Source organism: Vigna unguiculata, chromosome 4 (assembly GCF_004118075.2).
Source record: "Vigna unguiculata cultivar IT97K-499-35 chromosome 4, ASM411807v1, whole genome shotgun sequence".
NCBI classification, from domain to species: Eukaryota; Viridiplantae; Streptophyta; class Magnoliopsida; order Fabales; family Fabaceae; genus Vigna; species Vigna unguiculata.
In genome coordinates this window covers 18996934-19069022 of record NC_040282.1, presented here as the reverse complement: position 1 = coordinate 19069022, position 72089 = coordinate 18996934, and the positions used below count along the sequence as shown (strand labels likewise).

General features: G+C 34.3%; 4 protein-coding genes across 5 annotated transcripts; 3 read left to right on the top strand and 1 right to left on the bottom strand.

The window, feature by feature from the left end:
* The first annotated feature begins 20211 nt into the window (after positions 1–20211).
* Positions 20212–20822, top strand: LOC114180568. Its single transcript, XM_028066876.1, has 2 exons — positions 20212–20592; positions 20685–20822. The coding sequence occupies exons 1-2, from the start codon at positions 20212–20214 to the stop codon at positions 20820–20822; spliced, it is 519 nt and encodes a 172-aa protein (XP_027922677.1).
* A 792-nt stretch (positions 20823–21614) lies between these two features.
* Positions 21615–22871, top strand: LOC114180567. The gene is made up of 5 exons (XM_028066875.1): positions 21615–21727; positions 21845–22042; positions 22091–22271; positions 22374–22433; positions 22560–22871. The coding sequence occupies exons 1-5, from the start codon at positions 21615–21617 to the stop codon at positions 22869–22871; spliced, it is 864 nt and encodes a 287-aa protein (XP_027922676.1).
* Positions 22872–33804: 10933 nt separating this feature from the next.
* LOC114181813 (cationic amino acid transporter 2, vacuolar-like) lies at positions 33805–49089 on the bottom strand. Of its 2 annotated transcripts, XM_028068385.1 has the most exons (14): positions 48576–49089; positions 47915–48116; positions 47332–47416; positions 46924–47064; positions 46674–46792; positions 46487–46583; positions 44189–44361; positions 43505–43571; positions 39604–39762; positions 39201–39465; positions 38958–39063; positions 38681–38793; positions 36002–36077; positions 33805–34193 (listed from the first exon to the last, which is right to left on the bottom strand). In XM_028068385.1, the coding sequence occupies exons 1-14, from the start codon at positions 48730–48732 to the stop codon at positions 34064–34066; spliced, it is 1890 nt and encodes a 629-aa protein (XP_027924186.1). In that variant the 5' UTR covers positions 48733–49089; the 3' UTR covers positions 33805–34063. The 2 variants fall into 2 exon arrangements, with proteins under 2 accessions (XP_027924186.1, XP_027924187.1); XM_028068386.1 differs by lacking the exon at positions 36002–36077 and having other exon boundaries at positions 33866–34193.
* A 2025-nt stretch (positions 49090–51114) lies between these two features.
* On the top strand, positions 51115–52167 carry LOC114180566. Its single transcript, XM_028066874.1, has one exon. The coding sequence runs from the start codon at positions 51115–51117 to the stop codon at positions 52165–52167; it is 1053 nt and encodes a 350-aa protein (XP_027922675.1).
* The last annotated feature ends 19922 nt before the right edge of the window (positions 52168–72089 follow it).

The window sequence follows — 72089 nt, the reverse complement described above, 5'->3', positions numbered from 1 at the left end:
TGTGTGATTTAGAGAAAGGTGTTCATTTCTTGTGTGATTCAAGAGAGGTGTTTTCTTTCCTTACACTCTTAATATCTGATTGTAAATCTGTTACTTGTTAGTGATTTAGTTAATCTCGTTTTTAAGAGATTAAGAACTGGACGTAGGGTCTTTTGATCCGAACCAGTATAAGTACTTGTGTTCAATCTTCTTCTTTATCTCTTTATTTAATCTATTATTGTGTTTAAAAGAAATTATTTATTGATCTAATTGATAAAATTTGGAAAAATTTTAAAGTACTAATTTTATTATTTAAAAACCAATTCACCCCCCTCTTGGTTTTGTCCGCACGCTCAAACATTCCGCTGCGCGATACCAACACAAGCTTCCTTGGAGGTGCCCCTTGCGGTTTTTCACGTTTTTAGCTCATTTTTATCGTTTTTATGCACATTTGACAACACCCATTGAGGGTTTTACGTTTTGAATTCGTTTTCTTGCTTGGGAATTTCGTTTTGTGGGTTTTATAGACTTGGAACAGCACCCATTAATGGGGTTTTCAGATTTATATATCACAACACCATTTTTTGCATTCCATTGAAGCTTGAAATCTCTCTTTGCTCTTGATTTGTGTTTTCAGAATTCAAAAGGTAGGGATTTTGGTTTTCTTTTTGTGATTCCAAAATTGTGGTGTCTAATTGCTCATTTCCATGTCTAGCTAAATTCGTGTATTGCCTCCTTGATGAAAAATGCAATGAAGCTTTGAGGTTGTGCTTGCTTGTGAAATCTGCCATGTCTCTTTGTTCTCATTCGGGAATGCATTGTGATGAATCTATTTGTGCTTAATTTACAGAGTAATTGCATGTGTTTGGGTTAAGTTATGTTCATGCTTAATTTATGTAACTTGGCTGTCACGAATTTAAGGATATGTGCATTGCTTAATTGCATAATTAAGCTAGATTGTAATTTTCGCTTAGTGGATTATTATCTAGTGGATTGAGAGAAGGCAGAGGTGTTAATTTGGTGGCCTATGATAAGTGAAATTGTGTTTGAATCAAGGATGTCAATACGGTTTTAATCACTCTTTGCATTCAATTTAATCTGTTGATTAACATTTTGAATTTGTCTGCCAAACCCCCCTGTGTTATTATTGTGTTCATCTGGAAATTGAAGCTTTGAATGAAAATATTGGTCGTTGGGAGACGACTTGGTTCACTTACACATACTACATTTAATATGTTTTAATTTGGTGGGGTACGGCCTCTATCACAAAGTATCCACCCTTACACTTCCAAAATATGCAAAAACAACACAAAAGACTCTTGAGTCACACAAGAATCACACCAGCACAACAAGAACCCTCTTGCAGACCTGGAAAACCACCAGGCACACACACAAAGATTGAGAAAGATCAAACCTTAGTGGTAGCACAACCTTGCCTACCACAAACCACTTTCTCCAAGCTTCAAACCAAGCCAAAAGCTCCAAGAATTGATCCAAGATTAATCTTCAACAGCTGCAACATCTATGATCACGAAGGAGAGACTTTCCACACGTTTTCAGAACCAAATCGTGCTCTAAAATGATCAACAGACCTCTCTTTCGAAAATCACAGCTTTTATAGTCAAACTGTTACAAAATTCAACAGGTTAATTTTCAAATCAATCGGTTGATTTCACTTGACTTAAGTGAAATCAGTCGATTAAAAACTAAATCAACTGATTGAATTTGTTGCAGTTTAAGACTATTGCAGCCAACCTTTTAACTTTTTAAAAAGCCATTCAACAGATTAAAATATACATTTTAACCTGTTGAAAAACCATTCAACAGATTAAAAACATAACAAAGACCAAACTACATCTAATTAATGCTTTAAGGTCTACAACATAAATTACAAACCACAAGTACACTTTCTTAATGATGTAACTACATGGAGAGCACACGTTGATGAAGGATTATCTTGTTCCTTTTTAAGATTATTGAATATGGTATGAGTTGATTAAGAAATCTAATTTTGTGTTTGAATCAAGGATGTCAATACGTTTTTAATCACTGTCGCATTTAATTTAATCTATTGATTAGCATACGAAATCTGCCAACCCCCCTTGTGTTATAGTGTTGTGTTCATCTGGAAATTGAAGCTTTGGACGAAAATATTGGTCGTTGGGAGACGACTTGGTTCAACTTTCACATACTGCATTTAACTGTTTTAATTTGGTGGGGTACGACCTCTATCATGCATTCATCGAAAATCAAGCTTTTGCAAATTGTACACGACCTCCATCAATCTCCCTCGGATGAAGATTCTTTCTAATTCCCATATCTTTTAAATCATAACGGGCATTAACATGATCTTTTGTCTTTCCCTGAATGTCTAAAAGAGTTCCAAAATTGTGACGTAATTTATTTTGGGACCAATAGGACAATTAAAAAGAGATTGACCTCTTCTTCCATGGACCACCTTTCTTTCTTTTTTTATTCTTTCCAAAATCATTGCTAAAATCCTTTAAGATCTCAGGGATTTCAATCCCTCCTAAAATAGTCGGTGCAAGTTCCCATCTTCCCATTAAAGAACTTTTGATTAACTATCCATGCATGAGTTGCTGGTAAAAAGACACGATGATTCATATAACACATCTTATGACTATGTGTCAAGTATGATGAATAAGTATCATAATTGAAACACGAACATGACAACCTTCCTTTAGTGCTGCAACCTGACAACATGGCATACGTAGGATAGTCACTGATAGTCCATAAAAGAGCTGCATGCATTTGAAATTGTTTATCTGTTGAGGCATCATATGTTTCTACACCCATTTCCCATAATTCCTTTAGTTCCTCCATTAGTGGTTGCAAATAGACATCAATGTCATTCCCAGGTGATTAAGGTCCAGGAATTAATAGTGACAACATTGTGTATTCAGGTTTCATGCATAACCATGGTGAAAGGTTGTACACCACCGTCATGACTGGCCATGTACTATGTGATATACTCATAGTCCTAAGGGTTGAAGCCATCACTCGTTAGATCAAGTCTAACATTGCAAGGCTCAATAGAAAAGTTAGGATAATGTCTATCAAAATTTGTCCAAGCTTCAATATCGGCAGGGTGTCTCATTTTTCCATCTTTTGTGCGCTCTTTTTCATGCCATCTCATAGACTCTATAGTGTTTGAGCATATAAATAGCCTTTGAAGTGTAGGAATCAACGTAAAGTGCCTCAAAATTTTTGCAGGCACTTTCTACTTATTTTTTTGTTGCTCTAACTTACCATTTACTTCACTAAATTCCTTCCATCTTGAAGTTTTACACTTCTCACAAAAATTGTCTATCTCATGCTCCTTCCAATATAACATGCAATCATGTGGACATGCATGAATCTTCTTATAATCAAGGCCAAAATCTTTAATCATTGCCTTTGCTTTATTGAAATATTCAAGAATGTTTAGAATTGGCATGACTTCTTTCAATAATTTTAAAAGGTTAGAAAATGAGGCATTGCTCCAGCCATTAAGACATTTCAACAAATAGAGTTGAATTACGAAAGAAAGAGTGGAAAAACTTTGGCATCCGTGGTATAACTCTTGTTTTGCCTCATTAATCAAGCTGTAGAAATTTTTTGCGTCCTCATTAGGACCGTCGCTACCTCCACTTCCTTCTACCACATTTCTGAACGTGTCATGCAATAAGCCATCAATATTATCTTCCTTGTCTTCATCACTTACAATAGGCAACGATTGTATTTTCTCCCCATGGTTTACCCAAATGTTGTATCCTTTTAGAAATCCTATAGCTATTAAATGATCATATACCACATCTCTTCATGCCTAATAAAGATTTCTACACTTGGAACCAGGGCATAAAATCTCATCCCCTTGAGCTTTTCCGCTAGAATATGCAAAATCTAAAAAGAACTCAACACCATTTATATACTCTTTACTAAATCTAGCAGATTTAGTCCACACTTTGTCCATCATCTTTAATCTAAAAGATGATCACTGACAAAATATACTCCAACCCTTTTGCTCTAGCTCTTTCGTCCTTCTGCCTATTTTTTAACAAAAAAATACTTTAATAATTTGATAGTTTTCCTACTTGTAAAATCAGAATAACAACACAACAAAACATTGAAATAATAATTTGGTCTATCTTAACTACATGTTTCACCATATTTCAATCTAAAAATGCGATTTTAGTAGGAATGACTTACAAACGTAAAGACCCACAACTACAAATTTAGGCACTTTAAACAACAACTCATTTGCTCCAAATTATAGATTTCCACTGATATCAGTTTCCACTGGATAAAAAAACGCAATCAAAAGGGGAATCAAGCAACAAAAAATACCCTAACCGACAATGAAAAGTAGTGAAATTAAGGTGTATGATATGACAAGATGGACACAAATCAAGGTGAAATAATTTTCCATTATTATATTACAAGACACAAGAAAGGTGGCCATGATTTGTGATTATGGTGTTGAATAATATAGTGAGCAACTTCAAATTTACTAAAAGAATATTAAACAACTTGGGTGGGAATGGTTCATTCAATGGACATGCAATAGCAGTATGGGAATCTTGTTAAGCAACTCATTATAGTGCTTCTAATACTTTCCAGCCAAATGTTTTAAAAAGAAGATTTAATGACACTTTCACTACCAAGGAATAACTTTCCAAACTACAAGTTAGCTACAGTACATACAAGTCAAAACTAGTCTATTATGAGGATCATTCTAGTTATCAAGGGGAAATTAAATATATCATTTTTCCTGTCACCTTGACATATTTTAAAAACTCTAGCCACCTTCAGATTCTTCGCAAGTCTCCTTAACCTTTGCTCCCTATGTAATTGAAAATTATTAGCCTCAAAATACAATCAGTACACTTAACAAGACAAAAACTTCATTAACATAAGGTTCCTTTCTTATCATCACAAATTAATACATTCAATCCTTTACCTTCACTAACGGGATTCAAAATTTCATACATACAAATTAACTTGTGAATCAGCATGGTAAACTTCTTGTCTTATCAAAAAATTACAGCATGGTGCAAGAATACCAACAACTTAGTAGTTTTTAAGTTATATTATATCAGAAAATATATAAGAACGATCCAGTCAATTCTCTCTAAGCTACATGGTTTATGTTACCACAAGCAACAAAACACTAAACTGAGCTATTAAGAAATTTAACATCTAATCATAGAATTGGACATACGAGTCAAGTGCATCTATTACCCTACATCATAACATCTTTCTTTGAGTCATTAGCTTGCATAAAGCAAAAGCTGACTAATAATAAAATCTACAGTGATATCATCCACCTGATCAGGCAAAGTAATTCAAAAACACACCATTAGATATTGTCTCACTTATAAATTACGATACAACCATAACTTAATAAAGAAATATGGCCAACTTATTAATCTATTTATGGGTTTTTACACTTGACCAGCATAATGTTTCTTTTATGAAATGCAATAGAATTTAAATTTAGAAGCATTTAATGCCTTTTTGTTCTCTCTTCACCTTTATATAAATGATTAACAATGGTTAATTATGAGTAATAAATTCCAAGCATTTGAGCTATATGGTTCGATCTAAGCATAAATTTCTATCAGCTTTCAGTGGTATAACTCAAACACCAAATAATGATATTCCCAATTGTGTGTGGGTAGAAAAAGATATGTTTATGATATACTAGAGTTATACTTTCAATCCCATATGAAGGAATTGGTTGAAACTAATTCCCTTTTATGGTAGGTTTAAGTATTGATTAAGCAAAATATAAAATGAAATAAGGTGTAAAGACATTCCAAGGTTTCGAGAAGATCGCTTAATTTTGAGGTTGATTTTCAACTTCAGTTTTACATGGCTTTGACATATTCAAACACTGAATAAAGGTTAGAAGTTCAAAAGTTCAACACCAATGCAAAAATAGACATATGATTTGGTAGCCTTTTAATAAAAAGGCAGATGCAGATTTCCAACTACAAATGGAAATAAAGAGTCAAATACAAAAGGTCACATCAAGATGGTATTGAGAATATAAATGAACACTTTATACATACAACTCTGTAAAAGGTAGGTGATGTGGTGAAGTTTTGAATAAAATAGATAGAAAGACAAATTTTATTGATATCAATACAATATAATTTCCTAATTGATATCAATACAATAAAATTGTATGAAAGTAAAGTAAGAAAAACTTTGTAGGCTTACGATTAGAAAATGAACATGTTGTGTTTGAGGTTATGTGAAACAAAAGCTCTAAATAAAATAATTATCAGGATCAAAGGCAGTTGTGTATGGAATGTCTTCAATGATATCAGTATTAAGAGTAAACCCAAGTAAGATCACATCTCCAATATACTTGATTCCAAGGTTACCAGAAAAAGAAAAGGCAAAGATAGAGTTTGGAGAGTAGCATTTAAAGCACCTTCACAGTTGTGGTTGCTTCATGTTGTCAATGCCTTTCAAGTTAGTAATCAACATGGGAATTTGGACATCTAAATACAAGTTGTTGCTTGCTTTTACCAATCGTTCAATTTCAGCAAGTCATTTGGTATGTTCTTAATTCCTTAATTTTTCTAAAATAATACAAGATTATTAAAATATATTATTTAGAACCTTAAAATAATACAATAATATTAAAATATAAAACAATGTAGACTCGTGATTCTCTTAACCACACATTAAAAGAAATGGTTTTCACATCTATATGCTTCTTACTTATAAGAAAACATCTCTTAATCAAACACTACGTAAATAATCAATAGATTAGTAAAGTTAGTTGCATATTCAATAGCAATTGTTTTAAATAGCAAAATTTTGAACTTTTGGATAACTGTGAACTTTAAGTTTGTTCCTAGCATTATGTAGTGCCTTTGTTTTTTTTTTTGGTATATTTGGATGATTGTAAAATTCTTTATACTTTAAGCCTCATGCTCTTTGGATATTATAAAGTATGCGATGTTTTATTTAATTAGATTTATCTATTAAATGGGATGTTACATTTATGGTATCAGAGCCTTCGTTCATTAGAGTTTGTGGACTTTTGTGCTTGCTTAGCTTTCACTATGTCTTCCTAGTGTTGTTAGCTAAGTTTCTCTTCTAATCAAGTTTGACTGATGGTTTCTCTTATGTGTTTAGTGAGATGGCACCCCCTCGTGTAACTCCTAAACCCCCTCGGGGCGATGCGGTAGATATTGCAAGGGCGATTGAGGCCATAGTGGCAGCCCTAGCCTAGCAAGGCAATACTATGATGCAACAGCATGAAGCTTCCATGCAGCGACAAGCGACATCATTAGAGTAACAACAATTGGTCATGCAACAGATGTGTTGGTATCGCGCAGCGAAATGTTTAAGCGTTTGGACAAAAACCAAGAGGGGGTGAATTTGTTTTAAGTAATAAAATTAATACTTTAAAAATTTTCCAAAATTTATCGATTAAATCAAATATTAATTTCTTTAAATACAATAACAGATGAAATAAAGAGATAGAGAAGAAGATTGAACACAAGTATTTATGATGGTTCGAATCAAAAGACCCTACGTCCAATTGTTAATCTCAAAAAAACGAGATTAACTAAATCACTAACAAATAACAGATTTACAATCAGATAGTAAAAGAGTAAGGAAAGAAAACACCTTTCTTGAATACACAAGATATGAACACCTTTCTCTGAATCACACAGAGAACCTTGACCTTAGCAGCAACACTAAATCTCCTAGAATACCTCTCAGGAAAAGTTATCGCTCTACCTACACTAGGTTTTTCAAAGCTTCTTTTGAGAACACTCAGAGAACTCTCTTGCAGTCACAACACTAGCACTCTAGCTTCTAAAAAAGGTAAGTGAGAAGTAACTCTATGGTTCCTTAAATAGGGGTTCCAAAAATTAGGTCAAAAAGCTGAACAATCGCGCCTAACTGACCAGGATAATCGATTATCACTAGTGATAATCGATTATTCTAGTGTGGTTTATGAAAAACAATTTTATGAACGGATAATCGATTATCAGAGGTGATAATCGATTATTCCAGTGCATTCTTGAAAAAAATGGTTCAGCTAAGGATAATCGATTATCTCACTTTGATTTTTCGAGAAATACCAAAATTTCCTTATACAATATTGATTCTAACTATTCTAATTACACTTTACAAGATAGCTTTAAACACAACAACACATGTTCTTCATATTGACTTCCAGATGGCTTTTCAGGCTTCTTTTATCATTATCAAAATCTTGCTTCAACGTTTAGACTTGTATTGCTTTTGCCAACAATCTCCCCCTTTTTTATGATGATCAAAATAATATGTTTAAAGTATCTGCAATCAAAATATCTTACAAGTAGATTTGTTAGTAGCACTGTTTCGTTTAAACTTTTAAACTTTTTCTCCCCCTGTTTTGATCATATGAAAAAAAGTTTTAACATAGAAGCTCCCCCTCAATTAGACAATGGTAAAGAATAACAAAAGATAGACTTTTATTAAGAATTAAGAAAAACTGGAAAACATATTACAAGTGCAATAAAAAAATAACTATGATGTAGACCTTTAAAAGTCTTGACTCATGTCATCACCTTCATCATATTTATCAAACTTATGTTCTAAGTTAGAAATCCTAGAATCTAGTCCTCTAATTAAGCCAATGACTTCTTCATGTCTGTGAGTGGAGAGAAGAAAGAATTCTTCAAGTCTCTGGTTGAGGTTTAAAATGTGATCCTCTAAAGAAGAGGATGAGCCACCAACACCACTGGATGATCCAATATTTGTGTCAACAGGAGGAATAGGAGCAATTGGAGGATTCTCTTCTTCTTCATTGTCCGAGGAAGGCATATCATCCTTGTGAATGTAGGTATTCCCAAAAGGAATAAATTTCATCTCCTTCGAGGAGTTTTCTGCAATTTTGTTTGCCTTAGTGGTTTTGTGAGATTGTTCATCAGAGACATTTACCCCTGTGTACTTACAAATACAAGAGATGAGCAAGGAATACGGGAGTGGATACTGAGGCAATCTCTTGGCTTTAAGCATGGTGTCAAGAATGATGCTTGGCCAATGAATAGGAATGTGGTTCAGCATAGCATAAATGATCATAAGATCTGCTTCACTGCACTGTGCATGATTTGTACCACGTGGACATAAAATCCAAACAATGAGATAGTGAAGCAGAAGCTCATCGACTTTGAGAGGTCCGGCTAGCAATTGGCGGCCTATTTCTTGATCCTGGCGTCGCATAAAGGATCTATAAGCGAATATTCGGTTGAACCCTTCAATGCCAGCAGTGAGGATTGGAGATGTGCCATCATAAATGGGAAATTGTGCAAAATTTTCCCAAATATCATCATCCAGAATAATTTCAACACCTTTCACCTTTGTAAAACCCACTCTATCTTTGAATTTATAATTGAAGTAGAAGGCTTGTACCAAATCGGGGTAGTATGTGCCTTGCATTTCTGTGAAGAATTTTATCCCTTGTTCACCAAGAAAAGTAGGGATTGTGAAATGGCGATTGATAAACCATTGAGACTGGATGAATTTTGGAGTGATAAGGGGCTTGTCTTTCCACAATGTGATGAATTTAGATCTTCTTTCTTCATCTGAAATCCATCCTTCAATGGAAGCAGTCCTACTGGGTTGAGAGGCACGAGATGCAGTCCTTCTGCGGGTAGGAATTTTTCTACATGATGGTTCAGCCATTTTTGAGATAAAGGAGGGGGAAGCTTTGAGAGTTTTGGAGAATTTTTGAGAAAATGAGAGGTTCTTGAGTGTTGATAGGGAGAAAAGAGTGTTCTGGCGACCAAAATGGCTAGTATTTATAGAGAAGTGTCCCTAACGGTCATATACACGCGTTTTAATGCAAATCTAGCCGTTACAACGACTAGTTTTTAAAATTTTTTTGGTCTAACAACGTGTAATAATCGATTATCAAAAGGTGATAATCGATTATTGGTTCATGAACTGGGCAAAATATGAATGCTGATGAGCTGATAATCGATTATCCTAAGTGATAATCGATTATTCCAGTGAGTTTTTGATTTTGGCTCAGAATTAAGGATAATCGATTATGGCCGCAAATAATCGATTATTACAAAATGTTTTTGAATTTTAAGGCTGAGAATTTAAGGATAATCGATTATTGCCCAAAATAATCGATTATTCCAGAATGTTTTGGGATTTTTAAGAGTGGCTGATAATCGATTATTGACACTTATAATCGATTATTGACGCTATTTTTCGGATTTTTAAGGATTTTGAGTTTTTGGCAATTTAAGAGATCTCTAATATGCCTAAGTCTCTTCTTAGTTCATAAAATCTATCTTTAGCTAAAGGTTTGGTAAAGATATCAACTAATTGATGCTTTGTATCTACGTATTCTATCTCACAATTCCCTTTATTAATGTGATCTCTTAGGAAATGATGCCTTATTTCAATGTGCTTTGTCCTAGAGTGCATTATGGGATTTTTGGTTAAGTTAATAGCATTGTTATTATCACATTTCAGAGGTATGTGATTTAGAAAGATATTATAGTCTTCTAGTTGTTGTTTTATCCAAAGAATTTGAGCACAACAGTTTCCAACTGCTATGTATTCAGCCTTTGTGGTTGACAAAGCTACACAAGCTTGTTTCTTAGAGTGCCAAGAGACTAATGAACATCCTAAGAGGTGACAAGTACCACTGGTACTTTTTCTATCTATTTTACAACGACCATAATCAGCATCTGAATAGCCTATCAAATTAGGAGATGCTTCTGAAGGATACCAAAGTCCAAAACATGCAGTTCCTTTTAAATATTTTAAAATTCTTTTCACGGCAGTAAGATGTGATTATTTTGGATTGGCTTGAAAACGAGCACACACACATACAGATTGCATAATGTCAGGCCTACTTGCAGTAAGATACAACAAAGAACCTATCATGCCTCTAAACATAGTTTGATTTACCTCTATTCCTGATTCATCTTTGTCTAAGTAGCAAGAAGTTCCCATAGAAGTACTTGCTTCCTTAGCAGTATCCATTCCAAATTTCTTAAGTACTTCTTTACAGTACTTAGATTGAGAAATGAAAGTTCCATTTTCCAATTGCTTGATTTGTAGACCCAAAAAAGAATGTCAATTCTCCCATCATTGACATTTCAAATTCTCCCTGGCAACTGGAGCATATGTCTCATCATAGTTTATACCCTCTTCTTTTTTGTATCCCTTTGCTACAAGTTGGACTTTGTTTTTAGTGATGTTTCCATCTTCATCCAGCTTGTTTCTGAACACCCATTTTGTTCCTATGACTTGGTGTGAATCATCCCTAGGAATGAGTTCCCAAACTTCATTCCTTTCAAATTGATTCAGCTCTTCTTGCATTGCTATACACCATTGATCATCTTGAAGAGCTTCATCTAAACTTTTGGGTTCTATCTGAGAAACAAAGGCAACAGTCATACAGAAATTTGACATATTTCTAGTAACTACTCCCTTTGATATATATCCAATGACATTTTCCAAAGGAAATCCTCTAGGTGATTTCCAACTTTTGGCAAGATCTTTAGGTTCAGTCAATGGGTTCTCATTTAGGTACATCTCATCAAGAGCTTCTTTAAAATATTCTTTATCACATGCATTTGTTTTACTTGACTCAAGAGGGTTCTCCTCAAGGTCCACAATTTCATCAAAAAAACATGCACAGATTCTTCCATATTCAAGGTTCTTCTAATGAAAATTCTGTAGGCTTTACTAGTTAATGAATATCCTAAGAAAATAGCTTCATCGGCTTTAGAATCAAATTTACCCAAATTTTCTTTTCCGTTATTTAGAACAAAGCATTTGCATTCGAATATTTTTAAATGTGCTACATTAGGCTTTCTTCCTTTAAACAATTCATAGGGGGTAATTTTTAAAATTGGTCTAATGAGCATTCTATTTAATACATAACAAGCTGTGCTCACAGCATCAGCCCAAAAATATTTAGGCACATCATATTCGTTCAACATTGTGCGAGCTAATTCTTCTAAAGATCTATTTTTCCTTTCTACAACTCCATTTTGTTGAGGAGTTCTAGGTGCAAAAAAATTATGCATAATTCCGTTTTCTTCACAAAAGTTTTCAAACAATTCATTTTGAATGAAATGAAGATTTTACTTGTTTTCCTTTTTGACATGCATCACATAGTTTATCTTTTTCAAACTTTATTTTTGGCAATCCAATTACTAATTCCTTAGAAATTAATTTGTTTGTTGCATGTTAATATGAGCAGCTCGTTTATGCCACAACCAAAGATTTTCTTCTTTAACAACCAAACAAGTTATATCACTAGATAATGCAGTATCAAGATCAATCAAGTAAGTTTTATAGTGTCTCATACCTTTTAAGGCTACTTCTTTGGAGTCCTTTTGATGAATAGTGCAGTAGTCACTCTCAAATATTACTTTGAGTCCTTTATCGCATAATTGGCTTATACTGAGAAGATTGTGCTTTAGTCCTTCCACATACAGTACATCCTTGATCTCCAAAGTATTTCGTCCACCTACATCACCCGTTCCAAGTATTTTTCCCTTGTTGTTATCCCCATAAGTGACAAATCCTTGTTCTTTTCTTTTAAAGTTCTTAAACTTCTTTTTGTCTCCAGTCATGTGTCTAGAACAGCCACTGTCAAGATACCACATTGATCTTCTGGATTTAGAAGTCATCTTATTGTCATAATCATCTTGATTAGCCATCAAACATAGATTTGCTTCTTCATTTTCAGAATCGCTAGAATTTGATAAGCTTGAGGCATTATCTTCCCATGCTATGTATGCCTTCTTTTTAAAGAATTTTTTGCCCTTCTTTTCTTCACTTTTCTTTGAATATGGGCAATCAGCCTTGACGTGTCCTGATTCTCCATATCCGTAGCATTTTGAAATTTGAGGATGATCCTTGATTATCCTTCTTGTTGTTCTTGAATTTATTTGTACCTTTGGCCTTCATGAATTTTGTAAAATTCTTAATCATAAGACTAAGATTTTCATCGTCATCCGAATCTTCTTCTTCCTTTTGCTTTTTGCCTTTAACTACTTCAGTTTTAAAGGCAATGTTCTTCTTTCTTCCAATATGTTCTTCTTCATTTAGTTTGCCCAGTTCAAGCTCATGTTTTCTCAGCTTTCCAAATAGAGTTGCCATTGTCATTGTCGCAAGATTTTGTGACTCTGTGATGGCTGTCACTTTCGGCTACCAAGTCCTGTTCAAGGATTTAAGAATTTTTATATTTAATTCATCAGTGTCAAAAGTTTTACCTAAACTTGTGAGGTGGTTGACGATATGTGTGAATCGTTTTTGCACATCATAGATAGTTTCTCCTTGTTGCATCCGAAACATTTCATATTCTTGGATCAAGGAGTTCTTGCGTGCCCTTTTCACATCGTCTGTTCCTTCATGGGTTACACGCAATATTTCCCACATATCTTTTGCACTGGTGCAAACTGAGATCTTGTAAAACTCATCTAGGGTTAAGGCAGATGAAATTATATTTCTAGCTTTTACATCACATTGGGCTCGTCTATTTTCGTCTACTGTCCATTGCGAGAATGGCTTTGGTTCCTGCACATCATTTACAACATTAACAGGAACAAATGGACCGTTTACCACAGCATCCCAAATACCTCTATCAACAGATTCCAGAAAAATTTGCATCCTAACTTTCTAGAAAGGATAGTTTTCACCACTAAATAGGGAATGTCTATTGATAGATGCACCCTCAACAAAGGTTTGATTTTGTCCAACATTTTTGAAAAATTTGAATAACTATCAAAGCAAGCTCTAATACCAATTGTTGGTATCGTGCAGCGGAATGTTTATGCGTTTGGACAAAAACCAAGAGGGGGGTGAATTGGTTTTAAGTAATAAAATTAATACTTTAAAATTTTTCCAATAACAGATGAAATAAAGAGATAGAGAAGAAGATTGAACACAAGTATTTATATTGGTTCGGATCAAAAGACCCTACGTCCAGTTGTTAATCTCTCAAAAACGAGATTAACTAAATCACTAACAAATAACAGATTTACAATCAGATAGTAAAAGAGTAAGGAAAGAAAACACCTCTCTTGAACACACAAGAGATGAACACCTTTCTCTGAATCACACAGAGAATCTTGACCTTAGCTTTCCTAGCAACAGCAACAACACTCAATCTCCTAGAACACCTTTCAAGAATAGTTATCGCTCTACCCACACTAGGTTTTTCAAAGCTTCTTTTGAGAACACTCAGAGAACTCTCTTGCAGTCACAACTCTAGCACTCTAGCTTCTCAAAAAGGTAAGTGAGAAGTAACTCTATGGTTCCTTAAATAGGGGTTCCAAAAATTAGGTCAAAAAGCTGAACAGTCGCACCCAACTGACCAGGATAATCGATTATCACTAGTGATAATCGATTATTCCAGTGTGGTTTATGAAAAACAATTTTATGAACGGATAATCGATTATCAGAGGTGATAATCGATTATTCCAGTGCATTCTTGAAAAAAATGGTTCAGCTCAGGATAATCGAGTATCCTAAGTGATAATCGATTATCACTTTGATTTTTCGAGAAATACCAGAATTTCCTTATACAATATTGATTATAACTATTCTAATTACACTTTACAAGATAGCTTTAAACACAACAACACATGTGCTTCATATTGACTTCCAGATGGCTTTTCAGGCTTCTTTTATCATCATCAAAATCTTGCTTCAACGTTTAGACTTGTATTGCTTTTGCCAACAAGATGGAGGCTACAAGGGTGGCTTCTAAGTCAAATTAGGGGTAAGCTAACCATAAACAATGATATATAAAAGAATTTCGTAAATAAAACACGACAAATAATACTCAATATCTCATTCAAGTAACACTTAAGCATTAAGATCACAATCAAACTTTATTTTGAACACACAACCCCCAACATCCAAACAACCATATCAAACCATTAGACTATCGCATTCATCTAAAATCCTTAAACATAATAATCATAATCAAGGTTTGGTTTTCCGCGGCCTTTTACCCCACAACAACATCTAGTTTCCTAGAAATAAATGGTTCGACGTGTCCCACTATCACAGCCAGATTGTCTCCCTTATTCCTCAAGGAATTTTGAGTAAAAACATTTATGCATCGTACACCGTGCACTATACTCGCAACGAGCCGAAATAAGGTGAAACATCTTTCCCCTCACCACTGTTTCACACAGGCGAGAGAGTACAACACTCGAACCAATTCTCTACCACTGCTTCACACAAGCGAAGAGGACCCCTTTCCACTCCTTCACACAGGCGAAAGAGTCTTCACTGGGTCTCTAGGTACGGAAAACCTCACACAACACTTAATTTCACCAATAGTCTTTAAGCAAGGCAAAACATTCCCCAACATGCAACACATGAGAATTAGATATTGCCAACAAAGTACTCATCACCACATCATGCATGGGAAATAAAGTTCCATAACATAAATCCATCAACTTATCAAATAATACATTCACACAATGAACCCTATTAATAATAACCAATATAAATAATAACAGCTAAAGTACCAAACCAACATTTTAATTCCATAACCATGCAACTAAAATATAACCAAGCAAAAGATATAACATTGATTTGGAAACTATGGCTATATAACTCACAAAGTTTAATTCCTTATAATACATGACCAACCAAAAGAATAAAATTGCAGTGTCAATGAATTTGTGATGTCTACGTAAAACACCATTTTACAAATTATGAAGAAACACCATCAACTTGAACGAAATGAAAAAAATGCACATGCAGACCATGGCAACATGAAAATTAGGAGAAATTTCCAACCTCGGACCCACTATACAATAACCATCGAAGCTAAAACAAACTTATAGTTTGGGTTTTTTAACTCGTGTTATAGGCCTCGATTGTCACTTAACCGAAGCATAAAATGGTGCGGTGACATTTTTGTAATTTTTTCCAGGTTTTATGCCTCGATTCTGAATATACCTGAGGCAGAAAACACCTTTCTGCTTTGGTTCTAAGAAAATTGGTGCCAAAAAGGGTTTTCTACCTCGGTTAAAAATTTTGAACCGAGGCCAAAAAGTTGGCCAGTATTTCAAAAATGTCACTAGAATGATGTTTGGCCTCAGGTGAAATTGAATCGGTGCCAAAAAGAGCTTTTAGCCTCGGTTAAAAATGGAACTGAGGCCATATGTTATGTAAGGGTTCAAAAATGCGAATCCTTTTTCTTCTTCTTCTTCTTCTTCCTCGCACTTGTGATTTCTCTCATCGTGCCTCGCGCCTACTGTTGTTGCGCTCCAACTATTCACGCCACCACAGGTCTGCTGCTCCGTCTACCTTGCACCACCACGTTGCACCGTTGGGTCTCCTTCCCTGCGAATGCTGCTACAATCCACGGTGTTGTTGTTCATGATGCAGATTTGAGGTGAACATTGGTGGTTCTGTCTTCGGTGACTGTTGCGAGATGATAGTGGACTCGTTGATGAGTAAATATGCGAGTGGCGAAGTTTCCTAGGAGGTGTGGTGTTTTTCGGTGAGTCGAAGATGGACAACAGCTTCCATGGTGGTCCGAAGGTGGCGGAAGAACCCAGGTGGTGGAAGAACCTAGGGTTGATTTTCTATCGCACCATATGGCTTCAATTCTCATAAGAACCGAGGTAGAATGTGGGGTTTCTGCTTCAGTTCACACCCGAGGCCAAAACCTGACCCCATTTGGCCTTGTCTTAATATGCCTTGGTTCTAAAACCGGGGTAGAATGACAAAAATAACCACCGCCAAATCCTCATCCTGCACTAGTGTTACCCTAAGCTAGGCCATGCAAACACATGAAAGTACTACACAAAGGAAGAAAGTAAATCCTTTTGTGGGCTATGCACGATTGTCACATCAAGGAAAAGTTATCTTAAATGGTAATGAAAGAGGGACAACAAAGTGGAGTTTGATTGTCTACACCACCACAAAATATTTAGGTGCACCGGGTCCCTACATGTACTATGAATTAGAGAAATGTGGAAGAAAAACCAAAACCACACCCCAACGTCCCATCATTTTTTCTACATTTGCCTTGATACATTAAAAATACATGGCTCATTAACAAAACTTTCACTGCATCATACACATGCACACCTCCACGGTTCCCTATGCATGAAAAGGGTTTATCCATGAAAACCAAAAGTTTTAAAGCAAAGAGTAGTCTTCCTCCCAACCAAATGGTTCACTGCACCTATCAACTCATACTCCTGCTAAAGGACAACAAAAGCCAAACCAACCACTACAAGCTATTAGAAAAGAAAGGATGAGAAAGTGACCATGGCATACAAAACGCGCAGGCACTGTCACGGAAACCTATTAGGCATACTTTCAAAAGATTAAAACTAAAGAAAAAGGAGAACAAAATGTAGTTTTAAACATATATATGTTTACGGTGGACCTTGCTTACGTAGTGTGCACCAAAGGGAGACCAAGTCAAATACTAACCTATATGCCCTTACATGAATGTGCACCCAAAAAGGAAGAAAAGAATAACTTGTGAGCCCATGGCATTCCACCAACCAATTAACATGTGATTTTCAAATAAAGAACAAAATAAGAAATAAAGCATCAAAAGAAAATTACTACACCAACCCTTACTTCACGGTTTTACTAGCCATATGAATCTATATGTGAGTCATGGTTTCCATTAAATATATAATATGCCATAGGAAAACAAAATAAGGAAAACAAAGCTACCCGTAAAGCATAAGCTCTAGTCACGTGAAATTGGAAAGAAAACAAGCAAAAGAATAAGAAACAAAAGAAAAGTTGACTTCCCCTACCTCGTGTAGCAATCCTTCTAGAACTTACACTTCTCGTTGTCTCTTTGCTCTCCACGATTTCTCTCTAATCTCTCTCTTTTCTGTCGTTTTCTTTTTTTAAACTCTTTTAGAATTAACCTATAGGGTTTCCCCTCCTTAGCCCACACTCATCGTTTTACCCAAAACCCTAGCATCAAAATAACTATTATTTTCACTTTGGGTCACTAATCCTTAGGTGAATAAAAATTGAAAGTAACAAAACATTACGTTACTGTTTTCTTGGTTTTTATTTCAAATGGTAGCAAAGATTTTGAAAGGAAAAAAATGGATGTACCTGCAAAGATTAAAAAGTGAATGGAATGGCTTTTAATAGCCATGCACGTGAATTTAATGTCACGAAGAGAGAAAACTTAAGACATTTTCGTGGGCCTCACAATTAAAGAAGAAAGAGAAAAAACCATATAAGAAATAAAACCAACAATATTATCCCGACCAGGTTCAAACCCACACACCACTACACCTCAAATACACTCTCCAACCACTAGGCTAATTACTTTCTCATATTACAACACGCACCACTTGATTATATACAGGTATCTGCAACATTAAATATAATACTAAAATTTAAAATAAATAAAACAATAACTTAGATCACTTAAATAATTATTATAAATACAACAATAACTTAAATCACTCAAATAATAATTATTTCATATTTCATAATTTAATAACCTAATTAAATTAAATAAATCAACAATATTAATCAAACCATTAATTTTTTTTTCATGTGTTTTCCTTTAGTCTATTTTTTCTCAGGTCTTACATTAAACACCTCGGGCGCTTCTTCACCATGACACTAGATGAGGAGTGGTGATTCAGAAAGTTTGAGAACGATCTCAGAGGAGACATCTTCCTAATGGTGGCTTCACTCTCCATCAAGGATTTTGCAGCCTTGGTGGAGAAGGCTAGAGTTATGGAAAGGATGAAGGTTGAGGTGGAAGCTCAACACCCTCAGCAGTAGAGAGCTGATGGACCATCTGGGTCCAAGCCTAGATTTGAAGAGAAGAAGAAACCATATGCTAGGCCTCACCCCTAGTCTCAAGGGCCTAGCGGGTTTTCTTCCTAGTTGAGCAAAATTCAGGGCTATTAGTGTGGAGGACCGCACATGAGGAGCGTTTGCCCTCAGTTAGCAGGTTTCAAAAAGAAGCAACAATTGTGGCAAGGATTGCGACTTTGGCAAGGATTGTCCCACTCTTGAGAGGACAATGGCATGAACCCCAAGTCCAACTCAGTAAAGGAGAGGAGGCAAAAGGCCTCAGGCAGCTGGTAGGGTATATGCTATGACTGGAGAAAAGGCGGTTGGTTCAGATAACCTTGTTATGTGATGATGGATTGACCCCAACCAATGATGGAGGCACATGTTTCAGAAGACTAAGCATGTTTAGAAAGGAAGTTCACTAATCCTTCATCCCTTCCATTTGTGTTTGTTATTTTTTATTCCCAAAGTTGACTTAGTTGAATCAACTTTAGTTGACTTGTTGACCTTTGACTAGGTTTGACTTGTTGACTATAGTTGACTTGACTTAAGCCAACATGCTAATCTATGTTTATTTGCTTTGTAGGTTAATTAGGAGTAAGAAAGCAATTCTAGGTGGCGCATGGTGATTGGTGAGCATAAATGATGTGGAGGAGAGAGTAAAGCAAAGGCATAAAGCATAAAGTAAAAGGCATGAAGCAAATGTACCTATGTACCTTTGGTCTCCCTTGTTTTTAGCACACTTTGGCCACTTTTTGGAGACATATGAGACACATTCTTTGTCTCCTTTTGTGCTAGAACGAAATTAGCCTTGCACACACCATAGTTAGCTCTTTTATCTCTCATTTTTTGTAACCTTATTTGACCTAGTTTCTAGAAGCTTGGGTTAGGTTTTTGTAGAGACATCCTTAGGTATCTTTTATTTTCTTAGAGGCCCCTAAACTCTTCTATATAAGGGGTGCTCCTAGACATGTAAAAGGGTTGAACATTTTGAAGTAAAAACACTCTTGTGTCTCAACCATTTGTGAGAGTTTCCTCCCTTGGGAGTGAATACTTTTAAGCCTTATCTTGCATAGCAAGTGGCGGCACACATCCACTCATCTTCAAGGTTGTCATGGCTTCTAGCCTAGCCTTGTAGTGGCGTGCTTCTCACATTTTTACCATTTCTTTCCTTTCCATTTTATGTTTTCTTCTTCCTTTAATTGTTCTTGGTTTTCTATGGTTTGTGTGCTTTCCATATCCTTTTTGTTTTGAAGCAATCCATCATCTTTTTCTATTGAGCTTTGTGAAAGGAACCTTCACATCTAGAGAGCATCTTATCTTAATGTCCAGTGGGGATTTCACTTAGCTTTCTTAATCAACTCACACCATATTCAATAATCTTAAAAAGGAACAAGATAATCCTTCATCATTATGGGTTGTTGTGTGATAGCTGGAAAGAAATGTTGTGTGGTGTATGATTCTGGAGCGACACACTCATTTGTGTCAGAATCTTATGTGAAAAAGTTGGGTTTGTTGGTGTGTAAGCTGCAGTTCGATCTTGTGGTATCTACTCTAGAATCGGGTTTTGTCAGGACATCGTCCTTGTGTGCTAAGTGTCCAATGGAGGTAGAGGGGTGGATATTCAAAGTAAATCTGATATGCCTACCTCTACAAGATTTGGAGGTGGTCTTGGGGATAGATTGGCTCTCTACCAATCGCGTTCTTATTGATTGTCGAGAGAAAAGGTTGTTGTTCTCTAACTCAGATGAGCTTGAGTTGTTGTCTTCTCAAGGGTTACGAAGGAGATCCAAGGTAGCACGTAGTGCTTTATCATCTTCACGTATCTAGAAGTTGAGAAAGAGGAAAGGATAACAGTTATACTAATGGTGCACGAGTTTGACAAGGTGTTTCTGGAGGAAGTACCAGGGTTGCCTCTAAGGAGGGAAGTTGAGTTCTCTATCGATTTGGTACCAAGGGTTGGTCCAGTATCGATGGCTCATTACCGTATGGCTTTGGCGGAGTTGGTAGAACTCAAGAAATAGATAGAGGAGATGTTTGGGAAACAATTTATATGACCTAGTACGTCGCTATGGGGAGCACTAGTGTTGTTAGTAAAGAAGAAGGATGGGAGCTCACCCTTGTGTGTGGACTACAGGCAGTTGAACAAGATGACTATCAAGAATAAGTACCCCCTTCCGAGGATAGATGATATGATGGATCAGTTGCATGGGGCATCGGTGTTTTCCAAGATTGATTTTCGGTCGGGATATCACCAGATCTTGGTGAAGTCGGAAGACGTCCAGAAGACAACCTTTAGATCCAGATATGGGCACTACGAGTACGTGGTTATGCCTTTTGGTGTGACCAATGCTCCAGTTGTATTTATGGACTACATGAGCAGGATCTTCAAGCCATTCTTAGATAAGTGGTCTTCATAGACGGCATACTTATCTATTCTAGGACTTGGGAGGAACACACCGAGCACCTGAGGATAGTTCTTGGTATTCTGAGGGAGAAGTAGTTGTATGCTAAGTTGTCAAAGTGTGAATTCTGAATGGAGGAAGTACAATACTTGGGGCATGTGATATTTGCACAAGGCATTGTTGTGGATCCAACAAAAGTGGAAGTAGTGATAAAATGGGAAAGTCCCAAGTCAGTAACAGAAATCAGAAGCTTTGTGGGTCTAGTTGGCTACTACAGGAGATTCATAGAGGGATTCTCCAAAATAATGATGCCTCTGACACAACTTAACAGAAAAGGATAAACCTTTTGGTTGGACTAATAAGTGTGAGGAAAGCTTTCAAGAGCTTAAGCAAAGGTTGACGAGTGCTCCAATGTTGGTTATCCCTGATGTTAGTAAACCCTTTGAGGTTTACTATGATGCCTCTCATCAGGGTCTCAGCTATGTGTTGATGCAAGAGAAGAAGGCGGTGGCGTATGCTTCGAGGTAACTTAAGGTGCATGAGAAGAACTACCCCACTCATGACCTGAAGTTGGCAGTAGTAGTGTTTTCCTTGAAGATCTGGAGGCATTATCTCTATAGTGCCCAGTTTCACGTGTTCAGTTATCACAAGAGCCTCAATTATCTGTTTGATCAGAAGGAGCTAAACATGAGGCCGAGAAGGTGGATAAAGTTCTTGAAGGATTATGCTTTCAAACTTCTATACCATCCGGGAAAGACAAATGTGGTGGCAGATGCCTTGAGTAGGAAGACGGTGCATGCGGCACACCTTATGATCAAGGAGTTGGAGTTGCTAGAGAGGTTTAGAGATATGAAGCTATGAGTTGAGTTGGGACCTGAGTGCATTAGGTGTAGTACCCTGACTATATCTAGTGACTTTTTGAGCTTAGTTAAGGAAAAGAAATTGATGGATGTTAGTTTGAAAGGAGTAAGAGAGTTGCTTGGATCAGATGAAGCAAAAGAGTTAGCCTTGGGTAGTGATGGTGTATTGAGATTTAGAGGCAAGGTGTGTGTACCTAAAGATGTTGAGGTGAGAAGGTTGATCCTTGAGGAAGGACACAAGAGCCATCTTAGCTTGCATCCTAGAATGACTAAGATGTACCAAGATCTCAAAGAGACCTTTTGGTGGCAGGGCATGAAGAAGGATGTGGCACAATTTGTATCTGTATGTTTGACATGTCAGAAGGCGAAGGTAGAGCATTAGAGGCTCGGTGGAACTCTACAACCTTTAGACATACCGGTGTACAAATGAGATAGCATAGTTATGGATTTTGTAACCTATTTGCCACGAACCTTGAGAGGTCACGAAGCGATCTAGGTTGTGGTAGACCGATTGACCAAGAGTGCTCATTTCTTGGCAATGAACCGGAGAATGTTTATGGCCAAGTTGGCTCAATTGTACATCAAGGAAATTGTGAGATTGCATGGGGTACCGTCAAGCATAGTTTCAAATAGAGACTCGTGGTTCACTTCCAATTTCTGGCAGAAGTTACAAAGTGCCTTGGGTAGCAAGTTAACCATGAGCTCGACCTATCACCCCCAGACTGATGGTCAGTCCAAGAGAACGATCCAGTCGCTTGAGGATCTCTTGAGGACATGCATATTGGATCATTTTAGTGCTTGGGATTAAGTTTTACCTTTGATAGAATTCACCTACAACAATAGTTTTCATACGAGCATCGGCATGGCGCCATATGAAGCTTTTTATGGTAGGAAGTGCATAACCCCTTTGTGTTGGTACCAAGATGGAGAAGTAGTGCTATTTAGGCCAGAGTTGTTGAAATAGACTATAGAGAAAGGGAAGATGGTGAGGGATAGGTTATAGGCCTATCAGAGTAGGCAAAAGGCCTATGCAGACCGGAAGAGGAGAACTTTGGAATTCACGACTGGAGATCACGTGTTCTTGAGGGTGACCCAAACCACTAGAGTGGGAAGGGCTATACGCTCAAGGAAGCTTTCTCCTAAATTTCTTGGTCCTTATCAAATCTCGAGGAGGGTTCAGCCTATGGCTTATGAGATTGCCTTACCTCCTCAGTTGGCCAATCTTCACCCGATATTCCATGTCTCACAGTTGAGGAATTATGTATTTCACCCATCATATATGTTGGAAGTCGGGGATGTTAGATCAGGAAAGACCTCATGATGGAAGTGCAACCCGTTGCTCTTGAGGATCGTTGGGTGGAGGAACGTTGAGAAAAACCAGTCAGTCTTGTCAAGGTCATTTTAGGTCAAAAATTTTTGTTATTGGGGAGAATGTAAGGCCCATTTTTTTATGACCCTAAGGCCACTTCCAAAACCCCACTTCCAACCCTAACCCCCTCATTCTGTTTCTTTTTTCCAGAAAAATGTTCCTCTCATCCCTCTCACAACTGAAACACAGAGCTGTACTAAGGTTTTGAGTAACTTTCCCCTTCGGGCCAGTCGAAATCCTTCTCCAATAAGTCGAAGATCCCTTTTCTTCCTTTTTCATCATGTGTGTGTCTGTACGGCATAGGGTTTATCCTTATAACCCTATCTTCGTTCTTGTATGCATTTTTCAACTCCTTAATCAATTCCTGGAGCTGTAGTGCTCTTCCTTAGGGCCTTGTTTCTTTTAGCTAGCTCTATTCAAGGTAAGGGAAGCTAGGGCTTTATTGTTTTTTAAATTAATCTGCCTATTTGGTTTGTTTACATTTTCGATGCTTGATATATGTTGTTGGTCGTGTGATAACATGTTTCTTGTATTGTTGTTATGGTTTGAATCGGGTTTTGCACGTGTGAGAGCAGGTGGGTTTTGCTGAACTCGCCCAGCCGAGCTGAGTGGTCGCTTAAACGAAAAGCTCTCGCTTAAGGGAGGAGCTCTCGCTTGAGCGAGAACAGCTGTAACCCGTCCCCCTCTCTATTTCGAGGACTCACCTAAGCGAAGGCCACTCACCTGAGCGAGATGGGCTAGCTTGAGCGAGACCTCGACGTGCTCTTTGTTTGCAATCTCGCCCAAGCAATGGCAGGTAGCTTGAGCGAGAGCTCCATGGCCTACATGAGATTGACAGATTTGGTTGGATCAGGGTATGTTTGTAATGATTGGTTGGTTTATTGCTTTAAAAAGTTTAAGTATAATGCCTTGTATGTTCTATATGATATAATGGGATTGGAATTGATAAGCTTGGTATGAATAAATGCATCAATCATGGTTGGTTAGTTGGTTGGATGTTGGCATGAGATTGTTATGCTTGATAAATCTTTTGTTGGTTGGAGAGACATGGTTGTGGTATGAGATTGACGTAATTCCATGAAACTCTTTGTGAGATTTCATGGTGGTGTTGGATGTGATGGACGTAATTTCGTGAATCTCTCGGTGAGATTTCATGGTGGTGCCGTAGTGTATTTAATTAGGTAAGGATTCAAGTAAGGATCGCATCCTGAAACTATAAAGATTCAGTTAGTCTCACATAGAGCGGACTGACTCAAGTGGTGAGAGTAGTAGGAGGCCCTAGTCTTTGGCAAGATAATGGCCTTAGATGTTTGAAGGCTAACCTTGTGCGTGGTTGGGTGAAACCCATTGGCAATGACTCTATAGAGCAGTAAAAGCCACCACAAGGGCAAGCATCCAGTGAATCCAACCGATTATATGTATCCGTATAAATTGAGTCTTAGAGTCTTATTGTTTGCTATCACATGCTTGGATTTTTTATGTGTTTGATAACGTTATCGTTGACGCGTTCAAATTAATACTACTTATCTATAACAACTTCAATATTGTTAAGAAAGTAGTCAACAAAATAGAAAGGGTAAAGTAACCCAAAGTCGTCTCCCAACGAACACGAAATTGATTTTTAACAAGTTAGTTCTTATAAAATCTATACAAAACGGTTAGTCAAATAAAATAATAAAAATATGAGGGATAAAGATAAAAAGATAAAATAAGATATAAACAATAGTAAAGAAAATAGATTGATTCCATTGCTTTTTCAAAATAGATTCATCATCAGTTATCTAAAGATTACTGCTCAATTAACTATTGTTATAGATTTACAAATTAATCAATGTAAAGTCTCAATTAATTTGTTGGTGTTCTCACTTTTAACCAAAGTACAGTCTCAATCAAATTTACTATGCCTAATCATGTCTATTCTTTTATCTCCTTACCAAATAAAAAGCTTAATTAATCAAAGTAAAGTCTCAATAAATTGTAGTTAGAGTAAATACCTTTAACCAAAGTAAAGTCTCAATTATTGGTAAAAACTCATTTAATCATATGAAAGTTTCTAAATAAAATCAATGTAAAGTCTCAATTCAATTTAAAAACCCTTGAACTCATATGATCAACATGCATATAGATTTTAAATCATTACTTTTTACGTGATTCAAAGATAAAAGACATAGATGAATTAAAACCTCAACAATAATAAAAAGAACAAAGAAATTAATTCATTCTAACCTCAAAATCCATAATGAAATTACAATGGAATCAACCCAAGAAGTTTAGCAATCCATAGAATACAAAAGAAGAATAGAGAGAAGAAAAGAAATTAGGCCCCCCTAAGGGTTACTAAATTCCGAAGTGCCGAGCTTGTTTTCTGCTTCTCCCTTGGTCTCTTTATATAGGAATTAGACTGGGCTTTTCTGTTGCTAAAATCTCTCAAATATCTTTTAAAATAAAGATAAATATAAATATTTAAAAATATTTGGAGAGATATAGACTATTTGACAAATATAGTTGGATGATAATATCAATATCTAATATGATTAAATTAATTAATTACTTAAAGATATATGATAAATTATCACCAATTAATATTTGTATTAATTTTCCAAATCAACCCTTTGCAATCTCCTCAAATTATCTTCTAAATAATCCAATATCTTCAAGATATATTTGTTTGTTGTGGATCTAAAAAGATTCCAGAAGATCTTGTCATATTTAAAAAGATTTGGTAGTTAATATCTTTTAATATTTTATGATATAATTAAATAAGATAATTATTTAAAAATATCAAATAAAATATCTAAAGATATATTTTTCCCAAATTATCTTCTATCATAAAGATAAAGAAAACCGCAAGGTCCAATTTTTTTGTTTCTCTCTTCTTGGTTTAGCCAAACTTCTTCACTTTTTCAAGTTTTTCTTGCCGTCTTCATGCAATGCTTGGCTTGAATTTTTGTGCTTTTGATAATTTCTTATTCTTGGATTTATCTTTAAGGTGTCATGAAACTTTAATCAATTTATTTCCACACCTTCATGAGCTCAACTTAGCTGCAACTGCACTAACACACATCAAAATATCCAAAGAACATTTATGCAACTAAAAAGCTATTTTTAACATGTTTTTGTATCTCATGCTCAATAAACCCAATTATAGGAAATCCCAATTAAATCAATCTTTAAACACACAAATTCAATTAAATACCCAGAATTAAACACTGAATGAGGGCAAAAATATGCACTCATCAGTGTTCTTGATTTTATATTGCATGCTTGATTGCATGATAAAAACCTTTTTACTCTAGCTTACCCTCGTTGCTTGTGTTTGTCCTCTTGTGTGGTTTTCCTTTTTGCAATGATCACCAAATCCTTGGTGTAAGCAGATATGGGAAGCCCTGACGATCACAATGATGATGGAAATGATGCAGCGTAGTGGTCGTGTGTGGTCGTTGAGCTCATGTTTGAAGGACTTTTGTAGTTTTGTAATCCCTTGCTTATGAGCAAGTTCTTTTGGATAACTGTGAACTTTAAGTTTGTTCCTGGCATTGTGTAATGTCTTTGTTTTTCTTTTGGTATATTTGGATGACTGTAAAATCTTTTATACTTTAAGTCTCGTACTCTTTGGATATTATAAAGTATGCGCTGTTTTATTTAATTAGATTTATCTATTAAATGGGATGTTACATAGAGTCAGCTTAACATCAATGCATTTTTTTATGAAAACTAATTTATATTATTCTTCTAGTGAGCACAAAATAACAAAACAAAACAAAAATATCCAATATCTAAAAACTCCAATATCCAAGTAGTTTAACCCATTAATGACTCCATGACAATGAAAGGTCTAAGGAAATCACAAATATAGTTTTGCAAGTGGGGAAGACGTTTTTTTGCTACGCCTGAAATGGACCTAATTTATAGATATATTCATAGTCAATTTTCAAAGCAAAAAAAAAAAATTACCAATATATTCATGGAATGAGTAATACGTCACTTAACCCGCAATATTTCAGTGAAGAAGACAACATCCACAACTCATTCCTAATTCACATACCAAAACTTCCATTTTACTACTCTACTAAAAACAAAACAAGTATAATTACACCATTGAGAAAAAACAGAGACCTACCGTAATTCTGAAATGGAAAGGCATACCTATGAAATTGAAGCAAATCGTGAACTTTGGTAGTCAAGACGAGGGATGTGTGTACCTTGTCCTAGAGTTCTATGCTAGAGGGAACCTTGCTTCTTATATTCAAAGCCATGGAAGAGTTCAACAACAAACAACCAGAAAATTCATGCACCAACTTGGTAACTTTTATTTGCATTTTTGGTTTGTTGAAGTACTACATTTGATGGCATATAACATGAGCTAAAGTTTGATGCAAGCTCTGGTCTCATAGTATTCCACTCTTAGGCATCATCACAAAGACTTGAAACCAATGCCTCCAAGATCAACCAAGATCTTCAATCAACACATTGCAACTATGTATTGTAGAGAGAGAGTTTTCTAATGATGAATGACAAGTTTTCGCACTCTAAAACTTAGAATTGTGCCTCTACTCTCGAAAACACGGCTTATATAGTCTAGTTTAAGTGAAATCAATGGGTTGAATTTTTCATACAATCTATTGATTTCACTTGACTTAAGTGAAATCAGTCGATTGAAAAACAATTCAACTGATTGGATACATTCATACAAGAAACTATATACAACAAGCCTTTTAACTTGTTAAAATCCATTTTAATAGATTAAAAAGGACACACTAAGACTAACAAGACATCTAACCTATATCATATAGCCTACAAACATGATATAACATGTAATCATTACATGTAACACATCAATTACAAACTTAATACAATTGAAACATGATCTTCAAACGAATCTTCATCAATCACATGAGATCTTCATATACTTGGCTTTATCAAATCTTTGCTTCAAGCTTGCTTGTGCAAACAAAAGCACCACTATATATCAAATGCAACAATGGAAGAAGAAAAACATATTCTTTGAACTTCCATATTAGGAGTTTAATTTCTTGCACCACAACTTGGATGTGATGCATATTGAAAAGAATGTATGTGATAATATAATTTTCACATTAGTAAATGACAAAGACAAAATAAAAGATCATGTTGAGGCCAAAAAAGACTTGCAAGCAATGAGTATAAGAAGAGAAATTTGGCCACCAAATGATGGGACAAATTTTCATGCAGCTTTGTTTACACTACAAAAAGAAGATATAGAATTTTGTTGTACACCTTGAAAAATGTTAAGGTTCCAGATGGATATTCAAGCAGCATTTTTAGATGTGTTGATATAGATCAAAGAAACATTTTTGGGTTGAAAAGCCATGATTGGCACATTTTAATGAAGGAGTTGTTGTCGTTGTTCATTAGAAATGTTTTGCATGACCAAGTTGCAACAAATTGGTTGATTTGTGCTGATTTTTTAAGTTCCTATGTGCTAAAGTGTTAAGCCATGAAGAATAAGACAAGTTAACATTTGGACATGTTATTTCCTCCATCACTCTTCATAGTTATGGTTCATCTAATGGTGCATCTAGTTGATGGAGCCAAATTTTGGGTACATTATAGATGGATGTATCCGATAAGAGGATATTATGATTTCTAAACTCTTAACGTTTTCAAATTTTAATTTTGCTAATTTTTTAAAGTTTTTAAATGTAATAAATTATTTCAAGTTGAAGATTTTTGGGAAAATTAAAGTCTTATATGTGCATAATAGAGCAACAAGTGAAGGCCTAATAGCTGAAGGTTGACTTTCTAAAGTGATGAGCCTCCATTTACATGATTGCTAGAATGAAGAAGCTTCATGGATGATTAGCGGAAGCAAACGGCAGCAAAGAATGCACGGTAGTGGTGAATTTGATAGGTGAAGGTAGAACTCTAAGAAGATTACGCCAATATGAATTTGAAACGATGAGCATTACTTTATGTACCCATTTATGAGACACAAGAATGTTAGATGAGACCTACTACTCCAATCCAAGCAAGCAACATTATTCCCTTTCATTACGATGATTGATAAAAAAAGAAAAACAAGTCATAACTTCTAAATTTTTGGGACACTTATATTTTAAAGAGGAGAGAGAAGGGAAGAAGAGAAAGATAAATCTGAAATTTTTTTTTTATTATTGTATATTTATGAAAGCAAAGAATACACTGTATATATAAAAAGTGAGTGCAATCTAGGCACCCTGTAACAATTATGAAATTGAAAAACAGAATAACAAAATTATACGAATAGTATAATGGAATGTGGTTATATAACAAACATATTCCAAACGTTAGTTACCTTCAGGCCGAAAAGAAACACGCATCGCTGGAACAGAGGTGAGGTTAGGGATGGCAAAATGGGCCCGGCCCGATGGGCCGGCCCGCCAGCCCGGCTGAAAAGGTATGGGCCAGGCCACGAATTTCAGCCTGCCAGCCCATGCCAGCCCGGCCCGTCAAGCCCGTTGGCCCGGCGGGCCAGCCCGCGGCCCGTAAGACAAAAACAGGTGGAGGACAGGACACTGCGCACACACATTACAATTCATTTTTCTGCTTTTCTTAATTTTTTCCTATTCCTTTGCCAGTGCCACCCTTTCCTACTGCGCGCACCCCCCACCCCACCACCAAACCACAACGCGACTCTTCTTCTCACCTCTGCGCCACACACACAGAGGCAGAGCGTCGCTTCTCCACCACCACCCGCTCTCGCCGCCGATTGTCTCCACCACCCCGGCAGACTCCGATCACCTTCTCTCCCCGCCTCAGTACTTTCGAAACCCTAACTCCCCCGACACTTCCTCTTACCTCGACCCTCCTTCCTATACTGAAGCCGTCGTCGCTTCTCCACCACCACTCGCTCTCGCCGCCGATTGTCTCCACCCCGACAGACTCCGATCACCTTCTCTTCCCGCCGCAGTACTTTCCAAACCTTAACTCCCCTGACGCTTCCTCTTACCTCGACTCGACCCTCCTTCCTTCCTATACTGAAGCCGTCGTCGCTTCTCCACCACCACCCGCTCTCGTCGCTGATTGTCTCCACCCCGGCAGACTCCGATCCCCTTCTCTCCCCGCCGCAGTACTTTCCAAACCCTAACTCCCCCGTCGCCGTGACTTTCCCCCAATTTCAATTTCGTTGTTCATCCTTCAATTTTCCCCCAATCCTTCAATTTTCAACTTTGTTCTGATATTTGGATTTTGTTCTGATATCTGAAATTCCCCCAATCCTTTGTTTAAATAAGTTGTACTAAACTGTGTTTGACCTAATGTTACAGGTTCTTAAGGATTTGGCCACTTAATTTTCACGTTTGCGAAAGGTTGAAAAGAAGACAGTCCCCATTTGGATGCTATACGGTGGGGGAATTTCTAATTTTGATGTAAGTATACTCATTTTGCTGTAAGTTTGATGTAACTTTGTAGAAGAGTCAGTATACTCATTTTTGTTTTATCATCTTGTTGTTAGGATTTAGTGAACCAGATTTAATATCATGGATGAGCATGAGTCTAAAAGTAGTCCTCCTCCAAGTAAAGATCATGAAACTGAAACTGTGTGTAATGAGTATGAGTCTAAGAATGTTGATGCGGTTGAAGAGGATATGGATGATGATAGTGTAAAACTTAGAAAATCCTCTAGTAGTAAGAAAACTGAAAAGTCAAGAACTTCTGATGTATGGAAATATTTTACAAGGATTGGGGCTGGTGATGATGGAAAAGAGAGGGCAAAGTGTAATGGGTGCAACAAAAAATATGTTATTGGTAGTCAAAGTGGCACATCTCATCTGAAGCGTCACATAGAAAATGTACTAAACTTAAATTTGAAGATGTTAGGCAAATGATAGTGGATGGGCAAGGAAAGTTAAAAGCTAGAAGAATAGATCCAATGGTTTGCCGTCAGTTGTGTGCCAATTTAATTATCCAACACGGTTTACCTTTCAACTTTGTTGAGTATGAAGCTCTTAGAATTTGGATAAGCTATATCAATCCTGATGCATGTTTAGTTTCTAGAAATACAATAAAGAATGATGTCATGAAAATACATATGAAAGAAAAAATAATTCTAAAGGAGGAGTTCAGGAAAATCAGAAATAGGATTTGTTTGACATCCGATTTGTGGACTTCTATAACTGGTGAGGGATATATTGTTCTGACAGCATATTATGTTAACACAAATTGGAAATTGTGCTCTAAAATTTTGAACTTTTGCCACTTCCCACCACCTCACACTGGCTTTGAGCTATCAAAGAAAATAAATGGATTTTTGCATGATTGGGGAATTGAGAAAAGAATATTTTCTTTGACTTTGGATAATGCATCTACTAATGATGTTCTAATTAGAACTTTAAAAAGTGAGCTTCTTTTGCAAAATTCTTTGGTATGTGATGGTGAGTTTATGCATATTCGTTGTTGTGCACACATTCTTAACTTGATTGTGCAAGAAGGACTAAAAGCTCTTGGTGATTCATTAGATCTTATTAGGGAGAGCATAAAGTATGTAAAGGGTTCTGAAAGTAGGATGATGAAGTTTAAACAATGCATTGAAAAATTAGGGGACATTGATGCAAAAACTGCTTTGTGTATAAATGTTCCTACAAGGTGGAACTCTACTTTTTTGATGCTTGAAAGTGCCCTCAAATATAAACGAGTGTTTGGAAGTTTCCACTTGGTTGATGAAAATTATAAGTATTGTCTGTGTGATGAGAAATGGAAAAGAGTGAAAAAAATTTGTGTTTTCTTAGTGCCCTTTTATGAGATCACAAATATGATTTCTGCCACATGCTACCCTACATCAAACTTGTACTTTTTACAAGTGTGGACCATCCAAACCCATTTACTGGAAAGCTTAAAAGATGAAGACGAAGTTATCAGAGATATGGCTGAAAGGATGATGGTAAAGTTTGATAAATACTGGGATGAATATAGCATTGTCCTTGCATTTGGGGCAATTTTAGACCCAAGGATGAAGTTGGAAACATTGGGCTATTGCTTTGAGAAGATAGATCCTCTAACTTGGGAAGCAAAGTTAGAGAAGATTAAAGAAAAATTGTACAAGTTGTTCTCTGAATATTGTTCCAAGAATGACACTTCCAATCCCCTAAAGCGTAAGCATATGGATATGCATATGTCAACAACATCATCCTCAATTGATTCTATCAAGTCCAATGCACTTCATGTAAGTCATATTACTTTCTAGTACATAAATTACTTTCTAGTACATAAATTACTATGCATAAACTTATTGATTAATCTATGATTATTGTTTTTATGTTAGGAATTAAAACAACGCAAGATTCAAGCTTCTGTTAATACGGGGAAGAACCAACTTGACATATACTTGGATGAGCCAACATTGGATGCTGATATTACTGAAAGTATGGATGTTCTTGAATGGTGGAAGAGTAATAGTCAACGTTTCTCAGATTTGTCAATCATGGCTAGGGACTTGCTGAGCATTCCAATCACTACTGTTGCATCTGAATCTGCTTTCAGCATTGGTTCAAGGATCTTGAATAAGTATAGAAGTCGTCTATTGTCAAAACATGTTGAAGCAATTATTTGTACTAGCAGCTGGATGCATGGGTTTCGTGAATATGGTAACTTTTGAATTTTTAATTCTGATTTAAATATTTTCAATAATATTTTCAATAATAATTCCATGTATTCTTTTAAGATGATGATGATGATGACAATGGAATAGTTGAGAGTAGTACTTCTAAGGCTGCATCTAATAACCCTGGCACTGAATTGGATATTGATGAAAATTGAAGGTGAGTAACATAGTTAATATAAATTACAGATACTTAGTATATTCACTGTAATAACATAGTTTGTATATTCATTGTGATAAATAATGCTTCTGTTTTTTTTTTATGTAGCTTGCACTTTGGAACTGCAACCGTGATCTTCATGATGACTATGAAAGAGGCAGACGTCATTTACATTTTGTTTTAATCATTTCAATTTGTTTGGACTTTGTGATGATGGACTATTGTTGTATTAATGCATATGTAGTATGTTAATATAAGCATATTTGCATGTAGTCAACTAAATTTGAAATGAAAAGATTTAAAATCTGATTTTAGGCCACAAAATGAACATAAAAGGATGGCGGACCGGCCCGCCGGCCCGCCACCCCACGGGCCGGGCCCAAAAAAGCAACCCATTTTGTCTTGTCGGGCCGGCCCGGCCCGGCCCATTTAAAACGGGCCAAAAACGTTTTGACACCCCTAGGTGAGGTCCTACATCATCGATAAATTGATGTTTTGGCTCTCTGCATATGGCCTTTGGTACGATTTATAAATCTTGACATCTAACGTAATGCTAATTTTCCACACATATAAAGATAAACCAAGTTTTCTTCAAACGGTTTCATTCTGTATAGCCGGTTCGTATTAATTACTTTTCCCCCATTATATGAATCATCCATATAAATATATATATTTCTATTTACTTTATTTATTTGATCACAATTTACCTTTTAACTTCAAGGATTGTATCTCCTAATAATTTTGGTTTTCTTACAATATTATGTACATCCTTGTGGTGACAAATACCTGGTGACTGAATCACCTAGTAAATGAGCAGTGTTCTAGTTGCATGCAAGGTCCATTTAAAGCTGCTGGAGACTAAGTATCAGGCGCTTGAGTTGCTGGCACATAAACTGCCTCTTTCAGACTGCTATGGCTTCGCCCATAAAATACATAAACTACAACTCCTATTGCCAGCCATATAGAAACACGTGCCCAAGTAGCACCCCTGGAACAATAATACAAAACAATTATATAACTCTCAAAATGCCTGCTTCAATTCTATCTTGTTTAACAAGTTTTAAATTAAGTAAATTACCGAATGCTATTGAATGCTATTGGTCCCTTTGAGATAGGAATTAAGTAAACACCCCAAATTTTAACTTAAATAGATAATAAAAAAAACCCATAGTTGAAAAAAGCAACAAATAATTACTGATAATGACAAATCTAAACATTAATTATATTGAAAATATAACCTCATGCGCTGTCAAAAAAATTACATATCTTGTACAATAACATCAAAACTTTCCAAAAGAAGATTTCAAGATGAATCAAGTAATTTGGCACATCAACACAGAAGGACCTTAGTTAGAATGTTAAAACAATGATAGTTAATGGTAGAGATTAATTTAGACTCTAATTTAAAAATTAATTATAATTTTTTATTTGTAATAGATTCATATATCAACAATTTTTAATTTATAAATTGGTATTTAAAATTTTCATTGTAGTGATTAATTATTTTTTATCTTTAAATTAGTTGTTATTTGATAATTTTCTTGTAGTTTGTAGTGATAGTGGTTGTATGGACACTATGGTATCCCTAATAGGAGGATGTTGAGATGGAATGTTCTTTCTTCTATCACAACGAAATTTCATCCACTTAAGTCAAAAAAAAAAAAAAAAAAACTAACCATGACTTTATCTAGGTTAAAATCATTGTATTAAATACACAAGATTCACAAAGAAACTTGACAAAAGTTTCTTGAAAGCCAATAGGGTGAGAAGCGAGAGATCAATACAATTTAGTTTCTTTTGCAATGTATATTACAATCAAATATATTAAATAATATATAAATATTGCTTGAATGCAATTTAAACACACAATGAGACCCTTAGCTTATTGTCTCGACGGGACTTATAAAAATATTGAGAAAAACATCATAAAAGAGAAGCAGAAAGCCTAAATTGTACCTACTTTTCATGTTATTGCAATTCAGCCCTCATCACCACCATTTTTCCATGAGAATGGAAGCAAAGTCGTCTGACCCACTCAGGCACAAGCTCAAAATCACAAGAGCTTATGTGGGTGTCCGTAAAGGTATTTAATTTCATTAACATACACAATTTTTTCATTTATGCATGTCGATAACTTGTGTTTAATTATGTTCATATTTAATTGCAATGTAATAACTAAACAATAGAGACTATGAGTGCAACTATTATGTAATGCATGTAGATCATTGCATAAGCTAGAATTCAAAGAGATCAGGATCAAGTAATTCATTATGGTTTATTAATTCATTAGTAAAACTCTATTTAAAGGTGACATGTTCATCTTCAATTTTAGTTTTAATCCATTTTCGCTTTTTTTTCTTTTCTTTATTAAATCAAAGGAGTGTCTTGCAAGCTTACTCTTTCCTTCCAAAGGGTTTTGGTTTTTCCATGGTTGATAGATCCATCCACATTCAAATAGTTACATCAATGAATGAATTTGAATAAGCCTAGGTTTGTAATAAATTTGAGTTCAAATTACTTGACTCTCATTTTTCTTAAACTATTATGAGTGTGTTTGGTTCAGCGTTGGAGAATTGATTCCAATTGAATCAATTCTCCAACAAAGAAGCAAGAATTAGTTGTTTTTCATTCAATGTCATTTTTTTACTCTTTAATTGATTTTGGAAACCAAACACGTACTGATTCTATATTAGAAAATCAATTCTACATCAATTTAACGTATATCCAAACACGCTCTCTCTATATATATATATATATATATATATATATATTTCCATAACTAAATGAAATACTTACCCAAGATTAATTAGTAAGTAGGAGTTGATAAGTATGCAAGCTATTGGCAGCAAAGGCACAAATGGGCAAATGAAACCTGAAAATGGATCACTAAACATATTAGATAACTCAATAAAAATGTTAAAAAAAATCATTTTTTATTTTAATTTAAAGTATATACATTCATTAAATATATTTCTTCCAATAGAAACTTCAGCGTAAAACTTCCTACATTCTATTAACAGATCTACATGGAGTAGGATAAATTATTTATGACTTTTTCTCTTGTATTTAAATAAATCCTAATTTCATTTTGAGTTTGGCTAAAGAAAGGCCTACTGTAAGGCCTACTTTAATTTTGCCCCAATGTTTAAGGGCTTATCCTAATCAGTTGGGCTTAAGGCTGGTCCATAGGGTGTCCAAAACCCCTAAACTAGCCTAACCCCCTCATTTTATGTCCACTCTGCAAAATCAGTGCCTTTACTCATTACTTTTTACCTCAACAGAAGCTCTGCTAAGGTTTGGTTCTTTTCTTGGTCACGCTAGCTCAAAAATCATTCCATCTCACATTGGTGATCTCGTTTTCTATTAGTGCCAGTATTTTCCAGATCATGAATCTGTTCCTAGAGTTATTGTGCTCAGCTGGTTGGGGGTGTCGAAGTTTTTTGCTAGCTCTCTCCAGGTAAGGGAAGCTAGGGTTTCATGTTTATGTTATTTTTCCTGTTGTTGGGTTGTTCTGTGTTCCTAAATATTTGTATGGTGTTGTTGATGGTGTGAAAAATGCATGGTATATGTTTTTGGTTTGAATCTGGTTTGTATGCATGAAACAGTGGCGAGAACAAATATTCTCGCCCAAGCGAGCTTGTCTCGCCTAGGCGAGAATAGCAGAAGCTAGCTTAGGTTGTTGCTCGCCTAAGCGAGCACTCGTGGGAACCTGATGTGTTTCGCTTCAGAAGCAGCTCAGGCGAGGGAGTCTCTCTTTTAAGCCTAAGCGAGAGCCTGTAGCTTGAGTGAAAGGTCCTTTTCGCCTGAGCGAGGGCCACGGCTTGAGCGAGACTGGTGCATGTGCTAATGCTATTTCCTTCCTTGTTCTCGAGGATTGAGAGTATGATTGAGTGGATTTCCCTTAATTAAAGTATGAAACATGTGAGTATGTATTCATGATTTGTTTGTGTGGTTTGGAATGGATGGGCATAGTATGATTATACATATGAAACATGATGGGATGGTTGGTGACATATATTGGCATCAGATTGGTATGGATGATAATATTATGTTGGTGGGTGAGACATGATTTTTTTGGTATGGTTTAGGATGTAATTCCATGAATCTCTTGGTGAGATCTCATGGTGATGCATCATGGTCAGGACGTAATTTCACGATGATTTCGTGGTGGTGCCTCATGGTCAGGATGTAATTCCATGGCCCCTGTTAGTGGGAGCTCATGGTGGTGCCTCATGGTTAGGACGTAATTCCACGAAGGTTCGTGGTGGTGCCTCATTATATAATTTAGTGAGGATTCAAGTAAGGATTGCATCCTAACACTGTAAAGAGTCAGTTAGTCTCATGTAGAGCGTTCTAACTCACGTGGTGAGAGTAGCAGGAGGCCCTAGTCTTTGGCAGGATAATGGCCTTAGATGTTTGAAGGCTAACCTTGTGTGTGGTAGGGTGAAACACATTGGCAATGGCTCTGCAGAACAGTAGAGGCCACCACAAGTGCAAGCATCTAGTGAATCCGACTGATTATATGTATCCGGATAATTGAGTCTTAGTGTCTTGTTTGTCGGTCATTACATCCTTGGTTGATTTATGTACTCATGACTTTTGAATTGTATATTCAATTGCATGATAAAAACCTTTTTACTTTAGCTTACCCTTTTTATGTACTCGTGGTCATCAGGGTGATGAAAATTCTGCTGCATAGTTAATTTTGGGTTGGATCCCGCTTCGTCAAGATTTTTCCTTTTAGGGCTATAGCCCATGTATTACCTTGCTCTTTGAGCATTTATTTTGGATATTGTTGAACTCTTATTTTGTTTTGTTAATGGCATCATAGTGTACCTCAATTTTCTGTTCCAAGTATTTTAGATAACTGTAACGAGTCACATTCCCACTCCATAACAATGCCCTTTTATTATTATGTGTGATGTTTCATTTAATTATGTTATAATTTAAATGGGACATTACACCTACAATGTGTGACATAATAAAGTTGTTCGACGTATTTAGAAGAGTGACAAGGTTATGAATTCCATATAAAATATGATAAATTATTGGTGTGGTATTTAAACCAGACATTTTGCTCACCTTTTGGTTTTTCATCAGGAAAACATCAGAAAAATTCGAAACTAATAAACTATACAAGCATTCCATATAAGAAAATCAAGAGAAAATGCAAGAAAACCGTGTTAAGATAATATTTAGATGTGTGAATCTTGTTTATTATACACTGTTTTTCAAATTCATTCCTATATAATGTTAGACCGATGAAATCTTATTTAAAATCCTAATACAATATTAATAAAATCTTTTATATGAAAGTTAAACTTAAAGTTCATTTCATAAGTTAGAACAACATAAGTTCTTAATCATTCTCGAAGATCCATGTGACATGTAGGTTAATTGGAAAGGAACAAGATAATGATAACACACACAAGACATTTAAGTTTATTACCGTGAGATGCTTATTGTTAACCATACCTCCAGAATGGCCAAAGTTGTGCCTTGCATCATCTTGATCCATAAAGTTAAGGAAGACAAAACCGGACAGAAGAAGAGTGCCACCAACTCCACATAGTGCAAAACGAATAGAACTGCTAATGCAAAACATAAAATGCTTACAAAACATTTTAGTTTATTTTTTCTGTGTTCGGCTAAAAGAGTTTGCAAAAGAAGGTAACTCAAATAAACCCTACATAGTAATTTCATGACGTTATCAATGTACGTGTGCATGAAAACCGAAACATCTAAAACCAACCTGATTATAGTTTTATTTGAAGCTGCAAATGTGAGGATAAACACCCCCAAGCATGTGAATGCTATTGCCCATCCAATAACATTTCTCCTATTACCTTCATGTACATCTGCATCACAAACAAATAGGAGCAAGGAGAAAAACTGCGTAATTTAAAATCTTCAACCTTTTTTCAAGTAATTTCACATATTATGTGGACAATTTGTATGGTAGAGAGAGTGTTATATTAGATAGAATTTTACTCACATTTGGCTATGATACTATCTTTAGCAATAAGGGGATCATTTGGTACATCCTCTTTAACAGCTAGAGGTATTGTGGTCTGAGAAGTACCAGCATGTGCCTTTATATCTTCATTTGCTTCCAACCTGCTCCAACTATACCCTGTTGATGCTGAAACAAATGGTTCCATCACAGAAGGGGCCAATGGAATCTCATTTGGTGGGATATATCTCAGTATTAACACAGATATTGCCACCACTGTGAATGCAAGAAGTGTACCAACACTCACCTACACCAGCCAAATTTCAAAATTTTATTATTTTAATTATTTCCTCCAGAAACGTTTAAATTTATGAAATCCATGAATTAGTTTGTTAAATAACTTCATTTAGTTTGACAATTCCATATGTTGCAAAAGTAGACTTACCATCCCAGCCAATTCAGAAACTTCCATTGAAAATGCCAAGACTGCAGCAACAAGACCAGTAACTATTGTGCTCTTAACAGGAACCTGGCTATGCCTGTTTATGTCAGAAAAAAAAGGTGGCAGCAACCCATCCCTAGCCATAGCCATCAATATTCTTGGCTGAAACACATTTAACAAAACACATTCATAATTTTCCCTCACAAAAAGAAAACTTCAAGAGAAAAAGGGGAAAGCTATCATAACTGCAATACACAATCTCAATAATTGGAACGCTATCATCTATTTGAATTCAACTTTTACACCATCTTGTTCTTTTGCTGCATAAACATTTTAATATAGGCAAATGTTAATAGGGTTTAACATCACATTTTCTATTATTTTTTTGGATTAAATAGATTTTTAGTCCTTAAACTTTGACGTAAATTTAGAATTGTCTTTGTTCTAATCTATGATACAGTCTGATATTAAAACTCTACAAATAACTTATTCTTACCTAATTGCGTTAAATGTTTTTTTGTGTTAAACAATATTTCATGACATTTGAGCTTATTATACTGTTTGACAAATGTCAACCTGAAACACCATTTAACACGTAAAAAAAAATTAATGTTGTTAGATTAAAAGAATTACATCCATTATTTTAAAGTTTGGTGGCCAACATATATCAAAATTTGGGATAGAAATGAATTTCAATTTCGCATAGGACTACAAACATGTTTAACCATTTTTGTAACCATATAATTGGTACATAATATTTTTAAAAATTGATAAAGTCAATTATTAAATATAAGATTATTTATTTAGAGTCTGGACAGTTTTATCCTTAAGAGGTCTTTAAAAATTAGAAAAAAATCTATTAAATCACCCTTGATCAGGACATCTAATTTACCTAACATTATTAAGCGTATGATAACATTTAGCTATAATTAGTCACAACATACCCAGTTTCGTTCCAATGTGTCTAAATGGTACCCGCTTTTAACTTTGCATCTATTTAGTACCCAAATTAGTTAATTTACATCAATGTGGTCCATCCCGTTAAGTTTCCAGAAACGTCATTAACAAATCAGTGATGTGGCATTGCAGAACGAATACGTGTCAATGAAAATAATTGTACAATGTTTTGTATCATAACTTTTGTATTGTTATAAACTAATTTTGAATTTTATTGAGTTGAGTACTATCACAGAATCTTTTTGCGAAATTAGACTTATTTAATTCTCAAGTACAATGTTTTTGCAAAAATTTTAAATTCTCATCATATTTTTTCTAATTTTACATATAGTTTTTTATTGGAATTATGTTTCTTGATGAACAAATTCTTAACAACAGTTTTCCTAGTTTTATAGATTTGTATATTTAATTCTAATAAACTACTTTATTAAAAATTTATAATTTACATATTCCGTGTGAATATAAATTTAAAAAAATATATTTAATTTAACATTTATAAATTAATTAAAAATAAAAAATTTGACGAATGATTATAATAAATAAGATAATTTAAATATAATATAATTATGGTAATAAAAAGTTATCATAGTAAAATATTGTAATTATAGTTCTATTTGTAAAACTAATTTTGATGAATATATATTTATTTGGCTAAAATAATTTATATAATATTTTTTGTGTAATAAATTAGAAAAATAAAATTAAATAATAATATTTTTCTTGGTGAAATATTGAGAAGAAATTTAGTGTAAAGTTAAAAATTAGTAATATGAATGTAAAACATTGAGGTTTATTTATAAAAGAATCATTTAAAGAAACTATTAAAGAGTATAGAATTTAAAATATATCTATTTAGAAAAATATATAAATTAAAAATATAGCAAAATATAAAAATTCTTAATATAGTTTTATAAAAGTTTTAAAACACAAAAGGTATAAAATTCAAATTCAAATTCGAATTAGATAATTATTTGTTGAAGTTATTAATTATTTAAATCAAAGTTAATAATTTGAAAAAATGAAGGAGATGAGTTAAGGGAATTGATTTGAATTAGGCAAATGCCTTTTTATAAAGTTAAAATTTAATTTTCTTTTTCTGCCTTATTACACAAAAACAATTATATAAATTATTTTAACCGAATAAAGATACATTTATCAAAATTAATTTTATAAAAAATCATAATTGTAATATTTTATTATTATAATTTTTCAATTATTATAATTATAATATATTTAAATTTTCTTATTTATTATAATCACTCGTCAAATCTTTTATTCTCGATTAATTTATAAATATTAAATTAAATATCCTTTTTAAATTTATATTCATACGAGTTTGTAAATAATTATAATTTTTAATAAATTAATTTATTATAAATAAATATATAAATCTATAAAACTGAAAATAAATGTTAAAAATTTGGTTCTCAAAAAATATAATTTCAATTACAAACAATAGGCAAAATTATAAAAAATATGATAAAAATTTAATCTTTCACAAAAGATATTATAATCACAGTCAAAAGGTTTAGTATGGAAAAAAAAATCTAATAATCCACTCAGGTCAATAAAATTAAGAAGTGGCCTATAACAGTAAACAAAAAAAAGTGGCATATCATACTATCTTTTTAAATGAAATAACAATAATAGTTTTCGAATAATATATACTATTTGGATTTAATTTGTAACAAATATATTTTATTTTATCAATTTAAAAAGACTTATTAACACTATTGGTCCTAATACTTTTTTATTTAGTTTAATTATATTTTTAGCAAAAGGTTTACTTTAGTTTTCAAATTTAAGTTCCTCAAGGTTTATTTTTAGTTTAGTCTGTGACAAATCATATTTAAGTCCCTCAAATTTAAAAAGTTTTATTTTAGTTTTCAAATTTAATAAAATATAATTTTATTCTCTTAATAAGGAACTAAGAAAGAAGACAGGTTTTTAGGGAATACATTTTTTTTTTTATTTTTAATTTATAAAAATAAGATAAAAAAAAAAAAACAGGCGGTACCAACAAACAATCCACCTCTTATTAGCAGGTGAGATACATTAAGAACATATTTATTATACATAAAAATACTAACCTAGCCTATTAGGTTCCATATGGATAAATGTGTATCTGACTGTTTCCATTTTTTTCATTAAAAAATGCAAAAGGATAATAATTAAGCCAACTCAGATATGTAATATCTTATAAAAATGTGGTCAGAGAAAAATAATAATAATAATAGCTGAGAAGAAAAAGATAATGAAGACAAAAGTAAAAGATCCAACTGAAGAAGAAATCATATAATTAAATACAACAGAAAAAGTCAAAAAAATATTATTTCTTATTCACGATTCAGAATTTAAATTTTTTTTTTTTCAAATTAGATTATGGGAAAAAATCTTTTTATTTTTCAAATATTCAGTTTTTCCCAATCAAATAAATGTGGGACCACTCTCGCAACAAACTGACTTTTGTCGCTTACACTGCGATCCCATGTGGATACTCGTAACGTTTTGTTACCAACAGCTTGTACAGTAGGGCCCATTCTCATGTAATAAAGTAAGATAAAATGCTTTTTATTAAAAATTGAGTTGAATTACTTATAGATGCCACTCAAGCAACCGGTAGGTTAAAGATGAGATATGATGGATTTCTTAATTAAAAATTTAAAAATATATTTTTAATATTTATATCTATAAATCAGAAAAATACATCTTGTTTTAGGGTTAGTCCTACCTACTTATTTTTGACAGATAAAACAAAACAGCTCCATTTTACCATCTGTATATAAAAAATATTATTTTACAAGGAAAATAATAAATTATAATTTAATTAAAAAAATCTCTCTAATAAAGGTGATTGATATTTTATGTCAAAGTATATATATATATATATATATATATATATTGAGGGACTTCAAAATTAAATACAAGCATAAATGAATTTGTTTACCTGAGGTAATATCCCACCCAATAAAGATGCACATAAAGCTGTGAAAGCCCCAGCGTTTATAACATACCTGTAAACCATAATTTCCAAAAGTGTGACACTCGAAATCAAAATGATGCAATTATAAATTTTAAAATAGTTACTATATTTTTTTCTAAAACGGGTTAAATCGAGTCAATTAGATCAAGATTTCAAAATATCTCTTTTATTAAAAATTATAACTTTTAAGTATCAATTTAATTAAAAAATAAAATAATATTTATAAAAATTAATTTAAGACTTCAACTAAGACAGTAAATCAAATCATAAAAGTTAATTCATAATAAGTTGATTCAAACTAATTTAAAAAATGAAAAGAAAAACATAACACAATTTATTCATAATACAAGTATAAAAGTATAAAAGTGACTCTTGAATCAAGTCTTGAACCATCCATATTAAATATATAACTTAATTCCTATAAGGGTGGATTAATTTGAGTTGGATTGAGATTAATCTAATAGTAAATGAGATTCAACCTAATTTAATTAAATTGAATTGAATCGGGTTTTAGGGTAACCGATTCAAAAAACACTCCTATATTCTATTTTTGAGGAGTACTTTTATTAGCATATGTGCTAGTTCAACAAAAAAAAATAAAAGAAAATCATATAATTATTTTGAGTTGCTTAAACTTGAAGTACTTACGCTGCCCATTGCATTCCATTGTCCGCAAATGCTGATGATATTGGTGTGTCAGCATCGATGGCATAATAAGGCACCAAACCTACTATAACAATGGATACCAACATGTACAATCCACAACATAGAAACAAAGAAGCACCAATACCAAGTGGCAAATCTCTTTGAGGATTTTTCACCTGTTCATAACTAAACATTATTAAAGATGTAATAGCAAATAAAATAACAATCATGCATTAATAACATTAAACATTTAGATGCATTTTTTTGTATTGTTTTCTTTACAAAAAAAAAGATTTTAACATCATATTTAGAGTAACTTCAAGAAGTGAAAGAGACTAAGTTTATTAATCAAGTAGCAGTACTACTTTGGAAATCATTTTAGAAGGGAAATATATTTGTACATTGTTTGAGATTATGAAGATATTAATTACTATTTTGAATAATAAACAATTTGTACTGTTATAGGTAAAAGAAAGAATTTTGGCATGTGTAAAAGAAATGTTGATTTAGAGAAGTTAAGGTATAGATAAAAAAAATCACATAGGTTGAAACAAGTCTACTTTTGAAAGTTTTGCTCAAAATATTTAGAATTTTGATAATAATAAATAATATTATATTTTAGATGTTTAATTAAATTACTTAAAATGTATAAATTAACCATGTTCAAGCATTTGAACAATGAAAGAAAAAAAGACTAAATGAACATACTACTTAGACGAAGTCTTTGTAAAGAATGATAGACACTTTTTATCCAAAAGAGTGAAGAAAGTCTTACTAAGAACCATAAAACATCAAATGCAAAATATTTATTTTCATTTTTTTATTACTAATATACAAACTCATTTTATCAAACATTTGGGACACTCTTTTATGACTATCATTCATTTCAAAAATAAGTGTTCAATGATATTTTTTATTATTGAAGTCTACACGACATTGCTTACATAACTCAATCGTAAATCAATCTTAAACAATAAACAAAGTAATCTCAAACATTATTCTTAAATTTAACATTATTATTGAAATGTGCGATGAAACCATCTAAACAATTAGTTAAATGTTTATATAGAGGAAAATAATAATAAAAACAATCAAACTTGAGATGGAGTACGACCTAACTAAAATATCATTCAAACAAATCGATCAATATTTATGCATTGAAAATGTTCTTAGTAAAATTTCTTATGTTTTATACATATTCAGAACATTGGTCTATCCGTGACACAGATTTCAGCAACATTCATCTCATACGTTTTAACATAAGACAACGTTTGGTTGAAATTTACTTTTTTAGAATTATGATTCTTGAAATAATAAATTTTAAGAATGACTGTACCTTCTATGGGTGAAAAGTATTCCATGAATTATTCATAATATAACCTTTTTAGAAATAAAAATAATAATGCGTTATATTTATTAAAATATGTAACTTATTACCATATTAAACTATTTAAAAAAAAGCTAAAATAAATTCAGGGAAATTTTTATTTTTGCTTTCCACTTTTGATAGCTTCTTCCTGCACGTCCATAATGTCAAACTGCACCCCATACATTTAAAAATTTTCACTTTTACCCTCTAGTTTAGATTTTCATTTTTAGTTCAAAATGCATATTCTACAAAATATACACTCTGAAATGCAAATGTTCTAGAATATAAAATAAAAAATACATTCTAAATTATAAGATATGAAATATAAATTTCGTATTTAAGAATGTACAATTCACAATGCATTCTGGAATACTATCTGGATTTCAGATTGTACATTCTGGAAAACAAATTTAATATTTTGAATCGTAATTTTTTATTTTAGATTGCACATTCTGAAAAATTGAATAAAAAATGCATTTCATATTGTATTATTCAAAATACAAAATTTGTATTTAAAAATACATTTTACCAAGAACGAAAACAAAAACCAATAATTTCCATTGGCCCGACAGAACAATGGGTGCCTAAGGCAGCTCCTAAAAGTGGTAAGGTGTTCCCACAGTGAATTTGAAACAAAAATATTGAAGTGAAGAAGATAGAGACAAATAGGCATTTCATTACTCCATGGGATATGCGAAACTGCTCTCCAATTTTTCATGTTTTTTCTTTGGTAAGAAACTCGACTTAAAACCCACTTTCAAAAACTCTTATTTTAGGAAATGTTAGTTTTTTGAAAGAAAACTAAAAACCAAAATAACTAACCCACTTTTCCAACTCCATTAAAAGCATAACTAACCTCCTTTTCCAACCCCATTAAAATCATTTTATATCAAACACTTTCTTAGTTTTACAATGAAAGAACTAAACTATACCTCTTCAGCGGTGCTGGCCACTGCATCGAAACCTATATATGCGAAAAACACTGTTGCAGAACCAGCTAGCATTCCATCTACCCCAAAGGGAAAGTACCTATTACATCAACACCAATTTATTCAACACTCATTCAGTAACTGGAATAAAGGGAAATGAAAAACATGGTTCTATTTATTTATAGTATACCCTGTGGGAAGCTCATATCCAACCCATCCAGATTTGAACCCTAAGTAACCTCCAGCAATAATCACAAAAATCAATGCTAATATGTTCACCGTTGTCACTACACTTTGCACCACTGTGCTCTGCATACATCAACCATTCATTTATTCAATTTAAAAGAAAAGTTATGGTAAGTAAGAAAAGAAATATGTTTTACATATTATCATTCAGCTACACTCCTAAACTATTGGAGATCTTTTAGGTGGAAATATACCTCTTTGATCCCAGCACAAAGAAGTCCAGTTATAATGAATACTACAATTGCTGAACATGGGTCAACAACAATATTAGTCCCAGGAATGCTATGCCATGACAGAAAGCTTGGCAAATTTTCCATTCCTCCAATAAGTGCAGCCTAATCAGAGAAATACCCACTTTGTATCAACAATTGCATCACATGATTCATACACCATTACAAAGAAAACATCAACAGAAAACACTAATTTAAACTAATCTCTCGGAACAAAAACCTTATTCATGTGCACTCGGTCACTCAAAAACATAACTTGTAGCATAGTTTTTTCCTTTTTTCTTAAAAAAGGTTAAAAAGGAAACACATGGTACAATCAGCACCCTCTTAAAGAAACAAAAACTGAACAGAAAGGATGAAACAACACCATACCAAATTGGGTGTTATGCCACGAGCAACTGCAGCTCCACCAATTGTGTATTCCAGTATCAAGGCCCAACCAATCAACCAAGCAACTCTTCAAAACAAAGTAATCAATCATTCTCTATCAATCAAAATATACTAAACCCTCAATCGGCAATCCTTTTACTTTTTACTCTTAGTCAAATAAGAGAACCTCAAACTATCAAGTTCTGTGTATAGAAGAACACATGTAAAAAGAGTTTAGACAATCTCAATTCTAACTAGAATGCTCCATGTTCAATATTAAAAACAGAACAAGAACACAAACTTGTCCTACCCTATTCATATGAAAACATCCTTATGTTTCCTTTCTTGTTTATAACTCAAATTGTATCCCTCTTATTCTAGATTAAACGATTGAGGTTTCACTGGACAGTATCCAAACCCTCTTGAGTACCTCAGAAAAACAGTATTATCATAAGCCAGCCCATTATCATAATTTAGAACTAAAGTCACTTTTTAATATTCAATATGTCTAGGAGATGTTTGAATTGAATAAGCTTTTTCAAAAACATTTTTAGGAGAAAAGCACTAATAAGGGTGACTCATATACCCTTCTCCAACACATATGTATGAGTAGTGATATGCACTTCCAGCAGAAGGACAACGGCTAGCCAACTCTGCATAGCAAAGAGCAGAAAGCGCAGCAGCAAAACCAGCCACCAGAAAAGAGAGTGGTAAAGCAGGTCCAGAGTGTTCTCGAGCCACAGTTCCAACCAGCACATAAACACCAGCACCAATTGTTGCACCAACACCTGAGTCAAACCACCAAAGAAATTAAAATATTGCAAAAACAGTTTATGGCCAAATTAAATAACAATAGCATATTAGTTCAGTTCGTCTGTATTTAAAGATTAAAATATTGAAGAAAACAAAACAGTTCATTTATACTCTCTTTTTTTGTGCAAAAAGCACTCAGCCAGAATTAAAAAAGAAAACACTAAAATTCTGGGTTTGTGAAGTTGAAACTTCAAGCTTGAAACTAAGACATGAGCGGATCCACAACCCCAAGTTATAAAAAACTGTTAGAAAGTCTGATTTGAGCTGCAACTTTAAGGTTTTTGGGCATCTGCCATCCCCAACAAAACCAATTTCTCAGAATATGAAAGATCGTCAATTTAAAACCTTGTCACAATCATACCCAGATGAAAAACGTGATTGAAAATAAAATAAAACACCAGAAAGAACGAGAAGGGAAGAAAAAGTTGAACTACCAATTGCCATGAGATGTGGCACGGTTAACTCCCTGGCAAGTTGACCGTGGGAATTGCTCTCAACTGCAGAATCCACCCTTTTCCTCCTGGTTAGAAAACTCCATGGATTCTTTCCTCCGTTTCCACCACCCCCTTTTGAATCAGCCCAAATCCCCATCAAAACTTTTCTTTTCTTTACCTTATTTTTTTGGTTCAACAAGCCACACAACGATGTTTAGTATAGCAAAGAAAGATTCTTTCAGTTGAAAAATGAGTTTATTCGGGATTTTGGTTCAACAGTTTGGTTATGGTGGTTGAGTTGAGTGAGAGAAAGAGAGAAAAAGAGAAAATTCGATTCTCCTTTTTCCTTACTGTGGTTACATGGATGAGTTGTTCTAAGTGGTAATCAGGGACGGTTGCTTATGGTTGAAAGCTTCTTAGTTTTCTTTCTCTGCAAATTGTTGGTGTGATGATTTTATTAATTGCTTGTTTGAGAATTGCAAGCATCATATGTTCCTCAGCTACCATGTTCGAACTGTTATCGTCTTATTTAAGATTACAATTTGACCTTTTTTTTTATATGGCTTTTATATTTTTCCATTTATGCATTTTTCAATAATGCATGAAAAACACATTTAATAAACAGTAAACAAAAGTGATGCAATGCAAGAAGTTTTTGCTCAACATAGCTAACATTTTCTAAGGAGCATAATATCTAACATAAATTTTATAGAAAACAAAAACTTAGATGTTTTTCGGCAAATATACATTTTTCTAAGAAAACGTGTTAAAATAGACTCTGTCAACATTATTTCGTGAAAGCTGAGTACCTAACATGAAATAGAGGTTCCCACGTTGAGTTGAATTTCTTTTAGATATGTTTAATTTTTTAAACTGAAAATAAGAGGAGAAGGAAAAATGCAAAAAAAAGGACATAATTATAATTGAAATAAATAATTAAAAATATTGAATTGGTTTTAGTTTAGTTTGGGAGAAGAGAAAAAAATTATAGAAAAAGTTGGGTATTAATTTGGGTTTTGGAATTTAACTTAGAACAAAATTAATAATTTATTATTATAATAATGGTTTGTATAAAAATTTAATGAAAGGTGTACTACACCTAGGCGGCCTAACCTGACTACAACCATGAGATCCGCCTACATAGTCCCTCAAGGACGCAAACGATCATCATGTATGTCGAACAATCAATAGTAAGCAGCCTAAGCCGCTAACTTAAGAAAATCGAACGACCCCCAACAACCCAAGCACAACCACCCTTTTACCGATTTCATCGCCAATACCCCTCTCCCTGTCCAGTGGGAACCTTTCACGCTGGACCGTTACACCTCAAAGTATACATAACACACGTCGCCCTTTACACTTCTCACGATGCCGTTTTCTGCAAAGCCTTTCCAACCACCCTTAAAGGCCCCGCCCTCGAATGGTTTACCACTCTACCCCCATACTCCATCGACTGTTTCGACACCCTCTCCCACATGTTCACTACTCACTTCGTCGGCAGCCGCCCACATCAAACCACAACCCTCTCTCTCCTCGGCGTCAGACAGGAACAAGACGAGACGCTGCAAACTTTCATTGACCGCTTCAGCAAGGCCGCCCTCCGCACACCACACCTTAACCAAGAGATGATACTGCAATGTATGGCGCTCACCCTCAAACCCGGCCCCTTCGCCAACAACGTCTACCTACACCCACCCGCATCCATGCTCGAACTGAAGCTCCACGCTACAGACTACATCTGCATGGAAGAGATGCAAACCCTCCATACAAAGTTCTACAACGACTACACACCCTTCGCTGCCACCCCCCCAAACCCCCTTCACAGCCCGACCCTAGACCTAGAGAACCTCGACAACCTCACTTCACCAGATATGCACCCCTGAGCGTCCCTATATCCCGCTTTCTCGATGAAGCTCTACAAGCCGACCTCATCCCACCACCTTGCAAAACATCCAATCCTCCCAACGCTGACATGACCAAATACTGCCGCTATCACCGTAACAATGGCCATACTACAGACGAATGTAAAGCACTCCAAGATAAGATAGAAGAATTGGTTCGTGTTGGCCATTTCCGCTGCTTCATCCGCAGAGACGACCACCCACATCCTTCACGATCTGATCACCGATATCCTTCTCGGGACTTTCGCCGCGACAGACGTCCTCACCAATCCACTAGCCATGACCCCCAACCTGCCCGCACGGATGCTGCCCCAACCGATCCCCCACTACGCGACACCATTAACACTATCTCTGGCGGCTTCGCTAGTGGAGGCTCCACCTCCTCGGCCAAAAAGAAACATCTTCGCCACCTCCAGTCTATCAACCACATAACCCATTCCCACCACAGACTCTACATGCCTCCCATCACCTTCACGGATGATGACTTCCATGGTGTTGATCACCAGCAAGATGACCCCCTGGTCATCACGGTCGAACTGGAAAACTATGCAGTCAAGAAAGTTCTTATTGACTAAGGCAGTTTAGTCGACATACTATATTAGACGACATACCAAAAACTACAGCTTCCAACCACTGTCATGGTTCCCTACGATGAATCCATATACGGCTTCTCCGGGGAGAAGGTCTCCACTCGCGGCTACATCAACCTCTACACCGTCTTTCGTGATAGCAATCAAACCAAAACAATCCCCATTCGTTTTCTTGTTGTAGACGCGCCCACGTCATACAATGTACTCCTCGGCCGACTGTCCCTCAATACTTTAGGCGCAATCGTATCTACACCTCATCTGGCCATGAAATTTCCCTCCCCATCCGGCGACATCCTCACCATCCACGGCGACCAACGGCTCGCGCGAGAATGCTACATGGCCAGCCTACGTCCACAACTACCCATCCTTCAAACAAACCATATTGAACATCCACCCGGCTCTGGCATAGCCTTATCTGGAGATGATTTGGACCCTAGAGTAGGTCATGATGCACGCCTCGAGCATGTTGATGAAACCATACCATTGGAACTCCCTAATGGACGCACCCTCAAGTTGGGCACCGGTCTTCAACACGACCAACGTGAAATGCTTACACCCACTCTCATCAGCAACACCGACCTCTTTTCCTGGTCTGTCGCTGACTTACCCGGTGTTGACCCTCACGTCGCGGTCCACAAACTCTCTGTTTACAAAGAAGCTAGATATGTCTCTCAGAAAAAATGGAAGCTTGGTGAAGAACGTCGACTAGTAGTAAAGATCGAAGCCAACAAGTTACTCAACGCAGGATTCATCGAAGAAGCCCACTACACCACCTGGCTCCCCAATGTAGTTCTGGTAAAAAAAGCTAACGGTAAATGGCGAATGCGTGTTGATTATAGAGATCTCAACAAGGCCTGCCCTAGGGACGCCTACCCCTTACCCAATATTGACTGGCTAGTTGACGGTGCCGCTGGCAACACGGTCCTCAGTTTCTTAGATACTTATTCCAGATACAATCAGATCCCAATGGCCATAACTGATATGAACAAGACCGCCTTCATCACAGACGATGCCAACTATTGTTATAAAGTTATGTCGTTCGGCCTAAAAAACGTAGGAGCAACTTATCAACGGTTGATGGATAAAGTCTTCACCATATAATGGGCAAATGTGTCGAAGTATACGTTGACAACATGGTTGTCAAATCCTCGAGTCATCACTAGCACACTCAAGATTTATCCTAGTGTTTTTCACTTTACGACAATACAACCTCCGCCTCAACCCCAAAACATGCGTCTTCGGTGTCGATCGTGGTAAATTCCTTGGCTTCATGCTGACACAACGCGGCATAGAAGCAAACCCCGAAAAATGCAATGGCATCATTGAGATGCAAAGCCCCAACAATGTCAAAGAGGTACAACACCTCATCGACCGTCTAACCGCCATATCCCGCTTCCTACCCAAGTTAGCCGAGCAAACCCAGTCCATCATTCAACTACTCAAAAAATCTGTGAGGTTCTCTTGGAACGACGAATGTGAGCGAGTTTTCAAAAACCTCAAAAATACTTTAACATCACCACCTATCCTCCATAAGCCGAACGATCATCAACCCCTCCTTGTCTACATCACCGCCACGGATTACACCGTAAGCGCCACACTAGTTCAAGTTGTCAAGGGCACTCAACACCCTGTATACTTCGTCAGTCGTACCTTACAGGATCCAAAAACCAAATACCAAATGGTGGAGAAACTGACCCTATCCTAGTAGATGCAGCGCGATGCCTACGTCCCTATTTCCAAAACCACAACATCATCGTCAAAACTGATTACCCCATCTAGAAGATACTCCAAAAGCCCGACCTTGTCGGTCGCATGTCGTCCTGGGCCGTAGAATTATCCGAGTTCAACATCCGCTATGAACCTCACGACCCCATCAAAGCTCAATGCCTCCTCGATTTCGTCAACGACCTCCAACACCCCCCGAAGAAGACCAATGGACACTTTATGTTGATGGTTCTTCGAATCCGAAGGGGGCAGGTGTCGGTATTGTACTTGAAGGCCCCAACAACATCCTCATCGAAAAATCCCTCCATTTTGCCTTCAAGACCTCCAACAATCCAGTCGAATATGAAGCCATCCTCGCCGGCTTATCCCTCGCCCGTGAAGTCAGCGTCAAAATACTCACGTGCAAAATTGATTCTAAACTCACAGTGGGCCATTTAAACGACGTATTCTAGATTAAAGACCCTACTGTCCTGCAATATTATCACCTAGTCTGAAATGTCATTCAATCTGCCTTTGAACGCGTATGCATCCAACACATCCCCATAACTGAGAATGTTAGGGCCGACATATTATCTAAACTAGCCAACACTAAGCTAAAAAGTCGACATAAATCCCTTTTACAACAAACACTATCCGCACCATTCACAACAAACACATGCCTTAACCTAACCCAGAACCAAACCGACAATTGGACAACTCCCTATATCTAGTATCTCCGAACTAGTAACCCCCAACTTGATGCTAACAAGAGTTGGCTGGCTAAAGCCGCCAGGTACACAATAATAAGAGATGACTTATACAAGCGGGGATACAGCCAACCACTCCTCAAATGTGTCACAGTCGAACAAGCCCAATACATAATAAAAGAATTGCACGAAGGCATATGTGGATATCACTTCGACGCATGAACGATGACCACCAGAATCCTTCGCGCCAGCTACTTTTGGCCAACCATGGAGGCAGACTGCCACACCTTTGTCAAAAAGTGCATACCTTGCTAGAAGCATGACAACCTCATCCATCAAAAGCAGGAACAGCTCCACTCCATACTCTACCCATGGCCCTTCGCAAAATGGGGAATGGACATCCTCAGCCCCTTTTCCCCAGGCAAAGGCCAAGTAAAATTCCTTATAGTAGCCATCAACTACTTCACCAAATGGATAGAAGCCAAACCACTAGCCACCATTACAGCCCAACAAGTCCAGCAGTTCGTCTGGAAAGATATCATATGCCGATATGGCGTCCCACACATGATCATAACCGACAATGACCGACAATTCGTAGACAAAGAACTTGCTAAGTTCTACACCGACCTTGACATTAAACATGTAACCAGCTCTGTCGAACATCTGCAAACCATTGAGCAGGCCGAAGCAGCCAACAAAGTCATACTAGTAGAGTTGCGCAAACGCTTGGATAGCGCCAAAGGCCGATGACCAGAAGAATTAATGGAAATACTATGGGCCTACATATGTACCCCCCAATCAGAAATAAACGAATCCCTTTTTCAGCCTAGTATATGGTGTAGAGGCTATGATACCGATAGAAATTGGCGAACCATCTCTACGCCGAAAACTATACGACCCATAACAAAACCACCAAAACATGTACACCCACCTCGACCTCCTATTTGAATTAAGAGACAAAGGTCAAATACTCAACTTAGCAGCTAAACAGAGGGCAGTCAGAAAATATAACGCGATCTTATGCCCGTGATCATTCGCCAGAGGAGACCTAGTTTGGAGAATGGCCAGCAGCGCGAGAAAGAATGATGGCAAATTCTCTATCAATTAGGATGACCCGTACCAAATACGCGAGGATGCCGGGGGTGGCGCTTACAAGCTTGAAAAGTTAACAGGCGAAGAAATACCAAACACATGGAACGTGTCCCGTCTCAAATATTACTTCAGTTAGAATACATACTGTACCGAATACTTGTAACCCTGGGTGTACTCTCTTTCCTCACCTGGCATTTTTCCCTAAGGAGGGTTTTGGCCAAGGAGTTTTTAACGAGACAACCCAAAAATTATGAATAAAGCAAAGGGTTCTTGATTACACACTCACTTCTTCATCCATCCTTTACATTGTTATTAAGTTCCCCACCCTTACCATAAGTAAGCGGCTTGGGTCGAACACCCTTAACTTAATTTGAAATCGTTTAAGTTCCCCACCTTTACCACAAGTAAGCGACCTGAGTCGAACACCCTTAACTTAATTTGAAATCGTTTAAGTTCCCCACGCTTACCAAGAGTAAGCAACCTGGGTCGAACACTCTCAACTTAATTTTAAATCGTTTAAGTTCCCCACCCTTACCACAAGTAAGCGGCCTGGGTCGAACACCCTTAACTTAATTTGAAATCGTTTAAGTTCCCCACCCTTACCACAAGGAAGCGGCCTGGGTCGAACACCCTCAACTTAATTTTAAATCGTTTAAGTTCCCTACCCTTACCACAAGTAAGCGGTCTGGGTCGAACACCCTTAACTTAATTTCAAATCATTTAAGTTCCCCACCCTTACCACAAGTAAGCAGCCTGGGTTGAACACCTTTAACTTAATTTGAAATCGTTAAGTTCCCCACCCTTACCACAAGTAAGCGGCCTAGGTCGAACACCCTAAACTTAATTTGAAGTCATTTAAGTTCCTCACCCTTACCACAAGTAAGCGGCCTGGGTCAAACACCCTTAACTTAATTTCAAATCATTTAAGTTCCCCACCCTTACCATAAGTAAGCGACTTGGGTTGAACACCCTTATATTACAACTATTACAACAATCGCACTCCAAAACCTTAAATTACTTCCCAAATTAAAATGGACTATAACCAAATACGGCCTACATCAAATGACATTCACGGTAAAATTATTCCACACGCTCCTATAACACATCCTATCGGCATCACACAACAACAAACATACCAAGAATATACATCACATTAACGGTAAAGTAGATAGTGTACAGATTAACGGAAAAGTAGACAATGTATGAATTAATACAAACTCATAATCAAAAGCAAATTGAAAGTATTCAAACATCAATCCTAAGTCGCCCCCTATTCGACATCTTTCGCATCCACAACATCGTCAGGATTTGCATCCCGTTTCTCCGCCTCCGCCATCTTCCTCGCATCCTCTTCGGGACTAGATTCCACCTCATCCTCTTCGGGACTAGATTCCACCTCATCCACGAGCATACCATCAACCACGTCCTTGTTGACATCAAATCTAATATCAGCAACATCAACATTCTTGTAAAAGAAGGTCGCTTACCTATAGGATAACACAACTCTTCAAATCGTCCAACTTTTCAAATTGTCCAACTCTACCTCTAGGTCGTCATGCTTCTCTTTCAACTCATTGTCATCGGCCTCAGATCTGCAATTTGGCCCTTCAACTTCTCTTCCGAGTCTAGGCAGCGTACTCTCTGAGTTGCTAGTCTCTTCCTTTCCTCTTGCCATTCCTCCTTTTCCTTCGCCCAAGCTTACTTCTCCTCGGCGTGCTTATTAACCTACCCTTGCAACTCTTTGAGTTTTTTCGGTTCCCTTCCTTCAACTCCCTTTGATATAAGGACCCCACCCGTGATGAAGGATTATCTTGTTCCTTTTTTAAATTATTGAATATGGTGTGAGTTGATTAAGAAAGTGATGAGTTCAAATTTTTGCCCTCATTTAATATTTAAATTTGGGGATTTAATTGATTTTTCTGTGCTTAAAGATTGATTTAATTAGGATTTGTGATTATTGGATTTATTGAGTAAGTTTGGTAAAAGTGGCGTAAAAATTGATTTTAGTTGCATAAAATATTATTGGATATTCTAACGTTTGTTAATGCAGCTGGAATTTATTTTTGGTCAATTAATAATGTGATTTTGAAATATTCAAAGTTACAAAATAAGTCCAAAATCAAGAAATTCTGAAAAAGAATAAATCAAGAGCTAAATGCACCCCCAGATTTTATTTGCACACCCCTTTTTAAGTGGACCACAAAAACCTGTTCTGCACCCCCAGTTTTCACTAAGTTGCACCCATCCTACCACTTAAACTCCACTCAACCAGATCATGCCATGTGGCAATCCCCACCTTTTAAGATTAGCCAACCATAAGCCGCCACGTGTCATAATCCCTACCTCACCAAATTAACCAATCAGATTCTGCCACGTCATCATCTTCGTCTCCCAAAACCCTAACCCTAATTTTCTCCTCTCCTTCCACCCTCCACGGCAGCCGCCGCCGCCAACCTCGCCGGCCACCACCAATCTGCAGCAGCGGCAGCGCCACCATCTTCTTCTCGCGTCCAACAGCAGCCTTCACGCACCATCTTCTCCATGGCAGCAGCGAACGCGAGCATCCACCACGCCACCACCATCTCCATCGAGCTTCGCACGCCACCACTAGCAGCGAGGAACAGATCAGAACAGCACCACCGCAACAGCATCGCGACGCCATTTCCTTCTTCCCGCGAGCGTTCAGCCACGACCACCACGAGTTTAGCAAAACCAGCGCGCAACACCGCCAGCGCGACCTGCGCAGCTCCGTCAGCCACCACCAGCAGCCACACTCGTCTCTGCACTGTTGCAGATCGTGAAGGAAGAAAAAAACGCAACAGTGCCGCCACTGTTCTGTCACCACCGCGTCGCGCCACGCTCGCCGGAGAAGAAGCCGGAGCAGCCGCCGTCAGCCACGCAGCCAAGGAGAAGAGTGTGAGAGTGAAACCCTAATTCTGGAGAGAGAATCTGCACTGCCACGTGTCAGCATCTGATAGGCAGTCAACTGGTCAAACTCTGGTCAAACTGGTCAAACTCTGGTCAAACTCTGGTCAATTCTGTAAAAATGCTTAAATGCAAGGGGCAGAATTGGAAATTGGACAGGAATTAAGTTGCTAATTAATTAAATAAAAATAAAAGATTTTAGGAACTGACAGATAAAGCCCAAAGTCCAGTTGAAGCCTATATAAAGAGACTTAAGGGAGCAGAGGGACTGACAATTGACAGCTGACAGCTTAGACACTTAGAACTCTCTGGTTTTGGCAGATACCGTCTCCACCACATCTCTCATTCTTTCTTTTATTTTCTTTTCATCATATTATCATGTATTCCATCAAAGCCATGAAGGGCTAAGCTTTAAGGGTTGATTCCACTGTAATTTCTTAAATGGATTCTGAGGTTAAATGAATTTATATGTTTTGTTATTTTGATTATTGTTGTGGTTTTTGTTTATCTATGTCCTTTGCTTCTTAATCGAATAGAAAATAATGATTTTAAATCTACATACATGCTAATCATATGAGTTAAAAGGTTTTTAAATTAAATTGAGACTTTACTTTGATTTTGTTTAGAAACTTTCATTTGATTAAATAAGTTTTTGCCAATAATTGAGACTTTAATTTGATTAGAGGTAATTACTTTAACTAAAATTAGTCAAGACTTTACTTTGATTAATTAAGTTTTCTATTTGGTAAAGAAACAAAGGAATAGACATGATTAGGCATAGTAAAATTAATTGAGACTGTACTTTGATTGAATTTACTATGGATAATCTAAAAGTTCTAACTTTTAATTGAGACTGTACTTTGGTTAAAAGTGAGAACGCCAACAAATTAATTGAGTCTTTACATTGATTGATTTGTAAATCAACAACAATAATTAATTTAACAATAATCTCTAGATAACCAATGAAGAATCTTATTTAGAAAAAGCAGTGGAATTGACCTATTTACTATTATTGTGTTTACAATCTTCCGTGTCATTTTATTTGCATATCAAAACCCCCTATTTTTATAATTGCTAGTTTTAATTGCATTTTTAAGAATCAAATATTTGAGATCAATTCCATATTCGTTGTGAGACGACTCAGGGTTATCTTAACCCTAACTATTTTCTTCACTACAAACTGGCAATACTGAAGTTGCTAAAGTAGTGGTAATTTGATCGCCTAACGACAGCGATATCAGAAAGCTAAGTGAATTCCCCACTGGACATTAAGATAGCAAGCTATCTAGATGTGAAGGTTCCTTTCACAAAGCTTAAGAGAAGAAGATGATGGGTTGATTCAAAACAAATGGGAAATGGAAAGCACATAAACCATAGAAAACCAAGAACAATTAAAGGAATAAGAAAACATAAAATGGATAGGAAAGAAATGGTAAAAATGTGAGAAGCACGCCACTACAAGGCTAGGCTAGAAGCCATGGCAACCTTGAAGATGAATGGATGTGTGCCGCCACTTGCTATCCAAGATAAGGCTTAAAAGTATTCACTCCCTAGGGAGGAAACTCTCACAAATGGTTGAGACACAAGAGTGTTTTTACTTCAAAATGTTCAACCCTTTTACATGTCTAGGAGCACCCCTTATATAGAAGATTTTAGGGGCCTCTAAGCAAATAAAAGATACCTAAGGATGTCTTTACTGATGAAGGCGTGCCCACCTCCTTAGAAGCTCCCTCAAGAAGGATCACTAGAAGCATGTCTAGAGGGGAGTCTTCTATTCCATCACCTTTATCTTTGTTTTGCATTACTTTAGTTTGAATTTCCTAAGTTGGTTTCTAGTTAACTTATTTTGGTTGACTTGTTGACTTTGATCCAAAGTTGACCTTTGACCAAGATTAGATTAACTTAAACCAACATGCTAATCCTTGTTTATCTTGTTTACTAGGTAATTAAGAGAAAGTAGAGAATGGCTAGGTGGCACTTGGTGATTGGAGCACTTGGATGAAATGGAAGAGAGAGGAAAGCAAAAAGCATAAAGCAAAAGCAAAAGTAGACATGTACCTTGTCTCCTTTTGCCTTTGTGATTTACTAGTATTTTTACCCGTGCAACGCACGGGATATCAAATTTTAAAATTAAAAATTACAGTGTATTTATTAAATTAATTTGAAATTATAAAAATATAATTAAATTTAATATAAATTTTATTTTATAAAATTCAATAATAATATTTTAATTGATTTTATAATAAAAATGTATTTAAGTTATTTATATATATTTTTAATAAAATGTATTATATATAATTATTTTAAATAATATATTAAGATTTAGATAATTAAAATTAAGAAATCAAATTTAATTTTGAATGAAATATTGAGTAAAAAATGTAGAAAAATATAATAGTTGTTTCTCTAATAATAAAAATGATGGACAATATAGAAATTGTTGAGTAGACTTAATAAAGATACAAACATTAGACGATACAAAAAATGTGAAGAGTAAGCGATATAAAGCTACAAATGATAGATCGTGCATATAAATGTAATGTTTAATTAGTCAGATAGTACTCACTCTCTTCAGATGTGTCAGTTTGATACTCATATTTAGAAATGTGTCAATCGAATCCCAACTTTTGAAAAAATGTCTCAATTAGGTTCCTTCCACTCTTGTAAGTCATTTTAAATATCGATACCATTAATGGCGTTAATATTTTTTTCTCAAAGGGACTTGATTGAGACATATTTTCCAAAGTTAGGACCCAATTGACACCTTTGTAAAAGTGGGTATGAAACTGACATATCCAAACAAAAGTAAGTATTATCCGACTAATTATACCTAAATATAAATAGTAGATTCTTTAAAGATACAAATGTTAGACTGCAAACAAAATATAAATAGTAAACAATCAAAACTTACAAAATGTAGACTATGTAGACAAATATAAATAGTACACTATGCAAAAATACAAAGGTTAGACGTTGATAGACTCTTCTATTGGAGTCCTTTTTTACAATTTTTTTGGATTTTGAATTTCAAATTTTAACTTTGCTCCCATATTTCATAGCTTTTAAAATTTAGAATTTAAATTCAAACTTTATTACTATATATTTTGAATTTCAAATTTGACAATATATATCCTAATTTAGAAAAAAAATATTGAAATCGACATTATTAGTGATTTTTATATCATTAAAAATTTTAAGAATGTATAATTTTAACTTGTAATGATATACCAATGTCTATGTTATAAAAATTATTTTTTAAATTATTGTTTAAGTTTGTGTAAAATGTCAAAAAATATGTGAAAAATATTTAAAAATATTTAAAAATTCATATTTAAATTTTACAATTATTTATTTATTATTTTACACTATATTTTAATTATTTTTACTATTATTATTATATTAGGACTAATATGTTAATATATTATTATATTATTAAGAACCATAGATCTTTTGTTCCTAAATATTATATTACTTGTTTATTTTCTATATCATATTTTTAACTTTTATTGTTTTTAATTGTGAATATTAATGTATTTCCATTAAATTTTTTTAATTTATCATTTTTCAGATTTTGATAATATATAAAATACGAACCTTTCTTATAAGTCAAAAATATTTAAAAGTTGTTTAGAGACATTATAAGAATCTATTGAAAAACCTACACTATTTTACAATTTTTTTTAATGTTAAAATTTAAATTTTATTGGTATATTTTTTGTTTAATTAGTCAAATAGTACCATTTTCATTCTAAAGTTTCAGTTTGGTAAATGCTTTTAGAGAAAATGTTACTGTATATACTTCGAATTCCAATTTTCACAATATATGAATTTTAATCTTGCAATAATATTGAAATTGAAGTAGTTAATTATTTCCATATCTTTAAAAGTTTAAAAAAAATTTAATTTTTAATTTTTACCTTATATTTTAATTATATTAATATTATTATATTTTATATTTACATTGTTACATATTATTATATTTTATAATATATTATTATATCATTATGGGTCATCAAATTTTTTGAATATTTGAATTTATATATTTTTATCAGAAATATTAAAGTATTTATTACAAAAATTAACTTTTTGTATATATTTTTCATTTTAAATGTTAAATTTAATTTTTTTTATCACATTCTATTTGTTTTACTGTCCGTTACGATTTTAAATTTGAATCCAAAATTTATTAATATTATTATATGTATTATGATTAATTTTTCACAACTTAAAAACGATATTATATTCAATGAATTAATTTTGAAATTTATTCTAAAAACACACGGAAGGAATATATTACCTAATATTATCTACTGCTTGATGTTTACAAAAATCAACTATAAGAAAAGTTCAGTTTCGAAGGACATTAAATGAAAAAAAATAGTTTCCAATGTAAATTCAATGTAATGTAATATTATATAAAAATATAAAATGATAATATTACATTAATCCTACATAAATATAAATTTATTCTTAAATTAAATAAATTTATATTTAAATTTAATCATAAATTGATATAAAGTTAAGAATACAACCATAATCAGTATTATTAGATCAATCAGTTTTCAAACATGTTAATAGAAGAAGATTTTGGTTTCCAATGCAATATTTTAAAACCATAATTGATATAAAGTTAAGAATACAACCATAATAAGTAATATTAGATCAATCGGTTTTCAAGCACATTAATAGAAGAAGATTTTGCATTTTGTATTAATCATTAGCGATAAATAAAGAAGCATATAACATCTCAAAAAACAACATGATGATATAAAATTTTTATATTTTTTATATACTTAAAATTGATAAATAATATTTTTCGTGAATGTCTTAAACTCTAATTATGTGTTTGATTGATACTCCATGATTCATTGAGTCCCACAAATCATGATTTTTGTTGTTCATAATAAATAGTCATAATTCAAAATGAAAAATTCTTGGAAGACGAAAAGTTTTCCATTTATTCGGTATATTTTTGACATTTATATTGAAAGACGTAAGTGTTGATTTATAAAGTTTATTCAATAAGCTACGTTAAAATTTAAGAAGATTTTTGAAAACTGTATAAAGCTCTCTTAAAAAGGTAGGTAGATTTTTAAAATATTTTCCATTTAAAATTTTAATACAATAAATTCATATATAAAATTGCAATGAGAAGCACAAAAAGTTGTTGGTTTCTAATATTTAATGTTATTTAATGACAAAGACATTCATCTTTGAGAAGCCGTAAAAATATATCTTGGAAGTAGGTTGGAAGAAACTGAAAAGTTCTTTAAGAGGTTGAAAAAATATAGCTTGGAAGTAGTGTTGGAAAAAACTGGAAAATTGTTTTAATTCTTAACATCTTTATATTTTTGGAAGATGAAAAGTAGATTTTGAAAAATATAAATATATTTTTCAGTAAGCTAGGTAAAAAAAACAAAGTCTTAATTTTTAATTTGGTAATTAAATATATTTAAGGTAAGTAATTTTAAGAAACTATTAACTGATCAGATTTTAAGAAAAGTGTAATATGTAATGACTATTTTTAAAATAAATTAATAAAATACATAATTTTTCTGTAGAAGAGGAGAAAATATTAATACTTATATAAAAAATATTTGTTAGTTATAAATCTTTCTTCTACTTTGAACTTTTTAAAAGTCTATGTTATCATTAATGAGACAAATTCACGGAGTCAGAACTTTATTTTAATTTTGTTTGTTCAAAAATTTAAAAACTTGGATTATGCCTTTATAATTTGTATTTATTATAAAAATAAAATGTAGTTTATGATTTGCATTTACTTCACTATAAAAATTCTGAAATAGTAAATATTATCTTATCAAATAAGATTTAATATTATATTTTAAAGTATTCACTCTCGATTCTACAAAACATTTCAGTCATGTAATATCCATAAATTCCACACAAAATCCTAATTAATTTATTATATTACGTTCTTTAATTAGATTTATTTTATAAAAATTAGCTACCTTCTCCAAGAAACTTTGTAAAAGTTCCTAAAGTTGTTATTTTATCATATTTACTTCAAAATATTAATTATGAAGACCACCAATGATGTATATTTTGGGACAATGCACATTAGAACTCAAAACAGTATTGTTAGCTTTGCAATTGTATGTAATTATATATTAGATTATATACTATTAGAGATTTTGGTCATTCAAAATGACTTTTACTCTATGAGAATGTGAGAAGATTTTTGGACCCCGTATAAAAGTTTTTCAAGAAGGTATGTAGATTTTTTAAAATATTTTCCGTTTAAAATTATAATACAATAAATTCAAATATAACATTGTATTGAGACACTAAAAAAGTTGTTGGTTTCTTCATAATTAATGCTAATTGATTATAAAAATGTGTTGGAGGAGACAAATTTTTATCTTGAAAGTAGTGTTGAAAGAAATTGAAAAATTGTTTTTATTCTCCTAAACATCTTTTAATTTCTGGAAGATGAAAAGTATTTTTTGAAAAGTATTAAAAGGATATCTAGCAAGCCAAGTAAAAAAATGTTTTAATTTTTAATTTGGTAAATAAATGTATTTAAAGTAAATAATTTTATTTGCATTTTTTATTAATAAGAAATTATTAATTAATCAGATTCAAAAAAGTGTAATATGTAATATTATTTTTAAAACAAAAATTAAAAAAATAACTAATTTTGTCTATAAAAAAGGAGAAACTATTAATATTTATATAAAAATATTTGGTAGTTATCATTATGTATTTTAATTTTAATTTATAAATATTTTTTGTACTCTGAAATTTTTAAGACGTGGGACTGGAATGAGGAAGCAAACAAATATATTTCATTCATGGATTTAACTTATTAAACTTTAATAAATATTTATTGAAGCATGAACTTTATTTCAATTTTGTTTGTTGAAAACATTAGAAAATTTAGATTTTACCTCGATTTACATTTATTTTAAAAATAAATTGTAACTTATGATTTCCATTTACTTCACTATTATAATTCTTAAACAGTAAATATTATTGTATTAAATGACATGAAAATTATATTTGAAAGTATTCACTCTCAAAACTACGAAACGTTTCAGTAAATATCATGTAATATTTTGTAAATCCCACACCAAATCCTAATTAATTTATTGTATTACCATTTTTAGTTTAATTTATTTTAAAAACAGTAGTTACTTTCTCTAAAAAACTTTGTAAAGGTTCCTAAAATGTCATCTTATGATACTTACTGCTCCAAAACATTAATTATGAAGACCACCAATTATGTTTTTTTGGGACATGACACTCTCTTACTATAATAAATGAATGAATGTTGTATATTTCAATACATGTCTGGAAATCTGATCTACACATATGAACCCATATGAGTATATTTGAAAGAAGATAAGTTGTAAATTGTAGACGTAACAGCGTTCTTTGAGTGGTGTGAAGAGAGGTACCGGTAATCAAAGCGTGTTAGTGATAATAATATTACGTAGAGCAATCATGATTATCGTCTTGAGAGGTGTTGATAACTCTGGACAATGCAATTAATTTTATCTTGAGAAGTGAAAACCATAATGAAGAGAAATTTAAAAAAATGAAACGCTCCTTGGTTAGCGATTTAGTATTTAATATTGGAATATGAAAACATTTAATAATTAAAACATGTAGCAGATGATATAGCAGTTTAGTCATCATTATCTCGAGCAGTGCGAAATTTAATGCATTTGAATACTGATTGACACGTTGTCATCATTATCTCGAGCAATGCGAAATTTAATGCATTTGAATACTCATTGACACGTTGATTTGGAGATAATTCGAACCACTTTTTGAAGGCGTTGGAATACAAAGAGTTTTTTAAACGGTCATTTTAAATTTATTTTTCCATAAAAATTGATCTTAAATTCTTCTGAGTATGAAAATGGTGAAAAATATTTTAATTATTTTATAACTTATATTATTTTAATAATAATAATTAATAAGTAATAGTTATTGTATTTCACTGACGTTTAAATTTCCAATTTATATGGAATGGTAATTAATGTTAATTAATTCAATTTCTAATTAAAAATAATTTATATGGACTAAAATGAAGTCGAACAAAATATAATACAAAAAAGGAAAATACATATAATAAAAGAGAATAAAATATAACTTTTATATTGAGATATATAATAACTGCATACAAAATAAAAGTCCAATTGAAATCTTCTTATATATTGATATATATATATATATATATATATATATATATATATATATATATATATATATATATATATAAAAGAAGTTCAAACAAAATTACATACAAAATTTTCAACTTTAATACCAAAAAAATAGATAAAGAACTTTGATATCTCTACTTGTTCTTTCACTTTCAACTTTAAAAAACAATTCAGGGTGATCCTCTGCAAAGAGTTGATGATCTCCATAGAAAGATCTTAGTTGGTTCTAGTCTTGGGTAATCATTGGAGTGTGAATATCCATGTTGTAAGTAACATGGTGAACATTACTTTGGTAATCAACAACAATCCATTTAGCAGCAAGGTCCTTCCAATAGCGTATTATGAACACTCGGTCGACGTGTCCAAAGTCCTTAAAATATTAGCAAGTTAAGAATAAAGAAATAAATAAATATAAATAACAAAAATAAATGAGTTTGAATAAAAAATATACCTGGTCTTTCAAAAACATAGAAATGAATTTGCCAACCATTTCTGAAGAAAGTATGGATTGTGGTGTGGGCATGGATTCCATTGCAGGAGAATAGGTTGGTGATGAAGTAAAATTGTAAGAGAAGAAAATGGGTAACAATAGAAAAATCAGATGTGTGACTTTGAATTGGTAAACATAGGGAATATATATATATATAAAAAGAATAGGAGAAGTCATAGCTGTTGGAAGTATCCGTACATTCTGGACAGTCTGAACTGGTAAAAGCACAGGTTAATAAATACGAATTAAAAAATAATACATTAAAAAAAAGAATTATGAAGCGTCGTAAAAGTATAAGAAGAATTATTTAATGTAATTTACTAATGTTGATTTTTTTCAGGAAGGGGTATTTAATATTGGAATAGAATAAAGTTTAATAATTATAACGTGTGGCAGATGATGGAGCAGTGGCAGATGATGGAGCAGTTTATTCATCATTATCTCGAGCAGTGCGAAATTTAATGCGTTTGAATACTGATTGACAGGTTGATTTGGAAAAAAATTCGAAGCAGTATTTGAAGGGTTTGGAATACAAAACGTTTTGTAAACGAAATGGTTTTGATGGAGTAAACGGTGATTGGAAAAATGTGAAGAACTCTTTGAAAAATGTCCGAATAAAAACAAAAATTGGGTAAAAATAAAGAGATTTGGTGATACAGTGCATTATTAAAAAAATACCATTAACGAAAAAAATGACACAAACAGAGTTTAAGGTAGAAAAATGAAGAAGATGAAGGGTTTGCTTGTAAAAGGTGGAAAAATACAGATAAATTGGTAAAGAAAAAGGTATTTTGATACAAATTACTTACCAGTTAAGTTGTACAGCGAAAAAGACTCGTGCATGACTTTGAAATCTTGATTTGAAGCCTGTATCCAGTAGAAAAACAGTTAGATCAAGGTAGATAAACGGAAAAAATAGTTAGATTAACTCTTTTTGGTGTAGAACTTTGAAAAAATATAGTGTATGATGAACTCTTTGAAAAATGTCCAAATAAAAACGTAAATCGGGTAACAATAAAGAGATCTGCTGATAGAATGCATTATTAAAAAAATACCATGAAAGAAAAAAAAAATGACACCAAGAGAGTTGAAGGTAGAAAAATGAAGCAGATGAACGTGTTGCTTGTAAAAGGTGGAAAAATACAGATAAATTGGTAAATAAAAAGGTAGATTTTGATACAAATTACTTACCAGTTAAGTTGTACAGCGAAAAAGACTCTTGAATCAGTTTGAAATCTTGATTTGAAGCCTGTAAACAGAAGAAAAATATAAGAAATAGTTAGATCAAAGTACATAAACGCCAAAAATAGTTAGATAAAAAGTTTTTATAAACCTGATGTTAAATCTGTCGTAGTGAACCATATTGGACATGTAGCAACCCTAGAAAATACCATCATCGGAAAAAAATAGTTAGATCTGAGAAAATAAAAGAAGAATATGAGTTGTTCGCTTGAGAAAGGTCAAAATGAAAACGAAATCTGCGTAGTAAAACCATATGTCGCAGTGAACCATATTAGTCCTATACAAAAACAAAACAAATAGTTAGATCTGACAAAATATAAGAAGAAAATGAGTTGTTCGGTTGAGAAAACTCAAAATAAAATCGACTTCTGGGTTTAAACCTGTAAAAAAACGCATGAAAAAGTTAGATCTGACAAAATATAAGAAGAAAAAATAGATGTTCGCTTGAGAAAACTCAAAATAAAAACGACTTCTGGGTTTAAACCTGTAAAAAAACGCATGAAAAAGATAGATTTGACAAAAAATAAGAAGAAAATGAGTTGTTTGCTTTAGAAAACTCAAAATAAAATTGACTTCTGTGTTCTTACCTGTAAAAAAGCGCATGAAAAAGTTAGATTTGACAAAATATAAGAAGAAAATGAGTTGTTCGCTTGAGAAACTCAAAATAAAATCGACTTCTAGGTTCTTACCTGTAAAAAAACACATGAAAAAGTTAGATCTGACAAAATATAAGAAGAAAATGAGATGCTTGCTTGAGAAAAATCAAAATAAATACGACTTCTGGGTTTAAACCTCTGAAAAAACGAATGAAAAAGATAGATCTTACAAAAAATAAGAAGAAATGAGTTGTTCGGTTGAGAAAACTCTAAATAAAATCGACTTCTGGTTTTAAACCTGTAAAAAAATGCATCAAAAAGTTAGATATCAGAAAATATAAGAAGTAGATGAGTTGTTCGGTTGAGAAAACTCAAAATAAATTCGACTTCTGGGTTAAAACCTGTAAAAAAACGCATGAAAAAGTTAGATCTCACAAAATATAAGAAGAAAATATAAACCATGTCCATAGTCATTTTTTTTGCGATTTAATAACAACTCGATGAAAAGAAGAAGATGAACAGAAGAAGATGTTAGAGAAGAAGCTAAGAAAAGCAGAGAAACTATGATGAACGCAGAGAAATAGAGACAGAGAGAGAGAAAGAAGTGAGAAGGCGGTGCCAGAGAGAATGAGAAAGAGAGAGAAAGAAGAAAGAAGGCGGCCGCAGAGAGAATGAGAAAGAGAGAGAAAGAATTGAGAAAGAGGTAGGTGAGAAGACTGAGGAAGAGAGAGAAAGAAGTTTTAATTAAAAGTTTCGGTTTTCAATTTCTTTTCCATTTTTTTTTCATACTTCAAAATGCTGAGAGATTGACACATCAGCGTTTTTACCTTTTGTAGATAAAAATTTGAATTGAGAAGTAGGTCAGATATATTATTCAATTGAAAAACTTGCCTTTTGTTAGTTCCCAATTGTATATAGTATTAGATGCCTTAGAAGGTCACTTGGTCTCCTTCCTCTTTTGGCCTAGAATCCTCATGGGAATGCCTCCACCAATCATCTCCCTTCACTTGGCCAAGACTCACTCTCACATTAGGTTTAGGGTTTGCTAGTTAATCCTTTTTCATGTTTTTGTATTTGCTAAAGGACCCCTATGAACTCCTATTGAAAGGGTGCTCCTTGTCTTGTAAAAGGGTTGATCATTTTGTTTCTAAACTATTGTGTTTCAACCATTAAATTTTCGTGAGCTCTCCTTCCTAGAAGTGAACTCACCTTTGCCTTATCTTGCTTGCAAGTGGCGGCGCACCATCACTCATCTCTAGGGCTTGGTTGGCTTAGATCCCCCCCTATGAGTGGCGTGCTTCTTCCATGCTTCATGTTCTATGCTTTCCATTTTTAATGTTTCTTCTTTCATTTTGGTTCTTTAAGTGTTGTTAATGCCGTGTGAGTTTAAGCTTGAATCCAACTCTCTTCTTCCTTTCATGAGCTTGAGAAATGAACCTTCACATCTAGATAGCTTGCTATCTTAATGTCCAGTGGGAATTTTCAAAAAGTTTTCTTAAACAACTTCACCATATTCATAACTCTAAAATAAAACAAGATAATCCTTCATCATTTGGTATCTAGAGCTTTGGTTGTCCTTGAATATGGTGTTTTCATGTTCTAACCTTGTTTTGTGTAGCTATCTTTGAATGATCCACATAAAAACAGTGGTGGCAGCAACGTGTACGTTTTTGAAAAAAATACTGCAGCTAGCTCCGTGGTCCAAAAGTAACGTTCGTTATATCAAAAGAAAGCTCTGTGAGTCTAGTTTCCAACAAAAAAAGAATTAACGCATTTGGAGTTCTGTGGAGAGAGTTATGATCAAATGAGTGAGCAAAGGTCAGAGCTGCCGAGAATACGAAAAACAACATTTTCAGGTTATGTTGTGGCAATTTTGGCTTCGGTTTTGTGACTCTTTTGATCCTAAATGTGGCTGGATAACTTGTCTTTTGATGCTTAGTCTTTGAGCCTCAAATCCATGAGTTTAAATGCATGATAGCTACATGTTTGTGTCTTTGTGTATGTCATGTTGAGTCTTTAAATGTGTCTAACGTTTACTTGAGTCTCTTGTCATATGCTTCTTTGAGTTTTCTTGTTCTTGTTTCTAAGTATTTGAGCTATTGCATGAGATCTATGCCTTTTGTTGTTGTATGCTCCTTGAAATTGATGTTGACCTAAATTTTTTTGGGAACTAAGTGTTCAAGACACCCTAAAATATCCTTGTCATCATCTTAAGTACCTAGTTTTGAAAAGAAAAATTATTTTCATGACCAAAAACAGTTTGGCCGAGAGCTAATGTGTTGCTTGGTGAATCCATTTGGCCATTTTTACTAGGTGTTATGCTACCAAATTTTATACTTGGATTTTGGGTGATATTGGCAAATTAGTTCCATGCTTTAACTTGGTTATGATCTTTCTTGGTGTATGCATAATTTGAGGTATAATCTTGGCTTGTTCAAATGCATTCCATAGTCTTTAAAATGTGTTTTTCTTGTTTTAGTCTTGTTAAAAGTTTTGTCTCAAACTTTTCTTCTTTAGAGTTTAGCTTTCCTTGTTTCTGTGCTTCTCTTGCTTGTCACTAGATGTTCTTTGTTTTGTCTTAGTAGTTTTCTTTTCTTGAAACTCTTGGGATGTTGTGGCCAAATCACTTGTATTGCATTTGAAAGGTTTTGAACAAGTTTTTAAAAGTGTTTGCTTCACTCCTTTGGTGGATTTTGAGTGCTAGCCTTGCCTTGTTACTTTGGAAGAGTGATCTAAACACTTGGGTTACATTTTGGGTTGGATTTGGTCTCAGTTTTCATGTTGTCTAACCTCTAATCCATTTATTTTGTCTCGGATTTGAGTGTTTTTGTTGTAGGAATCATGGCAAGTTCATCAAATGCACCTACACCAAACAAAAACAATACACTGATGAGATTGCTTCGGGATTTGGAGTTGTCTAGAAAAGAGGCCTTTGAACAATTGAGAAAAGACAAGGAGCAAAGTGACCTAAGAATCCAAGAGCACATTCAAAGGCTTGAAGCTAAAGAGCAAGAAAGAGAGGCTAGGAAAAGAGGGCATTTTAGGCGCAACCCATCACAAGAGAAGCAAACTCCAAAGATTCCTAAGTTCTATGGAGGAAGTGATCCCAAAATCTTCCTTGATTGGGAAGCTAAAGTTGATCAAATTTTCAATGAAAATCATGTAAAGGATCAAGCACAAGTTGATCTAGTAGTTTTAGGATTTTTGGATTATGCCATGACATGGTGGCATCAATTGTGTATGGACAATATTAACCAAACAGCCACCCGCGACCTTTTGGTGGTGGTGGAAGGCGCAATGAACTCCCAAAAAGACAACCTCCACCAATCAAGATTCCAAAGTTCAAGGGGGAGAATGATCCAAACCTCTACATTGAATGGGAGCAAAAAGTGGACTAAATATTTAATATTCATTTAGTTAGTGATGAAGAGCAAGTAGACTTAGTAGTTTTAGAATTTGAGGATGGACATTAAAACTTTGATGCGTGCTAGATTTGTTCCTTCCTACTATAGGAGGGAGACTCTTTTGAAGCTCCAAAGGCTTCAACAAGGGTCCATGTGTGTGAATGAATATTTTAAAATGATGGAGTCCATGCTTCTCAAAGTAGGACTCCAATTTAAAAGTGAAGAAGAAAAGGTAGCTAGATTTGTGAGTGGTCTCAGAAGAGAAGTTCAAGATGTAGTTGAGTTGTATGAGTACTCTACTCTTGACAAAAGTTTACACTTGGCCTTAAAAGTTGAAAGTCAATTGAAAAAGAAACAAGAGGCCAAGAGGAGTACTCCTTACAATGACTACTAATCTAGAACTTGGAAAGGAAAAGAAAGAAAAGATAAGAAACCTCCTTTCAAAGACCACCCACCTAGGACCAATTTGTCTAGAACCTCCCATGAAAGTGCAAACTCTTCCCAAGGTTCAAGAACTACTTCCATAAAATGTTTTAAGTGTTTGGACTATGGTCACATTGCTTCAAATTGCCCAACAAAAAGGAACATGATCTTGAACCCTAAAGGAGAGGTTGAAAGTGAACATTCTTCTCCCCCCTTCCCTAAAAGTTCTTCCTCCCACACTTCTTCCC

Bases quoted from the DNA above. Each gene is read 5' to 3' on its own strand.
- LOC114180568 (XM_028066876.1), top strand. From the start codon at position 20,212: ATGGGTTGTTGTGTGATAGCTGGAAAGAAATGTTGTGTGGTGTATGAT. The intron at 20,593-20,684 runs GTAGCACGTAGT...GAGTTTGACAAG, and splicing joins GGTTACGAAGGAGATCCAAG to GTGTTTCTGGAGGAAGTACC.
- LOC114180566 (XM_028066874.1), top strand. From the start codon at position 51,115: ATGGTTCCCTACGATGAATCCATATACGGCTTCTCCGGGGAGAAGGTC.
- LOC114181813 (XM_028068385.1), bottom strand. From the start codon at position 48,732: ATGGGGATTTGGGCTGATTCAAAAGGGGGTGGTGGAAACGGAGGAAAG. The intron at 47,065-47,331 runs GTATGGTGTTGT...TTCTCTGATTAG, and splicing joins GTGGCATAACACCCAATTTG to GCTGCACTTATTGGAGGAAT. The intron at 46,793-46,923 runs GTATATTTCCAC...TGATGTATGCAG, and splicing joins TTTGTGCTGGGATCAAAGAG to AGCACAGTGGTGCAAAGTGT.
- LOC114180567 (XM_028066875.1), top strand. From the start codon at position 21,615: ATGTTGGTTATCCCTGATGTTAGTAAACCCTTTGAGGTTTACTATGAT. The intron at 21,728-21,844 runs GTAACTTAAGGT...TCACGTGTTCAG, and splicing joins GCGGTGGCGTATGCTTCGAG to TTATCACAAGAGCCTCAATT. The intron at 22,434-22,559 runs GTAGAGCATTAG...GAAGCGATCTAG, and splicing joins TGACATGTCAGAAGGCGAAG to GTTGTGGTAGACCGATTGAC.